Source organism: Uloborus diversus, chromosome 5 (genome assembly GCF_026930045.1).
Source record: "Uloborus diversus isolate 005 chromosome 5, Udiv.v.3.1, whole genome shotgun sequence".
Classification (NCBI taxonomy): domain Eukaryota; kingdom Metazoa; phylum Arthropoda; class Arachnida; order Araneae; family Uloboridae; genus Uloborus; species Uloborus diversus.
Genome location: NC_072735.1, coordinates 151,419,942 through 151,492,030, shown reverse-complemented (window position 1 = coordinate 151,492,030; position 72,089 = coordinate 151,419,942). Strand labels below are relative to the sequence as shown.

Genomic DNA, 72,089 nt, shown 5'->3' with positions numbered 1-72,089 from the left:
GTAAGACGGAATCCTCTCTGTATTTTTCAAAAAACGTGTTCGAATATTTCGGAATCTTTTTTTTTTTTTAATCTTAGCCAATGACAATTTCAATTGTTTCTTTCAGATCTAGCAGCAACACAGCTGTGAAAGATGTGATCATGAAATCACTCGGTTTTATTTTTTAATCATTTATTAATTTATTTTATGCGCTTTCTTGGAAACATCCTTTACAATTTTGATTTTCAAATGCTAAATTATTTTCATGGTTAATACTTGAAGAACCAATTAAAATTAATATGTTAATCGTTACCAATTAAGCTTCATTCAATAAGCATTTATATAATTCGCAACGGGTAGCTATTGAAATTCTAATGCAGCGTGATTAACACATGTATATTTTCAATTCGTTGAAATTAAATTCGTAAAAAAGGGTTACAATAAATAAATAAATAAAGGAAAGAAAACTTGCATATCAGCATTACCATGTCTACAGACATAGTTTTAAAATCATTTGATCGTAGTTTGTCTCTAATTTATTAAATTTGAAGGGTTAATTGGGTGAAATTTGAGTTTATAAAAAATAAAAGGTTCTTAGGTTTCATTTAAAGTTGTAATGTCACTTACTTCCAATCAAGTTTCTTGAAATAGAAAATTTATAATTCATGATTGGGACATACCTAATATTTTTGTTCAATTAATGTAAACATGGGGTAAAACAGGTACACTGCAACTCAAATAAGTTGCACTAACTTAAGCATCCATGAATAAATTTATAACAGAAATTCATACAAATTTAACTAATTTAAAGCGTGAAAAGTTATTGCTAATGTTAAATTTTTTAGAGTTAACAGCATTTAAAAAAGACGGAAACGCTAGGTTTCTCATGACGAAATATGTTAATGTTCCTACTTTCTTTGGGGACGCGGGGAAGTTAATTTCCGAAAATGAGATTGTTCGTTAAGCAGCCATAATTCTCAGGTTTTTTTACAGAAAAAACACGCTTTTTTTTTTGGAACAAAAAATCTTGTTACAGCTTACAAGAGAACGAACATACTTAACCTTAAAGATGAGCTATCAAATCTGAGAATTTGCCAATTAAAACATTTAGTTCACAATTTTTGATGCAGAAATGTTCAATTAAATATACTTTAATGAATTACTAATTGTAAACAGAGATTGACAAATAAAAACAGCAAACACAATGACACTTATTTTGAAAAGAATAAAATCAGACACACTTGCACTTAAAATATGGGTGTATATATTTTAAAATATATTTTGAATCTTATGAGTTAATAACAAAAAATAATACAAGTGAAAATAGGTTCAACATGGTTATAAGAACTTTATCACTTTAAAATAATAAAGAATTGCAAACACTTTCTCAGTCTGAAACACACACACACTTACTCTTGTACTCATTTAATTCTTCGATATTTACAACCAAAAAGACCATTCTTGTGATAGAACAAAATTCTGCCCCCAAAAATAATCCATTTGGTAAAGATCATTACACTAGCCATGCGTTGGAGAAATAATTCAATGAAGGCCTACCTAGGACGTTATTTTTAAACGAGTTTTACTCAAAACTTGAAAATGTCCGCTTATATCCATTTGCTTCTCATTGCCTCAAATAACGTTCTTCGCTTTCATAGCGTACATTCAACTTCGAGTTTCACTTTGGATTTGGTGCGAGACTGCAATTGCCGTTTGAGCTGCGCAGGCGTTAACACTTACTTTCTTATCGTGAGGTATTTGATAAGAGCGGAAGAATACTGATTGCGGCGGCTTTCTAAATATGCACAAAAGCTTTTCGTAATAAACAAAAAGCTCTCCGAGATTTTTTACAGTGTAGGGGCTAAACGCCCGAGTGAATTTAAGAAATCATACAAAGACATAATCATTTTTTAGCTTATATTTTAAAAATAACTCTATAACAAAAAAAAAAAAAAAAAAAAAAAAAAGATCAACGCACCAAGAAATTGTCAGAATGAACCAAAATTTTACATGCGTAGGAACGAAATTGATATAAAATAAGTTATTCAAAAAGGAAAGTGAAATGATTATTTATTGCAGAAAAACTCTTCAATGAATAGCGGTTTTGTTACTCTGATCGAGCACCGCTAGCAGAAATGTACGAGGCTGTATTTGCAACGATAAAAACTGAAATGTATCCTACGATGTCGTGCGTCATCTCTTCTACATTTACAGTAAAGGCGCCACTAATTCGATCAAACTCACAGACCGCCTAATTTACCGTCCAAAGTGATCCCGGAACAAATCAGGGAATCGAGCAGGGTAGAGAAAGGGATAATATGAAGAGGAAGTTCCCTGACACCTTTGCTGTGTGACCATGCATTGTCCTGTTTAAAAAAGGCTTCTGGGGAGCCCAGCCATATTTGCCAGCAGATGTGTCCTAGTGTTACATCTATAAGCATATCACTAGGTTGTCCTGGTATTCTGGATTGATATTAAGGGTGAAAATGTTTCGCATTCGATGCCAACTCAAAACATAACCCCAACTGTGGGTGCGGCGTGCATCTGAGAAGCAAAAGCGCTTTTCGGGCTCTCCACAACAGAGTCTACACAATCATACACGATATTCGTTACTGCTTAAATTGAATCTGGATTCGTCACTAAGGACAATCTGGATCCATTTGGATCGCCCAAATCGACAGCAGCCCAATCCCTTCGAACGCGACACTATTCCAAATGGAGGCGACAGTGTGAAAGCTTTAATACTGCGTATGTTTTCAGTGGCATACCGCAACCTACAGCTCGGGTGGTACTTTCGAGTGCCATGTGGCATATGATACATCGGTCACCTCTGATAGTAATCCACAAGACCATGACAAGCGAAAGGTACATTTGTGCCATGTTTCAGTCACATGTATTTTCGCACTCCTGATAATGTTTCCTGGAGCTCTTTTTTAACAGGACAATGCTCGGTCACACGCAGCAAGAGTGTCGGAGGATTTCCTTTTGTTTATTATGACCCTTTCTGACCTGCTCGATCCCTTGATTTGTTACATATCTAGTACATCCGAGATTGCTTGGGAGGGTAAGTTGGACCGCCTACGAGTTTGATTGAACAAGTGGTACTTTTACAGTTGACGTAGAACTTCGCAAGAGGTTACTATGCCCCAATGTTCGCATTTGTCGACTCGTACATTCACTTTACAGGTGGCTTAACATGGAATTAAAACATTCATTTAAATTGAGATTCCTCCAGTAATTAATGATCGTTTTGCTCTCATTTTGTAATCAAAACCTTATTTCAGTGTTGTCCTTTCGTACATAATTTTTCATTTCATTCTAACAATTTCTTCTAGGCACGTTGTTTTTTTTTTTTTTTTTGTTATGCAGAATATTTGATCTATCAAACGTTAAATATCTATATAATAGGAAAAAGTTATCCCACAACTTCTCTCACGTTCTTGCAATTCGTTTTGTTAAATTTCTTATCCGTTCAGAAGGAACACGTGCTTTTCACTAGCGACTGAACCTGGAGACCAGTATGTCGGAAACCATCACCTCTTATCACAACAACTTGATTTTTTTTTGTTATTACCTTGCATCCCAGAAAAAAAATACCCGGTCTTATATTATTATTAATATTGTTGTTGTTATTATTATTATTGAAAAATGTTCCCCTGGGTTTACTCTCCGAGGATGTCTTGTTTTTCGCCTACTTTGCCGTAAAAATAAAGAAAGGAGAAAAAAGCATGAAAAAAGCTTTCTTAATGCATCTTTAAAATATTGCTAGAGAGAAAAAAAAATTAAAAATAAATAATTCAGTCAATATCGAAAAACTAAAAATTAGAAAGTAAGGTTTTGAGATGACAAAAATGTATGTCTGTCGGTCGGTCAAGTGTCTGTCTGTCTATTTGTCCCTGTCTACTAACTTTTGAGTGAATTATCCGATTCGAACGAACTTTTTTTTTTGTTCGACAGATCTCGGCGAGGACACCTCATCCCCATAATTCACTTTTTCATTTGAACAATTTTTCGCTCAATTTTGAACAGTTAAAAAAAAAAAAAAAAAAAACTGGATAATTTGCCAGTGGCGAAATTTAATGCAAAAATAATTCCCGAACTTAAAGGCAGATTTGCTTTTAACAAACTTAGTTGGAAAAAAGCTCTTGATGAAAAACATGTATAGAAAAGGGTATTTTTAACGAAAGACCATATCTCGTAAATTAAACATTGACGCAAGTCAGGTAAATATGACTGAATCAAAACGAATTGAATTCAAAGTGCTAATGTTTTTACCAGTTCAGTGGAGTCGGAGGGAAATTGACCAACTAACGACTCCGACTCCTAGAATTTTAGTGCCATCGACTCCGACTCCACGACTTCGACTCTGTCACCGCAATCTTGGCAGAAATACAGAATCGGAGGGAAAAGGACCAACTCCGGAATTTTAGAACTTTTGACTCTGACTCCGTAAGCACTGGCAGATTTGCGGACTTTGAGGGAAAATTATCGACTCCTTCTCCGACTCTTAGAATTAATAACTTTTGACCTCCGACTCCGAACCCTTTATCCTAAAATCAGTCCGACTCCAAATCCGCAATCCTGGTTTTTACTGTGAAATAATTATGATTGATATGAATTGATTTTATTTTCATTCTAAAGATTTAGTTTATTCCTTCTAGTTTTGTCAACAAGAAATTTAAGGAAATTCGGAAATTTTTATGTTTTAACAGCAAGAGCAGTGCGGAAGATTTATTTGTCTTTTTTTTTTTGGATGATGAAACATTTTATTATTTTGTATTTATTTCTGAAGTGTTTTTATATATATATATATATATATATATATATATATATATATATATATATATATATATATATATATATATATATATATATATATATATATATATATATATATATATATATATATATATATATATATATATATTTATTTATTTATTGGTAAAGGGAGAAAAATGAAATTTGAGGAATTTTATTTTTATATGGAAGAAAGAGATTTAACAAGCGATTTTTATTTATTTATTTATTTATTTATTTTTTGATAAAATATCTTTATTTTGATAAGCTTTTTATTTTTAATTTTTTTCTTTTTTTTTTTATAAAATATCTTCATTTTGATGAGCTTTTTATTTTTAATTTATTATATGTATAGATTATTATTTTTTTCTTTCTGAAGGCGAAAAATGAATTTTTAATGGGAAAAAATACATTAGCTGTTTAAAAGGTGCTATTATATTATTTGTTTGTTTCTTTTTTACCTGTCTATTTCATTAGATGAGTGAGGCATATTTAGTTTCTAAAAATGAACTTAGAGTGTTAAAAAGGTATTTTTGACATAATTTAGTCTAATTAAGATAATGTTGTTTAAATACTAGATAGTCGATGTTGGTATACGGGAAAGTAGGCTCAATTAGTTCTGGATGGAACTTCTTGTTTTCTTTTCTGATTCTCAGTAGTTATTCTGCTTCAGCTTAAAAACATTCATTGGGGTTCAAGCAATACATTTCTTCAAAATTAAGGAAAATATTTATGTTTTATTTGTATACAAAACCGTATGAAATAATTTATGCAACCATGTCTTAGACCACAGATCCAGCCAGGATTATGCTCTCTTCTTAAAAAAGACCAAAAAAAGTCTAAAACTGGGTTTGGGGAACATCAGTTTAAAATAATTACCCTGAGAAGCCTCTAATTGTACCCAAAAATTTCTCTCATTCAATTATTCAGAACAAGAGCCGGGGCAAAAACTTGAAACTGTCACCTGTTTACCCATACTCTTTCAAGATTTTCTGTCGAGTGTACAACGAAAATACCAACGCAATACCAATGCTTGCAGTATTAGGAACAAGATGGAAGAATTGAAAAGCGTAATTATAGGTGGGAAGTTGGGTGTTATTGGAATTACAGAGACATGGGCTACCGAATTTGATGTAGATTTATTACAAATTGCTGGGTATATATTTTTGGCTAGTTTGGCAAAAACCGAAATTTTGCTGTGCTAACCCTAACTCCGAAACAATGAAAAATCCGATCCAAAATGGCTTAACTTAAGCTGATGCGTCGGCCTGTATATATAGCGGCTCTAGTTTACATTAAGGCCCCTATACCGGCTGCGGAGAAAGTTCCCACAATTTTGTTTAAAACGATTTTTTGGCGTTAAAATCGTATGTTGGCGATTTATTTGGCACATATTGTTTATTGGCATTAAAAGTATTTGAGGTTTAATCATTTGTTCTTTGTTAGTTCATTGAGTTAGTAAGCTATGAACCGTGAAAATGTGCGTGTTATTGTCGTTGAATTACACAAGAAGGGAATGAAAACAGCCGATATTATTCGAACGACTGGATTCTGAGTAAAACAGTCAATGACGCTGTGAAACGTTACAAGGAGATTGGAGGGACTGCCGACCGTCCACGGAGTGGTCGTCCAACCACTGCAACGACTCCAGCGAATGTGCAGAAGATTCGCTGTCGCATCCATAGCAATCCAGAGCACTCAATGCGAAAGATGGCCAAAGAACTGGAGATCAGCGAAAAAAGCGCCCGAACCATCGTGAAAAACAAGTTGGGACTTCGTTCTTACAAGATCAATCGCCTCCACTTCCTCAATGACACAATGAAGTAGAAAAGATTGATAAAAGCTCGACGGATGCTTCGCTTGACCGCTGGTGCTCGCCAGTGGAGGGTTCTCTTTACCGATGAGAAGATCTTCACCATCGAGTCCACACATAACCGTCAAAATCATCGCCAACTGCTTAAGAAGGGTCAGAAGAAGACCGCTGCTGCAAAAATCATCGGACACAGTCACTTTCCAGCCTCCGTAATGGTCTGGGCTGCCATTTGTGCCACTGGGAAGACGCCGCTTGCTTTCATTGGCAGAAACATCAAAATTAATGCTGCGAGTTATCAGCAGCGGGTTCTATGCGATGTACTGAGGCCATGGGCAACAAACACTTTGGCCAAGATGGATTCACACTCCAACAAGACTGGGCTCCTGCGCATTCGGCCCGATCAACGATTGCCATCTGCGAAGATCTGCTCCCAGGTTTTTGGGGCAAGGAATGTTTGGCGCCCTAACTCACCGGACCTCAATCCGATGGATTACCCGGTGTGGTCAATCTTGGAGGAAAAAACCTCAGGAAAACGATACGCCACGGTCGACATACTCAAAACGGCTCTGAGGCGTGCCTGGAGTGAGATAACGGAGGATGCGTGCGCAAGCATCGTCGGCAATTTCAGACTGCGGCTCCGTAAATGTATTGAAGCCCAAGGAGCCAATTTTAAACAATTGTTATAATTTTTTTGTTTAATGTTATTATTATTGTTTCAATAAAGAGTTTTTATTGCTTTAACTTCTTGATTTGTTGAATTATGTGTTAGTTACAGCCTATTGAAATATCTAATAAAATTGTGGGAACTTTCTCCGCACCCTGTATATCTATATAGCGACTCTAGTTTACATAGTTGAGGTCACTGACGTCATGCAGTTTTGAGAATTCTCGTTGGATAAAACCAGCAACCAGAGGCGTACGCAGAAATTTTGGGTCTCGTCACAAATGACTTTTAAGAGCCCCCCTTCATACTGTTTACCCCTTCGTCCCTACATATATTTCACCCCTTATTTAAAAAATCTCGGGCGCCCTTCACGCTCGGGCCCGGGCCGACATGTATCCCTTCTCCCCCTCCACCTCAACCCGCCCCTGCCCGCAACTAAGTGCAACTATTGCATGCAATTGTCGGCGACACCGAGCAATTTTTCCTCGCATAAATACATGGAGTTGCAGGAAAAAGTTGCAGATAGTTGCACTGTGTAATGAGACTATAAGTTTTCGATGAAATTTTCAAAGATGACGCATTTGAGCTCAAAGACGCAATATTCGCGTCCTTTCATCTAGTTGACAAGTTTAGGAAACAAGCAGAAACTGAAACTAGAGCTCATCTGAATATAAAAAGATTTCTTTCCTTTCAATCCGACCGTAAAATAAATTTCACTTTATCACTACCTCAGTGTTATTTCCCTGATTTTGATGACTTTTTAAGAGAGGGAGACGCATAAACTGGTGTTCCGCTTGTATCACCGACATTTCTATGCGGAACAAAGGGCTGCAGGTCAGGTCATTTTTGACCGGCAAGCTAGCATCCACGCTTCGATGGCCGCATTGGATGGATTTCCAATTTTTACTTGCGAATATATCTGCTTCTGTTTAAAAAATTTCGATTCAAAAGTCTCAGTTGTATAAATATTTATAACTTTTCTGTATCAGTAATAAACACAAACTGCTTTATACGTTCGTTCTGTCGGAAGCGTGGTTCTTATTTTTCATCAATTTCGAAATTTAGCCTTGCATGCGGTATTAGGATCAGAACTAAGTTCAAATAAAAGCGGTTTTTTTTTTTTTTTTTTTTTTTTTTTTTTTTTTTGCGTGTGTTTCGCATAACAAGGATATGCATACACAGGGTACAGACGGACAAATGTTTCTTTTTTTCTCTCTATCTTTTTGAATTTGAAATATTTTTTCGCTTGAATGCTCGGTTTCTTCATTTGCGGATTCCTTCAACAGGATTGTCTCTTCCGCAAAATTTAAAATTAACTTATAAACCGGTTATATATTATTTGCCGAGAGAGTAATGTAGCTGTTAGGCGTTGGCCTCTTACGCCCAAAGGCAAAGGCGCAAATTTGAACCTGGCTGCAGTCAGTGAATTTTCAAGAACAGAAAATCGACTGCTTCCATGTCGTATGGTCATGCGGCACGTGAAATATCCCTCGAATACTCGTTTGACTTTGAATTCTATTGAAAAAATTAAGTTATTTGGGCTTCGAAGGGCTCAGGTGCCTCCATCTAGTTAGGAAACTGAGCATTAAAATTCTCGTGGTATTGGCATCCTCCGATGGTGGTGCCAGATGAAAGAATGGGTGTCAGTTTTTTAATATTAAAAAAATGGTATTCGCGTGGACTGGCCGACAGAAGCTATGCTTTTGTTAAACAATATAAGCTTATGATATTTAAATTGATAATTAAGTGTTTCAATCCCAAAATCCCGATCCTGAACCCTGCATGATATTTATCTGGGGAGAGCAAAGTCCTGCGAGATTTCCAATCCCGCAAACGTTTTCCGTTCTATCGTCTTCAAACTTCTGCCGCTTATAAAACGAATATTTTCACAAGCATCATCTGAAATTTGAATCACCTTCCTCGTATATCTACAAGAAGGGCAAGAATACTTTGTGTCTCATATGATGAAAGGTGTGAATAACATCTAAGAATGCATACGTTTAGCAATTGAGAAAATGCGTAAAATTAAAAAATGTTTTCGAAAACTATCATTAAAATTTGAAACCCAAAAGATTGCGCTTTAGAAAAATTTCAGAGAGTACATTATAAATAGCAAAACACTCTGGAGTAGCCTAATCGCAATGTCGGAATGCTTCTGTAAACTTTGAAAGTGCGCAATATCTTTCTCCGATATCTTTGTCTCCGTGAGGCCAATGTTATACCTGTGGATTGTACCTTAAAAATTATGTTGGATGTAGCTGAGCAATCTGCAATGTGTTCGGTAAGACTCTAAAAGAGGCGACAGAAACTTGAATGAAATACGACTCGCATGACAAATACCGTAGGGTAACGGCACCAGTAACAAACAGTCGTATGTTTGGATTTAAATAATGAGAATTTTAGACGGGTAAAACTGATGTTGCTGTGACCCATGAATACGGTGCAACCAGCTAATGTTATCAGAGTGCATTTTATGAGCCAGTTGGTGTTTAGAAGCCAGTGGTGGAAGGTAATGAACAGCCACCACGAGGTCTGACGGTGTTTCATGTTCATTTGAATTTAATAAGGTTTTAGATCTAAAAATTAACAGCTTTTGCACATTTTGAACAGAAAAGGGGAATTCTGTCCATTACTCATCCTTTCTTCATCCTATTTGTTACTGGGTATCATCATTTTTTTCGGTGTCTGTTACTGGGGGATGGACCATTTTTTTTAATTGAGCAAATAAAAATAGATTTAACTAATTCAGAGGATCAAGAAGCATCTAAACGTTATATGAGATCAGTGGCGCCGACTCCATGGGGCTTGAGGGGGCCCGAGCCCCCTCAAAAATATTTTTGAGGGGGCAGAGCCCCCCCAATAAATCACGAAAATTCTAAGTTACATTATGCTTTCTAAGCTCATAAATTTATCTTTTATTTTCCTTGTTTGAAGATAGTTTACCTTGTAAAATATATTCAGTAATGAGTTAAAACAAATAATTATTACGGTTGTGTAAGCAGGTTAACTGAAAACGAGTGGTGCGAATGATGATAGTGTTACAGTGCTGCGAGTACTGTAAAAATTTGTCCCAGTGCGCGAACTTACGGGTCAAGTCTGTTGCCGGTGGGCAGCGCTGCGGCGCGCTTGCTGATCTGGAAAAATATATATGAGAGTTTGATTTGTATATAAAATGGGAGGCGTGATAGTTTTGAATACTTTTGGGAATCGTGTTTAAAAGAAAACCTTCACAAAATGATGATCCTTCCCTTCCTCGGAATCGACGTGTACCAAAGAAGTATGAAAACAATGAAGGCAGCTCGCCGCACACTTTCAAAATCCCAAAGGAAAACATTTGACTCGCGCTACTTATGCGAAATAGCTATAAACCCGATTTTTTCTCCAGTATTCAGACCTAACGCGAATTCCTCACCGCAACACGAAAATTCTCGGAAGGGAATCGTGGTGTGTTCGTATCAGCTTTGTTATTGGTTACTAAAAATTTTTTTTTCATGAATGTATCTTTATACTTTTACCATCGCTGAGAGTAGAAGTTCCCTTTTCATTTTAAATGCGAAAGTTAATGAAATATAATGACACCTAAGAGCGCTGTTTCATCTAAAGTTTGTGAAGATAAAAAGAGAAAGTTTCATGACAATTAAAGAAAAGCTAGAGCTTCTTGAAAAGCTGATGGTCAACTAAAAAATGCGTTGAAGGTAGCACGAGAATTAGGTATGAGTGATTCTTCCGTACATACAATTACAAGTCAAGAAAAGGAAATCCGTAAAAATTCACCGTCTTGCAAAAATTTATGAAAATGGAAACTGCTCATGTATTGTGTGCGAATATCATTAATTGATCGATTGTACAGTACAACTAAAGATGCATTTGCTTTTCTTACTATATACTGTGTCTACCGTATACCGGTTTATTTTTTCTTTCTTTCCCATTAATCATTGATTTTGTACATCGTAGCAGTATTTTATGTTGAATAAAACGTTTTTTTTTTAAATACAAGTAAACATTCAGTTCTTTATGTAAGAGACAGTAATGTACAGTTAGTTAAGAGATGGTTTTTAACAGTTTGAGGGGGTGTTTACAAGTGTCTAAAATAATTGGGTACGTTTATAAAAAATTTTACACATACCCTTTTCCACAACGCGAAAATTCGACCTACGCGAGAGGTCTTGGAATGCATCCCTCGCGTAAGACGGGAGTTGACTGTACTACAAGGCAATATACATTGAGGTTTGTAAAATGGTGCAATTTTGCATTATTGGGCGATTTACATCGACTGGACGCACACAGGTCATTGCAGTTGAACAAGAGTGCTTGCTTTTATTAAACAGAGGTGAAAGAGAAGAGAACATTTTGAAAAATCAACTGAGTTTTTCAAAAATGACCTAGACATTGAAAGACTGCGTTTACACTTGAATATGTTAGCCGATGTCACTAATATAAAAACAACTGGTCTTAAAAAGCATGCGTAAATTAAATTTCCTTTTTACAAAAATACTGTGTGTGTTTGTATTTATTTCTTCCGTTTTTCGAAGCCAAAAAATATGTGTCGGGCTTGTCGAGTTTTCGAGGTTCTAATGTTGATTATATGATTTTAAAAAAACTTTAAAATTCACTATTTTTCATCTCAAATTTAGAAAATGTCCTGCGGCATGCCCCCTTTCCCCCGATATTTTTTAAGTCGGCGTCTCTGGCAGTGCCCTTCAATGCAAGTCAAGCGCCCTACCTTTTCCATGCCCAGCTACGGCACTGCATGACTCCCCATAAAATAGAACAAAAAAATGTCTCTTACTAAGACAAGTGACAGGATCTAGTTGAACCAGAAAAATTTGTATACCAATTTTTGGATTGTTTTACTTTGAAAACGCCATGCCACATACTGTTTGATTTTTAAATTATACACACCAGAAAATATGTAAATTGGCATTTTCAAGGCACAACAATCGACCTTTATTTGGGGGGGGGGGGGAAACCTCCATGGGATTACATAACCCCCTAAACCCCCGGTGATGACTGGGCCAGCCCCCCCAATGATTTTTGCAAGTCGGCGCCCCTGTATGAGATGTAGTTGCATGAGAGAAAACTAGTTTAAAAAGTCTAAATACATGAAAATTTTCAGCAAATTGAGTTGACCTGAGGGCGATGTCTTAAGCATGTCTGTTACTGGTGCCGTTACCCACTTTAAGCTGCTAAAGTTTTCGAATGTCTCTTTTAGGTGAAAGAGAAAATTAGCGAAGCTATCCAAAAACTTGACTTGATAAAACCATTCAGCGTCCCCCCTCCCCCTGCTGTAATTAATCAAATGCACCGATTCGGTGACCAACATTCATGAAGCAACAAGGGAATTCTCAATGCAAATAGCTACACATAAACGAAATAAACATCGTTTTCGTCCGAAACTTTTGCAGCTCTTGAGCAAAGCATAACCCTCATAAGAAAAAAAACAATCACTTTTCGAAGGTGATGAACTCTCTTTTGCTAAATGTTCACATTTATTTAATCTCAGTAAAACCAACTACAGTGGATCCACAGCTCATGTTTTCATTAAGCACTTTATTTTTTACACACAAATCCCTTCCTATCCTGTAGGACATACTTTTGCACACCAAACGAGAGTAGCTAATAGGGGGAGTGTCTTTGTAGTATTCAACAATTTATGTACGGAATTTGATACAAAACTAGTTCAAATAACAAAAGCAGTCCGTTCTGAAAGGCACAACTTTTTTCATTTGACTTTAAAATCGAACTTTTTGAATAATTTCTAAAACTTTCTAATATACTAAAACTTTCCCTACTAAGATACGAGCTCTTAAACCTTCTGATGGCCGCCGATGAATGAAAGATGATGGTCTCCGAAAACAACTTCGAACGGCCTTGAACTTAGGGTGGCGATCATCAGTTTTTTAATTATTTAAATCAGACCAGAGATACTCAGCCCTTACTGCAAGATATTCAAAATGCATTATTATTTATGTTGTTATTTTAAAAGGGGGATTCATCATGTAGGTATTTATCAAAACGAAAATTGCTAACAGGGTCGCGAATGCTAAGAAGTTGAGAAACACTGATTTCAATATAGAATAAGTTCAACCCATTTCCAAATTGAATTGACCGTTTTCAAATGGAGTTACAAGAGATCGGTGACGGATATTCAATTCATTCTGAAGGATTATGAAGCTACTAAGTCAGGAATTTGTTGCAGCTCATTTTTGTTTGTAGTAGGGGAATGTGGGGCAAAGTGAAATAGCGGGGCAAAGTGAAAAGGTGAAATATCTACTCTGCGTTTAGCGAAACCAATCTAGTAATATTTCAACAATGTAGTTGCACGTGTAGTCTATTCCAGTCAGGTTAAAAACACCGCCGAAGTTTAAACCATTATATAATACAGGTAATTTTCAAAAATTGATACTCTTATTGTAACATCAGTTGTAAGTCAAAAATTATTTTTGATATTATAAAATTATAAAGTTCTTGTTATTAACATTTTAAATATTAATTGAGACCTTCTGATATGCGGTGCAATACTTATTTAGTTAATATTATGCTCATTTGTATTTAAATATTTTGCTCAAGTAGTCGAGTACATGTGGGACAAAGTGGATGGGGCAAAGTGAAATAGCTTATTTTGTTTACTCACTCACTCATCTACTAAAACACATACTTATTCATTTATTAATTAATTCATTTACATTCCTTCATTTAGTACTTCACTCATTTATACACTCACTCATTTATTTTTCCTCATATGAGGCAATGAGAAGCAGAGAGATGTAAGTGGACATTTTCAAGTTTTGAGTGAAAGTATGAAGATTACGTCCTAGGTAGGCTTTCATTGATTTTGTTTTCTAAATCATGCTGTACAGTAGCGCCTACCAGAGCTACTAGTACTATCTCTTGCTCCAAGACAGAGGAGGGGTTCACCTACCATTTGTACTGGCTATCTCCAAATTTTTTATTTTGCCACTTGCATCCCTTTGCTTCTCGCTACCTCATATATTATAATTAACTAATTATCTTACATCTTTAAACGAGCAATTCTTGTGAGTGTGTGGGTATCAGGGTTGCCAGACGTCCCGGATTTCAAGGAACAGTCCCGTATTTTGAATAATTGTCCCGCGTCCCGGGGAACTTCCATACGGGACGCCCTTAGTCCCGTATTCTAGCTGATAACAATGTTTTACAGAACGAGACATTATTTTAAGGAGAAAAAATAAAGTAAAACAAAAAATGTGAAATAATGAGCTATAAGAAAATCATGTGGCAGCAAACGCAAAAATCATCTTCCTTTTGATTTGGTTTGTATGTTTTTGTTTTGGCGGCAGACTATGAAGAACCAAATGATTGCTTCTTCTTTGCTCATTGACTAATATTGGAAATATATCTCTGCGCATGCGACGTCAATCGCAATGAAAACGATGTCTGTACTTTGATGGGTAGCATTTTGTAAGGTTTTGAGGTGAGGGGGGGAGGAGAAAGGCTTTCAGCGTCAAAAATTTCATTTTATTTACGAATTTTTTTTAAGAAAATGGTTTGGTTAAATCTATTAAAACCTTTAGTGCATTATTATGTATCGTTTTTAGAATATTCTATAAATATTTGATCAAAAAATATCCACAGACAAGCCAGTGACAGGGCTTTTCCCAGAGCACTTTTGGAGAAAGATGATTTGCAGTGTTTAATGTATCTCAGCTGACATTTATCTGAAATCAAACTCCATTTGAATTTAGTCAAAGTATTAATTAATCCTCCCCCCTACGTTCTCAGATCTTTTTTTGTTTGACTTTAAAATTTTTGGCGGCCATTTGAAATTGGAAAGCTATTTTTCACGAAAAATTCCGCCATTTTGTTAGTAAAAAAAGCATTAAAAAAAACTGAAACTCAAAGTAGGGAGGAGATTTTTTTTTGCAGATGTGTATACAAAATTGATCGGTCAATTGGTTTTAAAATGGGAGTGAACACCGACTTTGAAAAAGTGGTTTTGAGAAAATCGTGTATAAAGTTTTAGAAGCTAAACGGCATCAATTCCAGCTCCATAGAAGACAGTCCCTCTAGCAGCTTCGATTTCCTGAGCCTTTTCTTCTTTCATTTTTTATTTATATTATATTTAACTAACCCCAAACAAGCAGCACTGACATTCTGAGCGTCATCCGCAGCTTTCAGAACAGCTGCATTCTTCGGTAGCTGTTGGAGCTACACTGTGAAGGAGCGGAAACTAAATAATTGATAACTTTGAGGATTTTGCTCGAAACGACTTAAAATTTTGGGAATATATTTTTGAAATGCTTAATTACAAGACGAAATAAAAAAAAGGAAAAATCACTTTTTTAATACTGCAAAACTCTGCCCCCCCCCCACCCAATGATTTGTTACGATTGAATTTTTTTCAGATTTATCATGATTAGACGCCTCACCCCCCCCCCCCCCCGTTTTTACTCCTAGAAGCCTGTCCCGTATTTACTGTTTTTAATTCTGGCAACCCTGGTGGGTATGTATATATATTTATATTTTGTATTTCGGAAACGGCTCTAACGATTTGGATGAAATTTTGGATGAAATTGAAGTTTTGCATCCTACGTTCATCTACATCGATGGTTTTTCTGTTAAAACGCGTTTTTTTTTGCAAATGAAAAACGTTTTTTAATGCAAAATCTGCTTAAGTTAAGCTTTGAAAGAAACTAAATTGAAACATAATGCAGACAATTTGCAATCATAACAATGCAAATTTTTCTGTACTTGTGTTTTTTTTTTAGCGAAACTATTGTTTGACTGTCTTATTTTATTTAGTACCTGGACGACCGAGCCTCGCTTGGCTTTAAAAGAATTATTTCTTGTCAAATTGTGTTTTTTTAAGGTTCAATACTTTTCCAAATATACTTGAAAAGCTTCACGTTAACGAAATATTATGTACTCGACCTTCTTAGAACACTAAAGTACCAAACAAAGAAGATTCTGAATGTAATTAAATCAACATTTTGCTTTAAACTATCTGTTACGTTTGTTTCCACTATACAATTTTCTTGTCAGTAATTAAAATATTTTGACCTTAGTTTTGCTATGGTGAAATCGGTTTTTAACCGAATACTTCCTTTCATACTATGATGCGTTTCGCGATTTTATCCCAATCGAGATTTTCTTTCTGAATAAGTACTTTTAGTTTATACACCAGAAAATGCTACATACATCATGATATCCATCAAAACTGATGATCCACAAACTATTCCAACAAATGATAACAACTGTCTTAACAAAACAATCTCAAGACATACACTTCTTCGAAATAAAATTTAGATGCGTAATTTAAAAAACATGTTAAACTATTTAAAGTGTAAAAAGAAAATAAATGAATAAAATAAAATAAAATAGGATGGTCAAACAATAGTTTCACTTAAAAAAGAAAAAAAGCCTTACATCGACTTACATAATGCTTTTGAATTTGTTTTCAGCCAAGTGTGTTTGAAATTAATCAAAGTGACCAATATCAGCCAAGCCTGGCAACCCTAAGCAAGTATAAAATTTTAAAGCGAGAAGAGACAAATTTTCATTGTTATGGTTGCAAATCGTCTGCCTGATGCGTCAACTCACAGTTTACTTCAAGGCTTAACTCAATTTGACTTTATATTAAAAAACTGTTTTTTGTAAAAAAAATCGCGTTTTTACAGAAAAAACACTGATGTAGATGAACTTGGAATGCAAAACTACAATTAAATCCAAAATTTCATCCAAATCGTTAGAGCCGTTTCCGAGGTAAGAAATATATATATACCCACAAGAATTGCTCGTTTAAAGATATAAGATTAATTTTCTTTTTTACACTTCAAATAGTTTTATATGTTTTTTAAATCACGCATCTAAATTTTATTTAGAAAAAAACATATCTCGTGAGATTGTTTTGAAATTGATGAAGTGGTTTGTGGATCATTTTTTTTTTTTTTTTGGTTAGCATGCTGTATGTAGCATTTTCTGGTGCAAAGCGACCAACTACACTAAAAGTACTTATTCCAAATGAAAATCTCGAATTGAGATCCGATTTCACCATAGTAAAACTGGCTCCAAGTTCAAAATCTTTTAATTAATGACAGGAAAATTGTATAGTGGAAACAAAAATGTAACAGATATTTTAAAGCAAATTGTTGATTTTATTGCATTCAGAATCTTCTTTTTTTTTCTGCAATTTTAGTGCTATAAGAAGGTCGCGGCGCATTTTCAATCCTAGCAATTTTTTCATATTTATTGTCGTTATGTTTGGTCTAAGAAACTACTTTTTTGGTACTTTTTTTGACGTGAGAGGGAAAACACACATGTGAAGAACCACTTATTATTGGTCAAAAATGTCACTTGCTTCAATCAACCAATCGACAGCTTAAATTACGGTCGACCGGTAGATCATAGAACGCTGCGGTTAATCATCGGTCCACCGGTTGAGCTCAGCGAACGCATTATTCAATGGTGTTATAACTGTGTACCCTGTGTAATGTGTATATATCTATCTATCCATATCTATATGTATGTGCGTACATGTGTTTTTTTTTTTTTTTAATTTTTATGTTAGTTTAAATTTGTGTAAGCAAAATTCATGTCTGTCGGAATATGATTTCATACATAGCATGCATTATGTAAGGCATATACAATGTCAACTCACCGACCAACACAGCTGTCTCCAGGGCCCTATCCAACCGTTTAAACCACACATAGTGGTAGGTACGGAGGACCCTGGAGTGTTATGTTATGTTATGTGTGCGGGAGAGGGGAGGCCTATAAAAGTAGTAGGCTTCTTATAGCTGAAATGATGATAATGCTGATGAATTGTTTACATGTATATCTCTCGTTTCTCAGAAGCACACGCAACGACTAGCGAGAACATTAATATTTCCTTAATGTGATGCTTTTCAAGTATATTTGAAAAGTATCGAACCATAGGAAAACCGAGTTGACAAAAAAGAATCCTTTTAAAGCCGAACGAGGCTCCGTCGTCCAGGTACTAATATATTACATTAACTAACTATTATATTTACTAATTATTATATTAACTAATTAAATAATTTCATTGTTCGTTTATTGCTCCATTTTCTTTTCAATTATTCATTCAAAATTTTATTTACAGATTCATTTAATCAAAAATAATTTTTATAATAAAAAAAATATATTTCCTTAGAAAAATATTTAATTTTTTACTTGCTTCCATGAAAAAAAAAATTGAAAAATTTCCACTTTTTTTTTTTTTTTTTGAAGGTTTGAAGTTATTGCCAAAAATAAAAAATAATGTTTCAATGAAAGATTTGTTTCAAAAGCAATTTTTTTTTCTCTTTTCACAGTAATTTTCAAAACAAATTTCCAATTTGTTCATTTTGAAAAAGCTCAGTCATCTTAGCCATTTCACTTTGCTCCACATTTCCCTACATAATTCTGGTGATAGGTAGCGTTGAAGCTTCATATTGTTGCGCACGATGCATGTGCGGGAAAATTCATCAGTGATTTTGTCAGCGGACACAAGTGCAGCGATTTCAGCATTCATAAACCCTAAAAAATTGGGTATTATTTGGAGCAAAGGAATCGTCTGTGGTTAGTGTGAAAGGACTTTGAAGAACACCGCTAGTTTTGTGCTTTTGTTCAGAAATGTGGTTGTACCACATAAAAATCGTGCGGAAGTTTTTTACCACATAAAAATGCAAAATTGAATGCAAAAATACTGCCGACTTCGCTCGTACATAATCCGCAAGGATGAATTTAGTTTCTGTCACCGATCTCTTGGGATTCCATTTTGAAAACAATCATCCCATTTTGGAACACCCCATAGATTAGTGAACCTCTTTGCAATGGCAGATCCAGAAACTTTTCAAGGGACGGGCGATTTTATTTTTACGTATTACTTATCCTTTTCTACATTTAATGGTTTACATATGAGGCAATAAGAAGCAAAGGGATGTAAATGCCAAAACTAAAGATTTCGACATAACTAGTTCACATGCTAGGAGAACTTCGTCTCTGTTATGAGGCAAAAAATGGCACTTAGTAGCTCAGGTAGGTGCTGCTATACAGAAAGATTTAGAGGGGGGAAAATTATTGAAAGCCTACCTAGGATCTGAACTTTAAACGTGTTTTACTCAAAACTTTAAAAAATTCACTTACATCTCTTTGCTTCTTACTGCTTCATATATTGGTTACGAATGTTTCGATCTTCAATTCCGAAACATTTCTGGAGTTCAGCCCCGAATCCCCCCCCCCTTTTCCCCATTATCCTTATTCCATCGAACATAGTCTGAAATTGCCTATTTTGGAACTTCAATTTCGAAAAAATTCCTGGGAAAGAATTACGAAAACAATTAATTTTTTCAAGGTTATCAAAGATGTACTACAATTGATTTTTTCTTTCTTTTTTTGGAGTTTTATTCCAAAACATTTCTTGGGGAGGGAGGGTTTCCCCCCCCCCTTCGGAAGCATCATCGAACACATCATCGACCCTCCCTTGTGTCCGTCCTTGTCACTTTGTACCCTAGTACCCTTCCGAACCCTAAGCTGACCATATACGATAGAAATAATACACAACAATTATATTAGAAGAAATGAGATAAATCCAAAAGATTTCTTTAATAAATTTAATTACAACTATAAAAATGTGAGTAGATTAATTTTCCCTCTACGTTCGCGGACCGCATGGAAATTTTTTTGTGAGTCACCACAGATTGATAATCACTACTGTAGATGACCATGAATGTGATAGCATACATTAAACACCTCATTCACAGCCGTTTTAAACAATTTCTGAAAAACATCACATCGCGATCTTATACGTCGAATGTTAAAAAAGTGTTGGAAAACCCCAACTCCATCGACTTTCTATTTTCCGCCACTGAGCAAAAAAGCTACTCATTTTCTTCAGCTTTATGGACGCAGTTTATCGTACATAAATACCCTAGATGCGCGTCCAATCAATGCGTCATGACAGCATTTTATTCATCATGTGATATATGGGTACAGGATATTAAAAGAACCAGCCCACGAGAACAAACCACTCGGAGCAATTCATTTTTTGAGAATACTTTTTGCATTCCATTGGCCATTGTGAGCGACACGTTTCACAAAGCGACAGTTTAACACTGGGCATTTGTCTTCTTTGCACACGATTATGGTCTGTGGAGCTATATCATGCTGGCGTGGAGAATTTATTGAATTGGAAATGTTGACCACCCTTTGGACAGAGACGAAAAATGTGTGGCAGAGATGAATCATACGTGGTTGCCCACAGCAGTGGGTTCATCGGATACAGGATGCTTTCGCAGCGTGCCATTCAGGTGTCTTCTACGCAGCCATCTGACCTATTTCCTGTGTTTTAGGTCACATTATGCACTCGAAGCTGAGTGGCTGAAGGGTGTTCCATTGAAATTTGTGAGTGAGAATATGAAAAGATGTTTATTACCCGGACAAATTTTAAATGGTTGTGCGAAAAATAAAAATGCGCGACCTAAATAAAATCAAGTGCAAGTCGACGATTGAGATGCATTTTGCTGCTTTATGATCTTGAAGAAACCCACTTTTAGAATTGAAAGTATGTTCAGTATGGGTAGTAGTATGCAGATCCGACGAGAGGCCATGTCAGCCTAGTTGGAAACTAGAGGCCTGGGTCTTGGGGGGCCCTGCGACACTGACACAAAAAGAGAAAGAAAAGAAAGATAGAAAGAAAATGAGGGGGGGGGGGGGAGACTCCGAAAAAGAGAACGTAAAGATTAAGTAAAATTTACTCTTTTGGTATTTTCTGTTGTGGCTCGTAAAATAGAGTTAATTGTTGTTTTCTAATCAGCAGTTTTGATTATTTTTCTTCCCTCCTTTTTTTCTTCTCCCACCGCTTTTCTTTTTCTTCATTTCCCCCATTTTCTTTTCTTTTTCCCCCTTTTTTCACCTTTCCCCCTTTTCTTTTTTTTCTTTTTTTTGGGGGGAGGGTGGGAGGGGCCCGGCGACATAACTGACAAGGGGCCCGATTTGGTTCTCTGCGGTCCTGGTAGTATGTGTAGTAATGTTCAATACCAATGTGTCTCCCATATAGGGTTCGCCTAGAATTTTCTTCTTGACTACGTATTTCTTTTCCCCTAATGATCACACATAAAGTATGTAACATTGCTATGAGGTATTAGATTTAGACAAGTAGTACTATACACTCCAAAGTCTTTTCATTGCACGTGATTTAGTTGAATGGATGGGGCTCTGAAGGCAGTTCTGTTCTTATCTTCAGACTAGAAGCTGAGAAACCCGTGATTCAGCACCCCCCACCCTCCAGAGGTATTGATTTAGAATGGGAACTTGGATAACTTTGTGGCCACAACGGATTTAAGGAGCACCAGTCACCATCAACGCACACGGAGGATCTTCGATCGACAGGCACTGAACCCCGACTCTCCAGTTATGAGTCAAAGATCGGGGTACCACAGACAATAATAACAATAATGGGGTCGTTTCCGAAAGTTTGAAAACATTTTTTTTTTCTGAAAGAGCATGCTTAAAAACATAGAATTTCATCATTTTTTTAAATAATTGGACAAAGTTTAATGTTTTTAAAAAAATATTTAAATCGGTGCGCAGATTCAGTTTTATTTTTCCGCTTCTGCGCAGGACATCACAAGTGATGAAATGCCATTCACTGATGCCATTAACGCAGAGCGCAATATTTTATTTGCTTCTTTATTCACATGTTCTGGCAACGATATGGTTGATAGCAAGCCTAGAGCGCAATATTTAATTCGTTTCTGAATTAACATAACCTGGAAACGCGGTAGTCAGAAAGCGTTAACATTCAGCACCAGCGGAGTGTGCGCCAATGTTCATCACTTGTGACGTCATAAAGACCACTCCTTATTTGAAAAAATTGGACATTCTAAAAAATTAATTAAAAAACGTTTAATTAAACGTTTTGAAAATAAAAGATTTTCCTCGCTCCATGTTTTTTTTTTGCTCATTCTATCAACTTCAGTGACTAAAAGTAGTACTTTTGACCGATGGAAACAACCCCATTATATACAGTGTGCCCCACCAAGACATAATAAACTCTACACCGCTAGATTCCTCGTTTAGAGTACATAAAAATGTTCAAAAATTGCATCTCTACCACCGACGCTTTTCGTGAACATTTCGACAGAAATGTACAACTTCATATCCAGTAGCTCTAATCATGGACGCTTTGAAAATCCCTCTCCCACATGCGTCAGCATGGATATTTTCAAAAAGATACTTCTAAAACTTGTAGAAAATGTAGAAGTTGTCTAAAACTTTTTTTTTTAAAAATGAGGCTATTTTCTTCAATTGCGTTTTTAATAATACCACTTTCATGTTCATAATTTAAAAAGGTTGAATATAAATCCTATACTTACCGTTTCAGATTGCTGAGATTTGTATTAATTACTTTTAAGTCTCACTAATTTTACAAAGCTATGCCATTTTTACTAGAGCATTTAAATATTCACATGAAAACATTTATGGCAAAAATTGATTAGTTGACTGATTAAAATTGAAAATACAGATAACTGTATTGAGAATATCATGAATAAAGCACACCAAAATATATTTATATCCAAAATAAGAGTTCTGTTTCCAATTTATCGCGGTATAAACTTTTAAACTGTTCTTGAATATTCTTAACAAATCCACAATGTATTCACAAATTTAAAATCCAAATTAATCCATGCCAGTGTAAAACATCTTGTATCGCTAATTTTTTTAATTGTTGTTTTGGGGCTGAAATTTGGAGCAATCAATATTCTAATGCATCATATTTTCATAAATTTATTCCCTGTCACAATTTGCTGCTTGCCTCGCGGCGCTGCTAACTCAGGAGACAAACAAGTTGGCTTTACTGTGGTAGTACAATCAGCAAAAAGAAAACCGTTTTACAGGGTGAAAGTTCGGATGAAGTTCTTCGCAGAATAGTGCGGCACGGTTACCGCGGATAACCAAATTCGCGGAAAATCCGTAAAAAGCAAGTAAGAAATAATACTAGTGTTATGCAACAGTTTTAGAACGATCAATAACACTCGCATATTTTTAAACTAAAGCTAAAAATATAACAGTAATCAAAATGTATGTAAAAGCTTAAAAGGGATAGCTCATTATTGCGAATGGGCACACAAACATGACCAATTGGTGCAAACAAGTAACTGAAGTAGATCAAGCTAGGTGACACCAAATATCAGTGGCGCGCACAGGAATTTTGCAAGCGGAGGGTCCAAGGTCAAAATCCTCATTCTCATATCATACCCCAATACGCCGTCAAACATATTGACTTGATTTTATCGATTCCCGAGAATGAGGAACAGTATAAAAAAAAACTATTGAATAAATAATTAGCAGTAGCGTCACTACCGGGGGGCGGAGGGGGCGGTCCACCCCGGATGTCACTCGTTTAGGGGGTGACACCCTAAGTGGAATTGCAAATTTTTGAAAAATATAAATGCTTAAATTCAGAAATGTCCTCCTATTTTAAAATTATATTTACTCGATTAAATGCAGTTGCATCAGCGCGAAGGGGGGGGGGGGGGGGGAGCGCTTGCGTTGTGAGACACCCTTTTGGAGAATGATCACATTAAATTGAATAAAGAAATTTATTTTTCATGTATAAAAATTAAAACTTTTTTTTTTTTGCTTTTATATGTGGGGGGGGGGGGGTGATACCACAAATTACCGCCCCGGGTGTTACCTATGCTAGGTACGCCATTGTAATTAGTATTATTTATTGAAATATACTTAAATAAATGACCAGAAAGCAAAATAATTTACGCTTTTACTTTTCTCACAATGAAAAAATGCGTTCATTTTATAGAATCTCATTTTAATCTATGATTTTAAAACTAAAAACATAGTTATTACAGTGTATTCATTTATAATCACCATTTTGCTTCATATAGACAATTCGTTGTAGAAAAGTGCACATATCGAAAAGTGCACAATATTTTGTAAAAATTTTTAACATGAAAGTTTTATTTTTTCACTTATTAGAATTGAAATTATTGTTCCCTTATTTTGAAATTATTCTACATACAAAATACATAAAATCGTAGTCATTTGGAAAAAAAAAAAAAGCAAGACCTTTGGGAGGGGTCCGGACCCCTTGGACCCCTCCCTTGCCTGCGCCCTCGCCAAATATGCATAGGGGAAGGAAGAGGATAAGATTATCCTGACACTCAATCACGCGCGTATGTTGTGTAGATCTAAAAAATAGTAAGTAGTGTAGACGTAAAAATCAGGTTCCGGTGACCATGGATGATGTCATTGGAAGGGAAAGAGGAGAAAGAAATTGAAATGTCTACAAATAGATTTTGCACTTGTTAAGTAAAATATGTGTGCATCACTAGCGCAGCCAGAAATACCTTCTGGAGAGGTTTTTTGATCAAAAATAGTTTTTTTTTTAATCAAAACATCCTTTTCATATGTATAAACTACTGTGTCAGAATTTGCATTTATGTTAAAACCAATGGCTGTGGGAAGTGTTTTCAGCCCCCCCCCCCCTCCCTTTGTTGCACCACTGGTGTGCATTTATCTACATTCAATTAATCATCGTCGAATTAAAAAAAAAAATGTTTTTTTTAAGCGTGTGAAAGGCCGAGGATAATCCTCCCCGCTGATAATTCGCCCGCGGACAATCGGGTGTTTACTGCAGCGGTTCCCAACCCATGGGCCGCGGCCCACAAGTGGGCTGCGAACAGCCTGATACTGAGCCGTGGACACTAGTCGATAATCTGAAACATCAAGATAAATCTTGGGAGTCTTTATTCCCGTTTTTGTGAAAATTCACTTATTAGATGTACTGTCACTCTCATTCAAGAGCTCTCCCTGGCTCATAGCCAATAAGGAACTTTAGGATTAAGATTTTTCATATTTCTTAGAAACTTTCCCCCATAATTGAAAATGAAATCTATTGAATCAGAAACTCCTTTAAAGAAAATTGTCAAAGAAACTAGAATTAGCTTCAAACTTCAAGTGAATAATGCTCCTCCTTTGTTGAATTGGCATGACTAACCAGTGAATTGAGACACGTGGGGGGCTTTTCGACAACGTACCTATTTGAATAAGACTTTTCGTTGCAGTTAAAAAAAAAGGATTAATTTGAATTTTTGGCATCTTGAATTCAAATTATGTTTTTCGGAATCACGAGCGTGTGTGTGTATGAATGCGCGTGTGTGTTTAAGTAGGCGCATGTGTGTGGGTGCGTGTGTGTGTATGTATGCATGTGTGTGCGCGCTGTGTATGCAGTGCTGTGTGTGTACGCGCGGTGTGTGTGTAGGCGTTCGCGTGTGTGTGTGTGTGTACGTAGGCATATGTGTTTGTGTCTGTGTGCAGGCATGAGTGTGTGTATGTGTATGTGTGTGTGAGTGTGTAGGAGTGTGTGTTTGTGTCTGTGCGCAGGCATGAGTGTGTGTAGGCGTGTGTGTAGGATATAGACGCAACCTGGAGACGGTTTTCGCAATAGGAGCAGCATCGTGAGGCCGGTCGACGCGACGGTGGTGCTGGCAGAGGGTGCTGGTGGGAAAATAAAATGATAGGACGCAAAAATAGTCAAGTGAGAACAATAAGCAATCGTGATTGCTCAAAAAATTTAGAAATGCATTAAATGTTGCGATTTATTTGAGACTAAAACTGTCTATTTTCAATCCAGATATCAACTCCCTCGTAGAAGATGGAACAGCGTCAAAAATCCCATGCAGCTTTAACTTTGATAACTTGTTACACTTACGGACAGTTATATGAGCAGATAATTCTCTCCCCCCCCCCCCCCCAGAAAGTAAATTTTGACTGTGCAAGTCAAATATAATTGTTAGTGAGCCTCAATGGCGTTTAATACAAAACTGGTAGGCCGCACAGCTAAAAAGGCTGGGAACCGCTGGTTTACTGTATTTAAGCCTGATTGCTGAACATGCATCACTTGACACAGTTTTTATTTTTGAGACCGTGCAACGCCGGACAACGCAGCTTTTTGCTAAATAAATATTCGCTGAAGGGACGCAATAGCTGAAGTGAACATGTTTGTCGAAAACTACTTCCTTTCTGCATAATATATTTAGTTTTGTAAGATGAAGATGATGTTAGTGCCCTAAGCGGGTGCTTATTATGCCTTTTAGGGTTAATCCATCTCTGTTACTATGTCATTATTTCTTCGTAATTTTATTACATTGTTATTATATTATTTTATTGCAATCATTTCCTGACATTTCTTTTCAAAAGCAACAGGATGCGAAATTTTGACAAAAACTACCAGCAATGTCACAGTTCATATGAATCACTAGCAGCACGCTCTGAGCTACATCACCGAGATTGCTTCCCATGGTTACATCTGCAGCAAGCCTTGTGATGTGTCACGCATGTTTAACAATTGGAACAAAAAAGCACTAAAACTGATAAAATCTGTCAACGAGTATGTGCGTGTAGCTTTCATGCACACAGTTGATAATAACCTCCTATTACTTTGCCTATATATTAACGAAAAAGAGAAGCATTTAAAATTATTACGCAATTTATATAGCCACAAAAATATCCACTATACCGGGCGTTGCTAATTCCTCTGGTTTGAGTACATTTTTTTAATGCAGAGATATGAGACAGGGTTCAGCATAACTGATTCACCTGGTTGCAGAACTTTTTTTATCCAGAGATATAAGACAGGGTGTAGCATTATATTGATTCACGCGGTTTCAAAACTTTTCTTTTATGCAGCGATGTAAGACACGGTCCAGCATTACTGATTCACCTGGTTGTAGAACTTTTTTTATGCAAGAATATAAGACAGGGTTCAGCAATACTGATTCATGTGATTTCAAAATTTTCTTTTATGCAGAGATGAAAGACAGGTCTCAGCATTACTTGGTTTCAGAACTTTTTTTCATGCAGAGGAATAAGACAGGGATCAGAGTTATTATTTCATCTGCTTTCAGAACTTTTATATTAATTACCTTTTACACACATGTGCAAGGCCGTCGTAGAGTCAAAAAAGTAAGGGAATGTGTGAAATTGATGGCTCTTTAACTATTTCAAGCGTAACTGAAACACAGAAAAAAATAATGGAGTTCAGTTTTTTAGTTTAAGAGGAAGACATTACTAGATCTAAATATTCACAATATGAATCTAATCCTGAGGAGGGGGGAGGAGTCCAAGGGCTTCTCCCAAGGAAAATTTTTGAATTTGTAGTTTTGAAAATGCATTTTAGATGAGCTTTGATAATGTTGGGGGGAGAAGAGGTTTGGGAACTTCATTCTCCTAAAACGAGTCTTACCAATAAAGCAGTTATATTACCGGATCCAGTTCAGCCTTGTCAAAATAAAGCATTTCTATGCATGTCAAACATTACCAAAAAATATTATCAAATTATCATGCCGTGGCACGAGTTTCACTGTTGGTGACGTCAGGAGCGTTACTCGATCAGTGAATTCGGTATTATATATATGAGAATTAATCTTTTTCCATAATAAGAATAAATGTTTCCAAACAGAAACACCAACTTAAAAAAAAACTTATAAAATGAAGTTTCGCTTACAAGGATTTATTTATTTTTTAAATTAATTGTCTAAAGTCGACGTAATTTTTTGAGAGAAAAACTGGTTTTCCTTTACAATTAATATTTTCTATGAAAATTCCCTTAAAGCGGGGCCTTTTTGTCGATTTTCAGGAAAATTGATAAAAAAAATTAGAATTAAAAAAAAAAAGTTTAACTGTTTTTTACATTTTAGAGTAGCAATAAATATAGATCATCTTGATGATCAAACGTGATAGATAATAATTTCGAACAAAAATGCATTTCTAATAATCGATTAAACTTCTTTGTTCTCGTTTCGGAACATTGGCATAATCCACTATACAAAGTTGGGCAATTAGCGTCACTTCATTAGTTCTGTTATGTAGTTAGTGAAAGCCTCAGTATTGAAATAAACCTCTGGGTTGACGCATGAAAAGTAGGTTGACATTTCAATACCGTCAATTCTGCCCTTTTCTGCCCTCTCCAGTTTTATGGTGGGACTGATGTTGAAAAATCGCTTTGTACTTAGAAATGTTGATGTATGCAGCTCTTCTCAATTACCCTGCTTCGGGTGCAATCTATTAGTAATAAATTGCACTCCATAGTCACGTGAGACTTTCCAGAGATTCGGTCCCCAATAAATGCTTTTACTTTTTTTTTTCCCTTTTTGTGGAAGTTTCGCTTTCTGTTGTGCTAGAAGTTGTAACAGTGCAAATTGAAATTTTCAAAAGTATGGGTTCTAGATAAAATTTTCTAATATTGCAAGCAACGGTTGAATGTTTCCAAGCCTTATGTGTTATAGATGATTCTGAAAAAGATATTTGTTAGACTTCAGAGACTTTCGCAGAAGTGACTTTGGGTTTACTTCGAATGAAACCGAAATTTAACTCACCCCAGGAACTCACGCCCACACCGCATTAATTACAATTAGCGTGGCAATCAGATACCCATTACTTGGTATCATCATCTCAAGGACGCTGTGTTGTGAAAAATTAACATTGAGTATCTTAATTTCTGCTACATAGATAAGATTCTTTTTAAACCAATCATTTACTAAATGGTGTGCTGATGAAGTACTCTCAACTGTTATTTAAAAAAAACTATCCCTGTCTTCAAAAGAAAAAAAAAAAGGTCGAAAATGGTGATTTTGAAGACTACATTTTGGTACTCAACAACTTCGACTCAAAATGGGTTAAATAAAATAATAGTTTGGAAAACTAAAAACAAACACGGCTTTTGTAGCAAAAAGAACTAAAAAGTAAAAAATAATCTTTGGATGATCTTCTTTACTCTTTACTAGTAATAAAGCTCAAAGTCTCTCTGTCTAGAGTACAGATGAGACGGGCTCAGCCCGGGCCCGAAGCGGGCTCGGGCTCTAGAACCGAAAATAGTTTCGGGCTCGGGCGGGCTCGGGCTCAAGTACAGATATTCAATCGCCAATCTCCATACAAATTCAAAGCAAATAAACATTTTCCTACTGTGAGAAAATGAAAGGTACATTTAAATCAGTTCAATTAATGTCAAATTTACCCCCCACCCCTCCTTCCCCCCAAAAAATAAATTAATTAACGCTTATTTATAGTGTTTTGTTGTGATTACTATTGCAATATGTCATACAGTAATGCATTTGAAGTGGAGCATTTTAAGAAAATTTAGAAACATCTGTTAATGAAGAACATTTGACGTAACATTTTTCATTAACAGAGAGATCATGTCAGACTGTAGAAGGCTCAGTTTTTGATACAAGAAAGTTTCCTTCGGGCTCGGATTTCGGTCCGAGACAATATCACTCGGGCTCGGGCGGGCCCGCGGGCTCTCAAAAATGAGCCCGAACTCATCTCTAGTCTGGAGGATGTCTGTAGGATGTCTTGATCTCTATGAGGCGCATAGCGACTAGACCGTTCGGCCGATTTTCATGAAATTTGGCACAAAGTTAGTTTGTTGCATGGGGGAGTGCACCTCGAAGCGATTTTACGAAAATTCGATGTGGTTCTCTTGCTATTCCAATTTTAAGAACAAAAATATCATAAGATGGACGAGTAAATTACGAAATTATCATAACGTGGAGCCGTAACATGGACACAAGCCAATTGGCGAGATACGAAATTATCATAACGTGGAACCGTAACATGGGCACAAGCCAATTGGCGGGATACGAAATTATCATAACGTGGAACCGTAACATGGGTACAAGCCAATTGGCGAGAAAATTCACCATACATTATTTGTAAATATACAGGCGAACCAAAAGACCTTTTAATTTTTTTATTATGGGCAAAGCCGTGCGGGTACCACTAGTAAGTATATAAAGTAACTGATCAAACACTTAACTTTAATGTAATACACAAAGCCGAGGGGTGTTGCTGTCTATTTACATTTTAGCATGGACAACAAATGAAAGAAATTCAAGACAACTGATAAGAAGCCCCCCACGCTTTTTTTGTATTACATTAAAATTAAGTGTTTGGTCAATTACTTTATATACTTATCATCCAAAGATTATTTTTTACTTTTTAGTTCATTTTGCTGCAAAAGCGTGTTTTTTTTTTAGTTTTATTTCTGTTTAGTTTAATTTATTTTACGAAAAAATATTCATTTCATTACAAGTCAAAATCTTTTAGATTTATGAAATTTGGCCAAAAAAAAAATACTAAGGTCTCGGGCAGCATTTTCGAAACGCGGTCTAACTCGAACTCCAAAAGAAGTAATTATACTCCTTAAAGTGTAATAGATGAGCTACATTCAACTGATCCGATAAATTGCCTGTCGAGTATTTGTCTAACCCAGCTAATCCATCTCAGTCATCGATGCATGTGTGCGGAAATCATATTTATATTACTTTGAAAATTTAAGATGCATTTTAATAAAAAACAATAAGCAACAATAGCCTGATCGACAATGAATTGCCAATTGAAGGCTCACCTAAATTTTGGCATGAAATTAGTTGAAAACAATTATATTTCATTTTCTAATTACTTTGGAACATCGGAACAAATTTTGTCTGATGCAGTAAAATCAAAGGTTTTTAGAGATATTTTTAAGCACTTTTATTATACTTGGCCTGATTGTCACGGAAATATCTGAGGCCTGCTTTTGCTTATTTCTCAGCAACTAGACTACTTGGAGACTTCGGGTTTTCACTAAATGATTTGCTTAATCTTAAGGTAGAACTTTAAGCTAAAAAATTCAGTTCTAAAATAAAATTATTATTTTGGTTGGATGGAAAACAGCAAATTTCATGTAATTTCCCCCATTAAATGTTAAACATAAAACCCAGTGTTACGAATTTTATTGCCTTACAACAGCAATATTAAGAGCAATCATAATAAAAATTTTGAATCAAGGCTTCTCTGGAGTAAGCATGAAGGAGGAAGATAGGATTTTTGTCCTCATCTATGCCAATAATCGAAAACGGGGCTAAATTAAGACATATATTAGGATCTTTATCACGAGTAACTTGTATGTTGTGAAATATGAATTAGTTTCGCAAACCTTTAACATTTAAATGGTTCTAGTAAAAATTAGCACACAAACAAATCCTAGAGGGGAACAAGGATTAATTTTTAGTGCCGAATGTTAAAAGTTTTAGACACGTATATAGTTTTTTTCCCTTTTAGTATGAAGCATTTATATGAAAAAAAAGAATTGAAATATCGTGATGGTAACATTATTCTACTTCTGAAATTCATTTACACTGAAAAGAATAAAATAACAGAATTTTTTTTAAAAAAATACTAAGCACTTTTCATAATGCACTCAAAAGGACAAAATAACTTTTCTGGGTGAGAAAGAACAATATTTAAGTATTCCTGTAGTTTTCAATTATTCCCAGAAAATGACTCCACAAACGAGGAAAAGTGCGGTTCAAGTCATTTTTTACAAAATTTTAACAGACAAATATGCATGTTTGAACATTCAGATTTATGACAGGAAGTTAGATAATGATAAGAAATTCTCTACCTGACTTGAGCCGCACTTTCCCTCGTTTGTGGATTCATTTTCTTGGAATAATTGAAATCTACAGGAATACGTAAACATTGTCCTTTCTGACCCAGAAAAGTTGTTTTGTCCTTTTGAGTGCATTATGAAAAGTGCTTAGATTTTTTTTAAAAACTTCTATTATTCAATAATTTTTGTGAGCACTTTTTAATATACATATATATATATATATATATATATATATATATATATATATATATATATATATATATACATATATATATATATATATATATATATATATATTCACGTTGTTAGATTTATGCAAAAATATTGATTAAAATTGGAGTAAATTAACAATTTAAATAGTTAGTTAATTAATTTGATAAAAGAATACTGCATTGTCATCGGGTCTGAGGTTGCCAAATTTCAAAAGAATCCGATCGCAGAAAGTGGGCGAAATTTGAATTGCAAGATTCCGTTACAAGATACAAACATACATACAGGTGAAGCTAATAAAAGCGTGTTAAAAAAATAATAGTTTAAAAAAAAATTTTAAAAATTAAAAAAAAAAAAAAAAAAAAAAACACGCTTTTGAACTAAAAAGTGAAAAATAATATTTGGATGATAAATATATAAAGTAACTGACCAAACACTTAATTTTAATGTAGTAAAAAAAACCGTGGGGTGCTGTCTATTTACATTTTTGCATGGACAACAAATGGAAGGAATTCAAGGCAACTGATAGGAAGCCCCCCACGCTTTTTTGTATTATATTAAAATGAAGTGTTTGGTCAATTACTTTGTATACTTATATAAAAAAATTGTTTTACTTTTTAGTTCATTTTGCTGCAAAAGGGTGTTTTTTTTAAAAGTTTTCTAAACTATTATACTTTCTTTTTCTTTTCTTCTTCTTTTTTCTGTTTAGTTTAACTTGTTTTACGAAAAAATATTCATTTCAACACAATTCAAAATCTTTTAGATTTATGAAATTTGCCTCCTCCCCCCCCCCCCCCGCACAAAAAAAAAGCTACTAAGGTCTCGGGCAGCATTTTCGAAACGCGGTCTCTCTCGAACTCCAAAAAGAGTAATCCCTACTAGCAAAATTTCTTGCATCAATCTTGACAGATCTTGATATTATACTGACGGCGTCAATATTGACGTGTTTCATACTGCATAAAGCTTGCATAAAGATTAAAAAGCAATATTACAATAACAACACGTATGCAACATTGCATTCATCTTAAAATATCAATATTGATATTACCTTACAATAACAGCATTGCATACATGTTGACGCCGTCAAGATGTATTGATTTCATGCTGTCGCCGTCAAGGTAATTAGTACACAATGGAACAGGTGGACCTTCGTTGATACTTTCGCATGCGCACAGTTCTTTCTACCTAGCGTCCCTTCGACCTACGATTCAGTCGGTTCAGAGGAGCTGCACGTGGCGTTGGCGTTGCGTTCTTTAGGCTTCGTTAAGTTGGTTGCTTAGTTATTAGTGTGGAATAGTATTGTTTTAGGAATAACTTATGAATGACTGATAACTGCATTTGTTTATTAATATAGTACTAAACAAGTCATGTCGCAGACGATATGCGATCAATGTTAGAAATGGCCGAATGTTAGAAATGGCCGAAAATAACTTTTTTCGTCCCTAGACTTTGAAACAAAGGACATGAAGCCCAGAATTTCGTATTATCACTTCAATCTCATGAGTAAGATTAATTTTATTCAATGGTTATTTATGTTATTCTTTAAGATAAATTCATGTGTTTTGTCCATGGGATATTTTCAATGCTGACATCCATTTGGAAATGTACTTAATTGTATTTATTTACTTATTTATTATTTTGCTTTCTTTACCCTTAAATGTGTTATAAAAACTTCCGCAATTATTCCTAACTAGGCATTTTATGTCTTTATAATACAATTAGAAGCATTAATTAAAAAAATAAGTCAAATATTACGCAAAACGAAGAAACTTTCATTTTTTAAATTAAATTGCGAGTACCGTTAATACCTTTATATGAATTTCCGATCAGATGTCAGCTTTAAGGAAATATTCTTAGGCTAGAAAACTATCTTGAAGAATAACAGAAATAATTAAAGAATGAAATTTATTTCTCGAGTACAAATAAATAAATAGATAAAACACCTTGCAAACGTGCTGATTTCATACTGTCATGTCAATGTATCCTGACATTTTCCTGTCATATCAATACGTATGCAATATTACAAAAGCAAGATCATCTTGCCTAGACCTTGATTTCATGCTATCATGACAACATCTTGATATTATCCTGTCATATCAATACGTATGCAAGATTACAAAAGCAAGATCATCTTGCCTAGACTTTGATTTCCTGCTGTCATGACAACATCTTGATATTATCCTGTCATATCAATACATATGCAATATTACAAAAGCAGCCTACCTTGATATTTTCCTGATATTATGCTGCATACACCTTGTCAGTCAATATTGTGGCAGCCTGCTGACAGCATAAATGGAGTAACATAACAACATTGAGGCACAGCATTAATGCAAAATGATTTTTCTTGCATGTCAACCTTTATGCAATACTGAGGCAAGATATTTTGCTTACTGGGATTATACTCCTTAAAGTGTAATAGATGAGCTACATTCAACTGATCCGATAAATTGCCTGTCGAGTATTTGTCTAATCCAGCTAATCCTTCTCGGCCATCGATGCATGTGTGCGTAAATCATATTTATATCGGGGGGGGGGGGGCACGGCAGTGCCCCCGCCAAGTCGAGCGCGACACTGCCGTACCATCCTTTACTGAAACCATTTCGCCGCATTTTCAGGCTCCTATTTGAGAACCTCTGGATGAGACTAGAACGCAGAAATTTTTGTCATCCAGTAAGCTATAATCGCATACTTAGAATCCAAAATTTCAAGTCTGTAGGTCATTTAGTTCCGAAGTTAAGCGAAAGCAAAGTTTCGCATTTATGACACTCACTCACTCACTCATGATCATCAAAATAGAACTAGTACTTCCCATAAACTCAGAGAGGTGAAATTTGGTACAGAGTTAGGGTTTAATGGCCACATAAAGGAAAAACTATAAAAACTAGGCTAATCGAAGATCTGGAGCGACCCTGACTATTAGAGATCGACATACCGCATTTACAAAAAATATTCAACTTGGTGGGCCGCTTCATTTGATGTCAAAAATTGGATGTCTGAAGTAGCTAATGAAAAACCCTCAGCTGGTCTCAGCTGTTTTAGAGATATGATAATGCCCCCTTCTACTATTGGTACATTAAAAAAATCGACTGTCATTGCAAAAGTCCAGCGTAGTGGGACACATCTTCTAATTTAATCTAGCCTAACTTTAGTCTACTCGAACATTACACAAATTAAATGTTTCTACAAAAAGAAGTGAAATCCCACCAAAAACATTCTGTAAAAAACTAGCCAAGTCTCGATGAAGCTGCTTGTTTATCTCTAAAAAGTAATGAAATCTAGACAAAGTCATGACAAGTCTAAGGTTCCTTACTGCGATTTCTTTATTATTATAGTTAATGTTGTTTGACTTGGCCGTTAAAGGGTACACAAGGGTACAAAACCAGGTGCTCCATGACACCATTGCACCAATCTGTCGCCAGAACCGCTACCCATTGACAATGGAAAATTGCCACTTGAAAAACGTGTAAACAAAATTGACTTGTACCCACTAACGTATAAAGAATGTTTAACGGCCAAGTCACACAACATTAACTATAATAATAAAGAAATCGCAGTAAGGAACTTTAGACTTGTCATGACTTTGTCTAGATTTCATTACTTTTTAGAGATAAACAAGCAGCTCCATCGAGACTTGGCTAGTTTTTTACAGAATGCTTTTGATGGGATCACTTTGAAAATTTGAGATGCATTTTAATAAAAGTTTTGCTCAACAATGGCCTGATCAACAATGAATTGCCAACTGAAGGCTCACCTAAATTTTAGCTTGAAATTAGTTAAAAACAATTATATTTCACGTTCTAATTACCTTGGAACATTGGAACAAATTTTGTCTGATGCAGAAAAATCACATTGTTGGATTTAGGCCAAAATGATGATTAAAATTGGAGTAAACTAGCAATTAAAATAGTTAATTAATTAATTTGATTATAAAATATTGCATTGTCATCGGATCTGAGGTTGCGTGCCAAATTTCAAAAGAATCCGATCGCAGAAGTGGCCAAAATTTGAGTTGCAAGATTCCGTTACAAGATACATACATACATACAGGTGAAGCTAATAAAATCGTGTTAAAATAGAAAAATCCGAGATGAGAAATTTCGCAATCTTTTAAACGTAAGTCTGCTAATAGTGATCAACGTTGCATTAGCGTTGGTGATAGCGCGGTCAACAACCAGCAAAGAAATTTTTACTGGCGGGGCTAAGTAGCGGGTTGGCCCGCGTGCCGATGTGCCCTCCCGCCTATGCACCCTTAAGCCTGAACACCTTTATTTATTTATTGTTATTTTTTTCTCCTCCCTGAGTCGGGTTTCAATCTCCGTCGACGAAGCAGTGCCCACCCAGTTAATTTTTAATGTAGTTGTGTTCAATTTGTCAAGGTATTAAGTGGATGTGAGCCTTGGCTACCGTATCGACTGGAACGAATTTGACCTGAGTTTGGATTAAGGACTTGTATTTTTGAAACTGGGTGAGTAATCTGTTTTCTTTTTTATTTGCAGGTCAGAGTGGGGGGGGGGGGGGTTGTTTGCACAAGTTGGCAGTAGTGTTGCCTTTTTAGACTTTCTAATAAATAAAAATTAAACTTTCAATGTTAACTCCTGCGTTGCCGACCTCTTCAGAAACCTGCAAATTTTTATGTACAACCACTGCTCTCGCTCTCCGTCGACGAAGCAGTGCCCACCCAGTGAATTTTTAATGTAGTTGTGTTCAATTTGTCGGTTTTGCATATCTTGTTCAAAAAAATGTTTTCATTTTGTTGTTATTTCGTTATTTTGTTATTTTGCACTTACTGTGCACTCCTGGAGGTGGACTACAAGCATAACACCAAATATTTAAAATACATTTAATGCTTTAGTCGCAATTATGCGCTGGTTGAATGTAGAATATATTATTATTCACATTCCCCCGATATATATATATATATATATATATATATATATATATATATATATATATATATATATATATATATATATATATATATATATATATATATATATTTTGCAACTTCCTTATTTCCTTATTTATTGTTTTATTTATTTTGCGCTCACACACCTGTGCAACTTCAATTCGCTTTCTTCTTATTTTCTTTAAACTCGTAAACGTGTGTACCACCGTGATTTTTTTTTTCCTGTACTTTTTTTTTGAGCAATCACGATTGCTTATTGTTCTCATTTGATGGTCTTTGGCGTTGTGGTTCCTTTTTCAGCTTGGACCAGCCAGCACCAAAGCCCACCGGCCTCTGCAGGCGGCGCGGCGGCTGTCTCCCGGTCGTGAGCTATCCGCTTCTTTTGGTCGGAGGCGTCCATGTCCTACACACATGCACACTCACATACACGCACACGACTTCTCACACATACACTCACACATGCCTACGTGCATACACACAGGTCCGTGCGCACACGCACAAGCCTGCACACACACACACAACTATACACAGCACGTAACCGCCCTGGAGGAGGGGTAGGCTTGGGGGGACAGGCGCCGTTTCTAGAAACAATAACTTCAACGAGTAGGGTCCTGTCGCAGTTCGTGATTGCGAAAAACATAATTTGAATTCAAAATTTCAGAATTCAAATTAGTTTTTTGTTCTTTATTTATTTGCACTTTTTTTTTTTTGCGCCCTTTGGAAGCCAAGGTTGGCGCCCTCTTGAGGGACCCAGTCCGCCCCTGTGTGGGATTTTAGAAAAAGTAGGAAATCGTGCAATTATCCGCACCCTAGCACGAACCCTGGCCCCTGGCCCATCGGGTACATGCGGGGAGCCAAGGACGGATCCAACTCCTGGTTCTGGAGGGGGTCATTTCCGGACGGGGCTCATAAATATCCGGTTTGGACATAAATACTGAAGTCGGGGATAATTTTTCGCAATATAATGCCTCCAAAACTTAGATTTAGGCTATATTTGGCCATTTAGGGCTTCATAACCTTCTTCTGGAGATCAGTCTACAGGTCCAGCTGTTACCTCAGGAAACTCTCTACACACTAGAGTTCCTACCTACATAAAAACGTACATTTTCATATTGGGACTCTACTTGAGACTTTCTTTCCTCCTTCATACATTGAAATTCCTTCAGATATGACAATAATTAGCTAAAGGTAGAGTCCCTATATAGGTAAGAAGAAACAATTATTTATTTCAATGGTTCATTAAGGCTGCGTTCGGAAACGATCCACCGGTTACACCACGTGGTTAGCCCGGTGTGGTTCTGATGTATTTGGAATTTCTCGAGGAATTCCGTTAGAACAGCTGTGTTTCTGAACGCTCGTGGTTAAACCGCGGTAGTTCTAGTTCAGCAGCAAACGACACTCCAATCAAAGCGTAACTTTCATAATAGGCAAGTCACGTGCGTTACGATCAAAACATGAAACACGACCGGATTGGCCAACACAGACTTTGTGACGTTTGTGATCGCGCTAACCGCTTCCAGACAGCGCTGCCACAGGTTGCTTTGCTACCAAGTCGTCTGCCAGAAAACAACCGCAGCGTTTCCGAACGCGGTTAAGTGACGTCACCGGTTCCACCGCAAGCGTTTCCGAACGCTTGCGGTTGCACCGAGGCGACCGATCCTTGTTTTCGAATGCACCCTAAATTAAACTGGATTACTAAAGTGAATGGTTTTTATACTGTAACTGTAACTGTCATTGCAGTGCCTTCCCCTGTAATGACGTCAAAAATATGTCGGCAAAATGTCTGTAGATCGGTTTCTGTATTGTGACAGATATTTACATATTAACTAATGTAGTAAAATCATATGTCAATTTCTTATTGCCATTAATGATAAAGAGTAGTTAGACAAATTGATAACTCTAGTTTTTGTAATATTATAGTAGTATGGCCACTGCAGCTCGTAAACTTTCGTAAGTGTCAATGTCAACATTTCGTCAATAAATAAGTGTTTCGGATTGAATTATGAAGAATCTCGCAAGCAAGTGTGAGAAATGATGTTTTCGAAAAAACATATTTTTCTTCTCGTTTGCTACGTAAAACTTTCCATTTTGGTTTTTGCGGATTTTTTTATATGTTTTTTAAATTTAAATATTGCATGATGTGTTTCACATATTAAAAAAAAATAATAATTCAAATAATCGCTTTGTGTTTAAATGGAGAAATAGTTATTTCTCTATCTCTTCAGCTTCAAAAATCAGAAATATTTCTGCATTTTCGAACTCGGCTTATCAGATATAGCCTGTATATCTTTTCAAAAAATGAAATAATTAAATATCATTTCTTTGAACTAATCTAAAAAATAATTACTAATGTTGTCTTGGATTTTTTTTTAAACTCTCTTAGCATATGAAAGCATTGATTATTTATTGTTCAATATTTTTTATTTATGTTGTCGGTTCTGTATGCAAAGTTAAAATTATATTTGAATTTCTTAAATATATAATAAGTGGGTATGGAAAAATTCAAGCAATACTATGCTTAGCTTCTATTCTTGGGTTGATTTAGTTTTATCGAACTTTTTCTTATTCAACAATAATAAGTTTTTGTAAAATCAGCTATACATGACCAGACAAGGAACTAGAAAACTCTTTAATAAAAATCATTAGTATAAAATTTCCATACTTCATGAACATGATATACCAACCACGGCCGTATTTAAGGGGTGGGTTTTTAGAGTTTGAACCTGCTCCAAAATTTTTTGTAAACAATTCCAAAATATGTTTTTCATCATACTTTTTTGGATCAAAAATCTTAATATTACTGTTTTATTTATATTTATTTATTTTTTTTTCAATTTTATTTAAAAAATGAAATATAATTATTATTGATGAATTCTACAAATTCTGATCTGTCTGCAATATTTTTTTATTGTAGTTATTATGAACATTATCTTTCAAAACCTTAGTTTCATTTAGATTTTGTACCTGTGATGCTAACAAAAATATCAAAATTATTTAAATTTAAAAGTGTCCAACTATATATACATATTTTGCCCATTTTTAAGCATCAAAAACATATACTCCAAATGTGTGTACATTAGTACACTCATCTTTTTTTTTAAATTTTTTTTAAGACATTGAATATTTTACAGGAGTGAAGTTATGTAATGTCAGGGGTCGATCTTGGCTTTTATTTTTAGGTTCGGATTTGTGAAAAAATCAAATTTATGTGAACTTCTTCCTTTTTGTGAAATTTTTTAATATTTTTATGTGTATTTTTCTTTTACGTATTTTTTGTGAAAAAAAAAAAAAAAAAATTCTGCTATATCGTGCTGAGCATGATTAGCGATCACAAATCTAATCTAAAATCCCTTTGTCCACTGAGAGTGACTTAAAAGCTGAAAGTTTTTTTTTATACTGATGTTTTCTTTATACTGATTTCTAAGGGGGCTTGAGCCCCCACTTGCCCCCCTATATGGGCACCCTTGCATTTAATAGACAGATCATCCTTCAAATTTGCTCACATTAATGCCGTTAAAGTAGCATCCCCTCGTTTAAACAACCTATTCTAACAAAAACCAACATACAATTAAAACTAAACTTTATTGATCATATAGCTTTCAGAAGAATTGTGTTGGTAAAACCCTCCTCAAAACAAAATTTTACGACTTTGACCCCAACAACTAGGAGATCTAACTTTTTTTTTATGTTTCTCTATATAGTTTGTATTTTTTGGATTCTTTTTATGCTTACTCAACCTATATTTGAACTTCACAGTGTATTTTTTCCCTTGTTTACCTTTTCTTCCAAAAGATCTCGCAATTTTGACACATTTTTCAATCCTGATATCTTTTATATCAGCAGAAAAGAAATAATTTGTTCATCTATGTGGTACTTGTGTAAGTTAAAAAAAAAGTGATGAAGTAAATATGACATCTAGAGGCATAAAAATTCTACAAATTTTGAAGCCTTGGGGGAAAAAAAAAAGCCCAGTATTTTTCTGGAAAAAATAGAAAAATTGATTTACACTTGAATTTTTTTAACAGTTCAATGATTAACTGTTGGATTTATTTCTTAATGTTAATTCTTATCATTGCGTGAAACTCATGAACTTAGCCATATTTTTTCTTTCAAACTTAAAGTAGATCATCTCATGACTCAAGAATGTATCCCTGTATACTATAATAATTCTTTTATTTTATCCCCTGAATATTGTTGTACACTAATGTTCGTGAAAATTGCAACACCAAGAAGGAATTATGCAATTGAACTGAAATTCAAAGGAAATGTATAGCAGAATAAGATATGCAAATGATTAGAACTAGGTACATAGAAATCGCTCGTGCGTAGACCGACTTACGCCCTCTGAACTGCAGCAAAGACTCTATATAAAAGGCTGTAAAGGTTTTTTGGAATCATTGTATGATTATCTGTCGATGGTAGACGTTTCTCTAGTACTCAATATGCTTTGTCCAAAATGCAGAGCGTCATACAAACGAGTAACGGAGTAAGAATGGGTCCGCATGATCTGCATGGGTGAGGGGGTACTTACGCATAGAAAAGTCTGCCCGCACGTGGCGTAATGCCTCAACTGTGATGCATATTTGTAAAATGTGGACAGAGGACGATGAAATAAGCTGAAAGTCTCGCAACAGCCCACGCAACCAAACGACACCACAAGATTATCGACACCTCACCCGCTTAGCTGTGATTGATCGTATAGCGTCCTCTCGTACGCTAGCACAACGTTGGAGCATGGCTATAGGTGTCACACTTGCTGCATCTCCGGTGCCTCAACCTCTGCTGCGCCAGGACCTGCATGCAAGGATTCCTCTGTACAGCATTCCCTTTACCCTCAACCATTGCCACTTCCGGCTTCAATGGGATCACCAACACACCTAATGGCTTACGAACTAGCAGCAGGTCATCTTCTCGGATGAGTCCGGATTTAATCTGCACTATAACATTAGACATGTACAAGTCAGACGTTACACATGGGAACATCACCTCCCAGAGTGTGTAATCCAACGTCATACCAACATAACACCAGGTGCCATGGTTTGGAGCTCTCTTAAATATCAAGGGCAGTCCCATCTAGTGAGAATTACGGGTAACCTCAATAGCTAGCGCTACTTCAGGGACGCGTGACGCCGGAAAATCCAGAGATACTTTCCTTTCTTCAGAGCATTCCTGGTGCAGTGCTTCAACAGGACAATGCACGTCCACATGTCGCATGTAACGTACAAGTGTTCTTCGGTGCACGACAGGTTACACTACTTCCTTGATGATGCCAGACGTGTACAGGCTCGCATTGCTGTGCGGGGTAGCTACATTTGATATTAATTTACGCCAGTTATTTTCATTTCACTGATCTGTATTGATCGTTTATTTGTGGCACTATGAGTAATGAGTCTTTCATGTTGTTTCAATTTTCACAAACGTGAGTGTATTAAGGTTTTACTATCTTTTATTTTAGCTTTGATTTCAGCTTTTAATAGTCAGCCTTTGTAAAATTCATCATGCTTAACTTGTTACTTATGTTGTTCATTTCTGTTATATTTGTAGCACATCTGGAGACTCTTTGTATCTGACTTTGGGATTGCCTAAAACTGCAACTCCTGATGAAATTAAGAAAACCTACAGGAAGGTTAATATATTTTACTTTTTTTTGTATTAGTAAAATAGAAATTCTTTAATAATCATAACTCTCCTCTTGACTAATTGGAAAAATTGTATTTGTTACATCATGAAGAAGCACCTTTTTAATATGCTCAGAAAATGGAACGCTTTCATGTATAAGATTGGTATAAAGATCCCCAGTCATGGTTTTAGTAAGGGGTGAACTTTAACTGAAATTTATTTTAACTCGTAACAGGGGAGGTGAAAAAGTAGGAGGTAACAAGGGACGTGAGGTCTCACAGACCGCTCTATTTACAAATTTTTCGAAGCTGGTGTATTTAAGATACATTCCCGTAATTTCTCTTAGATAATTTTGAACTTTTATTAGCATGGGAAAAAAATATTTTTGCATTTTGAATTGAAATATACCTTTTCCAAGGAAATTTTGCTAAGGTCTTAACAATTTTTCGAGAAAAATCATATGCTGCATTCAAAAATTTAATACCCGTGATAAAAATGAATTTGTTATTTATTAATGATTTCATTTTAGTTGTTAAATATATACAGAATATTTTATTACACCAGAAAATTGATTATATTGCATTACGGGAAAATTTTAACAGCACCTTAACTATTAGTATATAGCGTCTTATTTCCAGAAAAAATTCAGTTTCATTATCCTTAGAACATTCATTGCATATCTTTTGTGAACATTTCAAACAATTCTCAACCTCATCTAGAAAATTTGCAATTCTTTCGCGTAACGCGGATAAGATAAATGAGTTCACCTCGGTGGTCCTAACGTTTAGAGACATGTGTGCTACTGCCGAAAATTGTAATACTGAGGGGGAGGTGAGGTCTCGCAGACCGCTTCTAAAGAATACAGTGTAATTTAAACCTGATGCACTTGCTAAAAGATACTGAAAAGCAAGGGTACAAGGTCAAAAAACAAAAAGAACTATTGGTAAAAACTATTTAATCGGACTAAAAATGATATAGGGGTGGTGGGATGAAATTTTAAGTGGTTTGCGAGACCGCACATCCCTTGTTATGGGTTAATACAAAAGTAGATGACTGTTCATGCATGCAGATGTATTGATGCATTTATGCTGCATTCCTAGGAAAAAAATGTTCTTTATGAAAAGGGGAGGAGGGGGCACGACTATAAAAAGTTTGAAAACCACAGATGTAAATGTTTTATTTCAATTGTGGTAAGTGAAAGAAAATTCTTTTTTTCTAAAAATCTTCTAATTATAAACTATTCTTTAACGTAGTGGGTCCCTTTCTCCTTCATATGTTAATGCACTTGAGATCAAATTTTACTATGATCCCATTGAAATTTTTTAGTGATGAATTATAGCTTTAATCACATTCTCAATTCATTAGTCAGGCAGAAAATGTTCTTCATCTGGGTATTTAACCTATCAGGATTTCAAGTTCAGTTAGTGCAGCATTGCAAGTAACAAAACCAACAGAATACTTGGGTTTATTAGTAGATCTATTTCCAACAAATCTAAGAAGGTTCTTCTGCCTTAGCATAGGAGTTTGGTAAGACCTCATTTGGAGTGTGCTGTTCAGTTTTGGTCTTCTTATGTTAAGAGAGTTATTCTTTTATTGGAAAGGATTCAAAGAAGTACAACTAGATTAGTAAGGAGACTTTCAAATTTAAATTATGATACCAGACTTATAAAAGGCTTAATATTTTAGCCTAGAGTAGAGAAGAGTCAGAGGGGACATGATTCAGTTGTTTAAATTTAAACGGGTTAATTTTTTGCACGGAAAGCAAGACAAGAGGTCATTGTTTTAAGTCATTCATGTATCAGGCTAACCTGAAAATTAGGGAAAACTACTACTGTAGTAGGGTTGTAGGCACTTGGAACAGCTTACCGGAAGAAGTGGTAATAAGCACGGGAGTGGATAGCTTTAATAGGGCTATTGATCTTCATTATGGACTAATAAACGGACTAGGCTGTGCCCAGAGCCTGTTGCTGGTCTTCACATTTGTATTTGATTGTCTTAGTCACAAATAGTTAATTATTATTTCTCGCTGAAATTTGTCTATCACTATATGGTGTGTGGGTTTTGGTTCAACTAGGGTATGGGCAGTAGAATCATTAATTTCCAGATAAAAGACTTTCTTTGTTAAAATACTCATGATGAACTTATCTAGAAACTAGAACATAAATTGTGTATCAACCAATGTTGAAAGCATGCAAATCTAAAAATAAAAATTTAATGAAAATGTGAGACTGTAAGATCTAGAAGAATGTTAGAAACTCATGACTTTGTTTATTATATTACCTCAGTAGGATTACACTTCGAAGCTCACAAGCCTACTGTAACTTATTGTAAAATATACCTAAGTGTGGCTAAAAGTCTTTTTGAGCAATCAGGATTGCTTATTGTTCTCATTTGACTGTTTTGAATTCCTATCATTTTATTTTCCCACCAGCACCTTCTGCCAGCACCACCGTTGCGTCGGCCGGCCTCACGATGCAGTTCCTCTTGCGAAAACAGTCTCCAGGCTGCGTTCATATCCTACACTTACACGCCTACACACACTCATGCCTGTGCACAGACACAAACACACATACACACACTCATGCCTGCACACAGACACAAACACATATGCCTACATACAAACACACACGAATGCCTACACACACAGCACTGCATACACAACACGCACACACATGCATACATGCACACATACACACGCACCCACACAAACACACACGCGCATTCATACACACACACACTCGTGATTGCAAAAAACATAATTTGAATTCAAGATGCCAAAAATTCAAATTATTTTTTTATTTATTTATTTATTTTTTGAGTTAAAATTTATGGAACCCTTGCATTACATTATTGTTTTTGCCTTTAACACTTTACATGCCTCGCTTGTTTTATGCCTGCTCTGTTTACCGGACCCAACTATAGCATAATGTGCATATGCTGTTAGAGGAACATTTTATAAGTCTGCGGACAATTTTGAGTTTTCAAACAAGTTATGTATTATTTATTTTTTTTTCCTAGAAAAATGCGGATTACCAATTTTGAGGTGCCCTCAACAAATGATGCTAAGAAACTGGTAAATAAAATTGAAATACTGTGCTGGTTGCTTAGTAACTCTCTACTTGCTTTCAACTTCTCATTTTTGCTGTTCTATTTGCAGCAATAGAGGACTCAGAAGATGCACAGGGTTTTTTTTTTTGCAGAAAACTTGTAAGAAATTATTTAAGTTAACTGATTTTTTTACATTTTATCTAGGTCTGCCATTCACGCCGCAGTTTAATTAAGCAGGCTTTTTCAGGCTAAAGTTCAAGGGTTCAAAGTTCAGGTTGAACAGTAAAAGGAACAACACGCATACAACAATATTAAAAACGGAAATTGTGCCACCAGTTCTTATGGAAATCTGTTTCCTGAACGGATAGTGGCTCACTAAGCCCAGGGCTGTCCCGTGGGGGGGGGGGGGGGGCGCCACGAAATGAGGAGGCGCCGCAAGGCGCCCCTCGTATTGACTGAACCCGACAACATTCACATGAAATGAGGGGCACCTTGCGACGCCCCTCATTGTATAAAATGCCCTGATTGTAGAAAATTAGGGGCGCCTCACGGCGCCCCCTCATATTGTGTATCGTTGCTACACAGTCAGACACACAAAATAGAAAATCATTGCAATGTTTTTTTTTCCTAGGGCACAAAAATATTCCTCTCCCTAATTCTCCAAAACATTAGTTTCCTTTGTAATCATTGAAACTGATACAATTTCCGAGAATATAACTGTTTAGAATTAAAACTAAAGGCACTTCTCCTTTGTCTAGCTCTCACCAAATTTTCATGAATTCTGCCCTCGCGTGCAGTGACGTGACCAGAAAAAAGTTTTAAGGAGGCACATTGAAAAAACAGAAAACAGAATTTTTTTTTGATCGGGTAGGAAAAAAGGTCAAAAGGTGTTTGGTCAAAATTTTGAAGCTTTTAGTTTTAAAAATGTAATTTTAGCCTTAAAAACACCATTATATGCCATGTTTATTGACGTTAGGGTAAGGGAGGGAACTCAGTGACTGTTTCCGATCGATTATTATTTTAAAATAGATTTAAATCGATTCCTTCTCCCCCTGCAAGTTTTCGAAATTGATATTTCAAAAACGCAACTTTAGACAAACTTTGAAGATTTTATGGATAGGGAGGATCTGGAGCATTTCCCAGGAAAATTGTTCAAGATTCAAAAATTTTAAGCAACGTTTTACATTCAGGGGCGATTCTACTTAATTTTTTTTGTAAATGTCCTTCAAAAAACCTATTGCTTGTGATATTAAATAAAGGCGGAGTGGGGACCTTTGCACAAATACTTTCTTAAACTCAAGTCTTAAAACACACTTTGTAAGGCCATATTTTGTAATATTAGGGCCAGTGATTTTTTGAAATTAGAGCTCTAAAAACGCAATTCTGAGCGATTTTCGGCGTCATTGAGTATTTGTGGGCTATTTCCTAAAACTTACAAATATTTGATGCAAAAGAATGACATCTTTGTTTATAACATATGTGAAAACTGGTATTAAGTTGGTACAAGTAAAACCAAAAAACTGTTGAAAAAAATCATTGGATGAGTCCAGATCAAAATTTAATTTTGATTTGTAATTTACTTCGAAAAATACAGTTTCTATTTATAATCAGCAAATTATTTATTCGTGTTCTTAGTTTGATCAATATGAATAGTCAATTCAGTTTTAATTGTTTGTTTTTTATCTAGTGGGATAACATTTTACCAGATAAATATCTGGATTTTTAACATTTCGATTTTTCAAAAAGTTTTTAGGGCATTAATGTTTCACAAATATTAGAAGGGCGATTCTCGAAAAAATGTCCCGTGCGTAACACTAAGTTTTTATTTTATTCAAGTAACTATTAATTAAATATGGGATTAACTGTTATGCTTTGATAGTATATTAAAGCATGTATTATTCCCCAACAGCATTATTTTTTGAAGGCTTTGGTTAGCTGGAAAAAATAAAAACTTTGCATTGCGCACAGGACATTTTTTCAAGAATCGCTCAGAAACAGATTCATTGCTTGTATTTTAATTTATATTATGTTAATCCTCTGATTGTTCTGTTCATTAATGTGTAAAAAATTCAAGTATGTATTATGTACTGATGTTATAACTAACTTGATTTTTCTCTGTGTGTATAGGGGGGGGGGAACTTTCACCCCAGGCGCTGTCAGCTCTTTGGACGGCCCTGACTAAGCCCACCGGATAAAACCACAAAATGTCAAAAACTTGCCAACCCTGATTTACTAGATGTAGTCATGTTTTAAGATGTTCTATTGTGTGGTTGTATCACGCAATGTGTTTTTTGAGTTAGCAAACTAAAAACAATTATTGAAAAAAAAACAACTACAAAGATGCAAAATATAACTTAAATATTGCTCTGAGGAGACTATTTAGGTGACTATTTTTTATATTTTAGGCTACTAAAGCTACTTTTTTCAAGCAAAATTTTGATGGCAACCCTACTTAGGGACCAGCTTGGCGTTTAACATTTTTAATGAATGAATAAATATTTTGTGTACCGCTCAAGAGTGTTACTTTATTGAATTTCAAAACTTTTTATTGCAGCTTGCTCTCAGATTTCATCCTGATAAGAATCCCAATGACCCAGCTGCTTCAGAAAAGGTTTGTTTCTACATATTTTATCTTTTTTGGTAGAAGGCCTGATTAAGAAGTTTTAGGATAGTTAGCCAGACACCAGGGTTGGCAAGGTTTTGGACACTACGGTAAAAACCATGGTAAAAATCCTGGTTTTTACCGTCCTGTCCAAAACTGTCCGAAAGTGTCCAAAACTATATTTTAAGAAAAATAGTATTGTGTGAGAAAACATCAAAAAACAGAATAAAGTGTATCAAAGTAAGGTTTTATATTGAACATTTATTCAATGAGAACATTCAACTTACTTATGCAGCTGATTTTAATTTAGTTGCATAAGAGTTGAATTCTTGATAAAAATTTCAATTTTTATGCATAAGTTTATTTATTTTTGATAATAGGAACAAAATTTCCCTATGTTTACGCATGTGTGCAAATGAAAGCAGGGTTGGCAAGGTTTTTACCATCCTGTTCAAAACCCTTGTGTCTGAAAATATCCAAAACTATTTTGTGAGAAAATATCAAAAACAGAACAAAAAGTGTCAAAATTATTTTATTGACTATTTAATATATTTATTCAATGTGAACATTCGGGTATAAATATATATGTAACTTATTTATGCAGCTGATTTTAATCTAGTTAAGTAGAAATTATTAAATTCTTCATTAAAAATTTCAATTTGTATGCAGGAGTTATTATTTTTTTTTGCATTAACTAAATTTTTTGACATTTATGCATGTGTGCAAAAGAAAGTGTTCAAAATATAGTGCAGTAATTGACTTAAATGTAATAAATTACAATTTTTTTAACCGACTTCAAAAAGGAGGCGGTTATCAGTTCATACCATATGTATGTTTTTTTTTTGTTTGTCCACTTATAGCGTCCCACCTAGTGAACCGATTTTGATGATTCTTTTTTTAATGGATAGAGGATGGCTCAACTTAGGTCCCATTACTTTGTTTGACCATATTTGTTCTTTAGAAAAAAAGTTATGGGCAAAAAACAGTAAATTTCCCTATTAAATGATTAAAATGATATTGTAGCGAAGTTCGCACTTTGCATCCGTGGATAACGGTGGCTCAGTGGTAGAATTCTCGTCTCCCACACAAGCGACCCGGGTTCAAATCCCGACTAGGACAAAGTGAATTTTACTGAAATTTCGTTTCTACTGTTTCCCGTATTTTCTCGAATGTTCTATTAATTTCTGTATCTTTTCAAGTCTGGAAAGTTCCAGCACTTTTTCAAGTTGTATATAAGGATATGTAACGTTCATTCGTGGTTCTGAATAAAGATCTCGAGTTGAGACTAACGAGTATTCGCTTCATTTGGCTTTCACAGTGTCTTCGCTATCTTCATCTACGCGACAATATGAAACTCATTGTTATAAAAGTTTGGTGTCATATAACAGTAACATTAATAGTAATTGTAATGATAGTTTTGAATAAAGGCTTTTCTAAAGCAATACAGTGATATAGAGCCGCACTTCTTACTAGGTAACTTCTTACTTTTACTGAAATATCTACATTTACACTAAAAAGAATGAAATAAAAAAATTTTGAAAAAAAAAATAGAACCGACTTCAAAATTGCTCTAAAAAGTGAAAAATAATTTTATTCTTTAAACACCATCGATAATACTTTTAAACATAATTTTTGAAGTTGGCGCAAAAACAAAAAGTAAAATCCATTGTAACCATGCTTCGTTCATATTTTTATCAAAAAAACATCCAAACTTAGGAACGAAACATTTATATCGTTACTCAAATATGCTGTCATCAATGCGTAATGCATGTGGTAGTGAAGAAACTACACCTGATTAAATTTATACTTGTAGTTGAGTTATGGCTGTGAATGATTTTATCGATCGTTTTTGCACCAACTTCAAAAATTATGTTTAAAAGTATTATCGATGGTGTTTAAAGAATAAAATTATTTTTCACTTTTTAGAGCAATTTTGAAGTCGGTTCTATTTTTTTTTTCAAAATTTTTTTATTCAGTTACAGAATGTATATTAAAAACGTAAACTAAAAAAAGAATAGCACAAGTTTTATAATATAAGTGTTTAATCATCAATTTCTTGTTCTTTAATCTAAGATTTAAAAAATGATTTTTGTTAAAAAATCATGTAAAACTTATTTGCAAAAACCATTTTAAAAATTTAGCTTTTTTCTTGCACCTAAATATTGTACATTTAATAATATTCCTTTGCATTATATATGGAACTGAAATTAGTTGTCTTGGTAGTGTTGTGAATTTCCTTTCAAAACTTTACCAACTGTTAAATAAGTTTTTGTGAAAAAGTTATTGGCAATTTTTTTTAAGTAAAATGTTTTTTAAATGAACATTTTGAAGAAAAATATTATCAAATGCTGATTAATTAAACCTGATTAATGTCTTTATTTATGCATCATGAATATTGCAGTGAAAACGAATTGATTAGATTACACCCCTTTAACTTTAACATAGTTTTGGACAGTTTAAGGCAGTTTCGGACACTTTTGAACAGTTTTAGACAGTTTTGGACGGTAAAAACCACCTGTCCTGTCCTAAACCAGTTTTGGACAGTCCAAAACCCAACCCTGCCAGACACATCTTTAGGATTTGTTTGAATAGTACAACACAAACAGTGCTGGGTCATTCCATTTTAAATCAACAAATTTTCAAAAAAGTTGTTGTATCACCATTTTTGATTTTGATGAAAATTTGCACGTGCGTTCCTTTCATTTCCTAGACCTCAAAAAAATATATTTTTTATTTTTAAAAAATTTACCCTTTGATATATAGGCCATTTTTGTTGTTGGCAACAGCAAAATAGGGCATTTTGATGCTTTGTCTTATGGACAATAACTTTTTTTCTATCAAAGCTTTTGAGCTCAAACATAGCTCATTGGAAAGCTAAGAAAAAGATCTTTACATATATGGTATCAATAAATTTCAGATTAAAAAAAAATACCAATTTTTTCAAGGTCAAACTTTGCGATGAAAAATTATTTTTTTTCACTTTTGAAAATTAAAAAACCCATGAAGGGTTTAGAATAACCAGCCCTATTTTTCATCATATATTTATATGCATGGCTACTTATTGTATAAAAAAGATTGGCTTGTTACTCCGCCTTCTTTTTGAGATATGCTGCCCAGAAGTTGCAAATTTTCAAAAAAATCCAATTTTCAACGCTAAAAAAATGCATGTGGGGGGCCAGATAAAAAAATTTTTATTTGTGGTATTTCAAGTACTTTTTACCAGCTTTCTAACAAAATAAAAATTACTTTGTTATTCAAAGGTATTTGGCAAATGTAAGGGTCTGAATTTTCAAATAATTGCACTGAAACAACGCAATAATTTTCACTTTTTAATCTTGTAATGTAATATGGTATTTTTGATCAAAAAACCCATTCAGAAGGTTTTTTAATCAAAATTCCCCCTTCAGAAAGTATTTTTTTAAATAAAAAAAAACCCCTTCCAGAAGGTATTGCTGGCTGCGCTAGTGACCTTGAAAAATATTGATTTACCCGAAAGATTTTACACTTTAAAATCGTTTGGTTTCATTAAGAGTTATTAATTTTTGTGCACTTTTTAGTAACCAGAATGTTAAAAAAAAAACAGAGATATCTCATGTAAAAACTGTGGAAATAGCCAGAGCGGCTTTTATGACATAACTAAATTAATTGGCTTTCTAGGCCCCAAAAATCTGTTCAAAACTAAAATTAAATTTCTAGTTACGCACGTTGCGAAAAACGTAATGAGCAAGTGTACCAAAATGGCCGCTATCTTTGATGGCTTGTAAAATTATTTTGCGCAGGATTCAACATGTCTACCCAAGATATTGCAAATACAAATGTGACGACCAGCAACAGGCTCTGGGCCCAGCTAGGCTGGTTGGTCCTAGTCAATTAATTAGTCCCCAATGAAGATCAATGGCCCTCTTAAAGCTATCCACTCCCTTGCTCATTACCGCCTCTTCCGGTAAGCTATTCCAAGTGCCCACGACCCTGCTAAAGTAGTAGTTTTTCCTGATTTCCAAGTTAGCCTGAGATTTAAATAGCTTAAAACAATGACCCCTTGTCCTGCTTTCCCCGCAAAAATTTAATCCATTTACATCTTTCATTTTGATACATTTAAATAACTGAATCATGTCCCCTCTGACTCTCCTTTGCTCCAGGCTATACATGTTAAGCCTATTAAGTCTGGTATCATAATCTAAATCTGAGAGTCCCCTTACTAATTTAGTTACCCTTCTTTGAACCCTTTCCAATACAAAAATATCTTTCTTCAGATAAGGCGACCAAAACTGAACAGCATACTCCAAATGAGGTCTTACTAAACTCCTATATAAAGGCAGAAGAACTTTCTTAGATTTGTTTGAAATAGATCTATTGATGAACCCAAGCATTTTGTTGGCTTTGTTACTAGCAATACTGCACTGTTGACTAAACTTGAAGTCCTGATTTATAAAGACACCCAGATCCATAACATTTTCTGCCTGATTTATGACTGAACCCTGTAAACGATATCTCATACGCTTATTTCCATGACCTAAGTGTAGCACTTGACATTTTCCTACATTAACTGCCATACCCCATTTATCTGCCCACTTAGTAATATGATCTAAATCCTCTTGCAGCTGTTTTACTTGTTCTTCATTTTCGACAATCCCCATAACTTTTACATCGTCAGCAAAACAATTCATGCTTCCAGAAATATTTTCATTGATGTCATTCATAAATATAATAAACAAAAGAGGCCCTAAAACTGATCCCTGAGGAACCCCACTTAAAACATCACTCCAATTAGAATGATTTCCTCTCACAACTACTCTTTGCTTCCTACCAGTAAGCCAATTTCTAACCCAAAGTAAAGTTTTTCCTCCAATGTCAGCTAACTTGCTGAGAAGAGCAACATGCGGTACCTTGTCAAAAGCTTTTTGAAAATCAATATAAACAACATCCACACATTTTTTGTTATCTAAAGTTGAGGTAACCTTGTCATAGAAATGCAATAAATTAGTAGTACAGGATTTACCTTTCCTGAAACCATACTGCAAACTAGTCAACAGACTATTAGTCTCTAAGAACCTCATGATCTTAATTTTGATCAAAGTTTCAAAAATCTTACAAATCACCGAAGTCAAACTTACAGGTCTATGATTACCAGCAATACCTTTAGACCCCTTCTTGAAGAGTGGCGTTATGTTAGCCAGCTTCCAGTCCTCTGGCACCGTCCCCGAGTTATAAGAAGCATTGAAAATATTCAAAATAACATCCACTAATTCCTCTGCACATTCAACTAAAATTCTCACATTAGAACACCTACAGATCAAGATTCTAAAGAGAAAATCTCTGGACCTAAAAATTTTTACGGGCATACATTGTGGGGCCTGGAATATTAATTTACTTTTAATTGAACGAGTAGAAGAAATTATTGGCAAGACCCCAGCTGCTTTCTGAAATTTTTGAGTGGGTAAAAAGTCGCTAAATAAAGATCAATGTTTTAATTGATGTCTTGGCTAATTAAAATTTTACAAAGGAGAGACTGGGCAATCCATGTTCCTCAAAAAATTACAAATTTTTGGTAGTGGATCGACTCTTGGCTCAACTCTGTTCTCGAAATGAGGCAACAGACAGAATCCCACAAATTTTAAGGGAAGATATTTTGATCTTGTGCTGTATGGTTATTAGAGATCTATCGTCTATTGCATGACTAATTTATGTAGTTAATCATGAGCTTTGAAGTTGAAGAATTTTCTTGCAAATATGATTTCATTTTGTTAGATTTTGAATAACATTGTTATTTTTTGGTGTTTATTTCAGTTCAAAGACATTAATAGAGCTCACAGTATATTAAGCGATTTAACAAAGAGAAATATATATGACAATTATGGATCTTTGGGACTTTACATTGCTGAGCAGTTTGGTGAAGAAAATGTGAATACCTATTTTGTGCTTACTAGTGGCTGGTGTAAGGTAAATACAAAATCATTTTTCTTTTGTTGGTTGTGAAAGTGTGCTCATTTATTATTTAAAATGTTTGAAGAAAATTAATACATATGGTTACTAACCAAATGAATATGCAGAAAGTAAAACCGACTTTGCGGAATGTTCATTTCGTTGTTACACCTCCAAAATTGCTATATGCAGGGCTCCCAAATGGTCCGCTTTTCCCGCCAAAGTCCGTTTTTTAGGTTTAAGTCCGCTTTAGACCGCTTTTTAACATTTTGGTCCGATTAGTCCGCTTTTATATTGTTTTTACTTAAGAATCAGATTTTAAAAGTTTTCCATTACATAAAACGATACTGTACACCCAAACACGCGACCGCGGCGCCTTAACCTGACTTTCCCGTATTATTTCGCTTCAGATTGACGTCATTACTAGTCCTTCATACGCTGCAGCATGGAAATCCATAAAAAAGAGAGGTTTGGGGGAGGAGTTATGACGTCGAATAACTCGAATATTACTTTATCTCAAAGTTTTTATTGGATCCCAAGCTCTTGAGACTGTTTTGGAAACTTCCCATAACTCGGAACATTTTAGCCGGTCCCTTGGGACTTAAGAGTTGTCACGAGTTGACTGTTATAGTAACGCTGCTATGAACCACCCCTTTTGCAAATGAATTCGGAAGTAATCTCGTGGTGCATGCGCCATTTTTTTTACAGGTGCATGTGTTTGTAAATTTTACACCCTTGAAAGACCTTGAAAAGTTCTTGGGGGGGGGGGAAGAGAGTTCATTTTCTAAGTGCTTGAAAAAGTATGAAAAGTTTCTTTATTGCTTAAAATCATTACAAGCAATCTAAAGCATAGTTTAGATTGCTTGTAATTCTTTTAAAAATATTTCATCAGTGCAATTTTCTGAACATATGTTCGATATGCAGTATCGCGAAAAATTGCTTTCGTGTTTGAGGCTTCAATCCTTTTGCATCTTGTAAATATTTTGACGTTTTTTACAATATACGCTTATTTTTCGTTTAATTTCATTAATTAAGGAAGGAATTATTTTGGAAATCATGACAACATTGAACTTACTCGGACTACGCGGAAAACTGCTTCTCGTGTTTGAAATTTCAATCCTTTTGCATCTTGTAAATAATTTAATGTTTTTGACAGTAGGAAGTTATTTTGGCATGTACTAATTTAGATTAGCTTATTTTTTGTTTAATTTCAATAATTAACGAAGGATTTAGTTTGGAAACCATGACAACATTGAACTTACTAGGACTTCGCGGAAAACTGCTTCTCGTGTTTGCAATTTCAATCCTTTTGCATCTTGTAAATACTTTGATGTTTATGACAGTAGGAAGTTATTTTGACATATACTACTTTAGATTAGCTTATTTTTCGTTTAATTTCAATAATTAACGAAGTAATTATTTTGGAAACCATAACAACATTGAACTTACTCGGACTTCGCGGAAAATGGCTTTTAGTGTTTGAGATTTCAATCTTTTTGCATCATGAAAATATTAAAATATTTTGCCCAATCGAATGTTTTTTTCCCAAATGCTATTAGATTAGCATGTTTTATGTTTAATTTAGTAGCAAATAAATAAATTTTTTTTATGGGAAACATGCCAAAATTTAACTTGGTTCGTGAAAATTTGCTTATCTGAGCTTTCAATCGTTTTGAATGTAATAAATATTTTTATATTTTTGGCAGTTTGAAGTTGTTTTGATATGCTACGATTAACTTGTTTCGATTTTTATTTAAATAAATAAAAATATAATATTTTTTTGTTTTTATTTCAGATTTCTAGTTTTACAAATTTAGTTTTAATTATTATTAGCTTATTTTCGGTTATTACTGTTTTTTTATTGGGGGGGGGGATATTAAATGTAAACAATTGAGTGCATAACATTTTAAGTTAGTGTTTGTGTTTGGAACAAAGTTGAATTTTAAAATTTTATAAAGTTGAATTTATGTACATCATTTCATTGTCTTGCTAAGAGGGGAATTAGTCTCCCCCCTCCCCCATATTAGTTCAAAGCACTCATGGCCTTGCAATCATGGAGTTTTTTTTTTTTTTTAATCTAAGCTTTATGATTCTTGAAAATATACTTTGAATATGAAAATTGCAAAACCAAGCCTCATGTGATCTGCTTCTCTTTGTGATTAAGCATTTCAGGCATTTTTAGGAAAACTTTCAATACAGTAGATCTTTTATCAAAGTGTCTCTTGTAGAAAAAGCAGTTTGTTTTCCTATACTTTTTATATTACTTCTTGTTATTTATATGTTAGCATTGAATGAAATCTGCATGCAATATTTATAGTGCAAATTTAGGGTAATACCTTGAAAAATATTTTTTTACTCTTGAAAAGTGCTTAAATTTTTTTCTCCTTAAAGGGTATGAAACCTGTGATAAGAGATTAAATTTAAAATTCAAATATAAAATAATTTTATCATAAACTCAGTTGTAGCTTTGTTGAAAATCACAACAATATTTTTTAGGTTTCACTGTGAGTCATGGGGAAGTGCAAATTTCTCAGCAAAGGGTTAGATGTAACTGATGCTTATGGGAGCAAAATTAGAGACTGGGGAAAACAACAAAAGAATAACGTTTTTTGTTTGGTGTATGATTGATTAATATTGGTTGAGAAGGGATATAACGCTATTAAGAAGCATTACAAGACAGAAAAACATAAAAATAATTTTAAACTAAATAAAGATGAAGCGTAGCTTCATCTATCCTTCAGTGAGACTATACCAGCATCCCTGGTTCAAGTCTCAAATGTATCATTATGCCTATTTAGTTCTAAAGAGGCTGCCTTAAGTGCTGAACTAAGTGCCCCCCCCCCCATCCAATATTTGTGTAAATAATGTCATTCAATGGATAAAAAAGATCAGTTTCACGGGTGATAAAGGAATTGTAACATTATTATAGCTAATTAACGAATTTAGCCCAGCTGGCAACTAATTTGCCTTTTGGTGCTTCCCTGGCAAATTCAAACATATGAGTGGTCTTCCCAAGGTCCTCTTTTTGATCCTAACTGGTCCTCTTTAGTCCCCTTTTTGATTGAAAATGGTCCTCTTTTACCCTTTTCTGAAGCTAAAATGTGTTGGGAGCCCTGTATATGCAAGAAATCCCATTTTTCGCTTTTTCTCTGATTCAAAAACATTTGAGGCAGTGGGAAGCAAAGGGATGTGTGTGAGTGTCGAAATAAATTTGGACATAACCAGTACAAATGGTAGGTGAACTTCTCCTCTGTCTTGGAGCTAGAGATAGTACTCGTAGCCCCGGTAGATGCTGCTACACTGCACAATTTAGAAAAACTTTTCATTGAAAGTCTACCTAGAACCAAAACTTTAAACCCATTTTACTCAAAACCTAAAACTGTTCACTTACATCCCTTTGCTTTTTACTGCATCAATTTAACATTGCAGATTGGTTTTGAAACTCACTTATGTGTAGATTGGTTCTGTGGCTGAAAAATACAAAATCCATTAAATGTGAACTAAGAAACCTGCTTCTAAGCCATGATTTTACTACTTTATTATTTGTTATGGTAGTTGTGAAGTTTTAATTTTAATTTCAAAAGAAAAAGGCTAACCATTAAGGAAAATTTAAATTATAAAATTTTAACTGATAAAAAGTGGGCCTATTAACACTTCTATTATAAGCATTCCTGAGCAAAATATTGATGATGCAATCGATTACTAGTGCTTTTAGTGAGATTGGAGACCTCACTAAAAGCACTAGTAATCTCCAAGACAAATATAAACATATTGTGATTGATTTATAATAACAGGGCTGCTATCTATTCTCTCAAAGAAAGGTATTGAATGCAAAATATTAGCCAAATTACAATCTAGAATTCCCCCAATTCTTTAAAAGCTCCCCCCCCCCTTCAGATCTTTACATTTTTCTTGTTCTGTATTGGACAAATTAGAGGGATATCAGGTTTTAATATGGAACTTATCTAGCGAAGATTTTATTGTGGAAATAAAATTTAAGGTGTGTTCTTAAATTTTATTTCTACTATAAAGTCGCATCATTTATCATTTTTGGAAAACAACAGAGAGAGTACTCCTATCACAGGAAAAATCTTATTATAAACGAATATTTTTTGGAAACTGCATACATGCATTGAACATACATAGCATACATGCAGTGCATTTGAAATAGAAACATTGTTTTCAGTTTGAAAGGCACAAACAATTTTAAAATTCTCAAGTTAGTTGAGATGTTTATGAAAACAAGTCTACATTCCTATTTGTCATATGTTATTCAAGTCAGATAATTTTATGGACCTTTCTGGATATTTTACGAAAATGTATAATATACAAATGTAGGTACATTTATTTACATTAGTATTGAAAGCTTAAAATAAACTAAGTTAATTTGATAACTTATATTCATTATTTTAATTTTGTAAGAATTAAATTTTTTATAACTTTGGGTTTTATAGCTACTTTTAAAACAGAATTATTCTGTAATTGAATAAAGTTCAAGTTCAACAAATATACTTTAAAAAATGACAATTTTTGAATTCTTCATTTTAGTACATATCTGAAAGTAAAATTTGTATACTTTAAATTTTAATGTAGGCTCTCTTTGTCTTTTGTGGAATTATTACTGGATGTTATTTGTGTTGTTGCTTTTGCTGCTGCTGTAACTTCTGCTGCGGTAAATGTAAACCTCGTGCTCCTGATGAAACTGGAGACTATTGCAACTTGAAGGTATGATTTTTTTTATTGTTAAAAATATGGATTTTATATAATAGTCATTTTTGCTTTAGAAATTTCTTTTGGGTTGGTGTTAAATGTTTTAATTATTAAAGTATCAAATATATTCAATCATAGATCGACTCTTATGTGAGTGAATCTCTTATGTCAAGATTTCAAAAGTTCTTTTTTTTTAATTGTGCAGAATTTTCATAAGCATGGAATCTGAAGATTTATAATGAGTATGGTAGAGTTGGATTCTAAATCATATTGAACAGCAATCCACATTTTGATGAGTTATAGAGGCAAATTTTATTTTGAAAGAAAAAGAGGGTGAATATCAGGAAAAGTGTTAACTCAAGTCCCTGACAAATTTCCCAAACACTTCCAATCAAAAACCAAAAAAAATTTTTTTTCCCATATAGTAAACTTCCTCTCACATTCAATCCATGACAAATATTTCAGGTTTTACTTAAATCTATGACACAGGAACTTCTTTTATTGCTTCAAAATCAGATTGGCAACATGTCCCATGATCAAATCGCTATCTTCAAAACCTCCTGTGCATCATAAAACATTGCATCAAAAACAAATACCAAAGGAAATACTGTCTTTATGTTCATGTATGAGGATTGAATCTTGTGTTTTAGAAAAAATGAATTTACATCATTAAAAAAAAGCAGTTTATTAGGGCTGCCAACCGTGGAGAAACTATCTGAGGAGCATGTGTGGTGGTTTTGAAGAGCATTTTGAAAACTTGCGGAGCAGCTCAGTATTTTGTATAAAAATCAATATAAAAAAATTAAATCTCTTCTCTAAAATTGTTTTTGAGCTTTGATGATCATTTAAGCACTTGGCATAAAATTATTATTTTTAAATTAATGAAACAGCTTTAAACACTGTCATGCTTTGAGTATAAGCATTTTTAATTTCCCATATTTACATGCTTGTAATAATAAACTAGCAAAATGTAATAAAATAAATTTAAATTTATTAAAATCTGTGGTAAGCCTGGTCAGAAATAAGACTAAATGGGAAATGCGGGGCAAAATTTCCTCTTTGTGGAGCTGCGGAGTTTCATTATTTTTGCGGAGCATTTCGCAACCCTGAATTTATGCTTCTCCCAACTTTTTGTATCACAATGATTTTAATAATATTAAAACATATGGAATATAGTATAATATTATATACATTGATTATGTGTTCAATGATAAAAAGCTCAGCATCGGTCAATGGCGTAGCTAGACCCGACTTTCGGGGGGGGGGGGGGGTTACTTCTTATATATATATATATATATATATATATGTAAATTTTTTTAGTATTAAAAAAATAAGAGGGAGGGGAATCTTACATACTTTGGAATGGGGTGCCCCAATTCCGATACTTGTGTCAAACAAAACAAAAGCAAAGATTTTTTTTTAATGTTATGGAAAATTCTTTTTTTTCTTTTCCCTCCATTTAATTTAAAGTGAAATTTTCTAGCAACGTCTTGTCAAAAGCAGTCTATCCAAATCAGTGGAAAATCACATATCTGATGAGCGTGTTCCGTTCATTTCAGTGTGGCTGCTTAATTTAGAGGCTAACACACATCTGCAAAATCTGGTATCCCTGAAAGCTAATAGGTACTTCCATTTCCGCCTGTAAACTGGATATTTGACTTTCAATATCATCGGTGGTCAGACTATAAAAACAATTTTTACCAACTTGTTTTGCACTAAAAGTATGAAATAAAATAAAAAAAGACATCTTGAATTATAACCCGCAAAAAATGAAAATGCTTTTCATATCGTTACATTTATATGTTGCTTTTTATGTATTTACATTTATGCTAATTCTAAAGCAGTTACGAAAATTTGAATAAAAAAAGTTAGGGAAGAAATATAGTTGGTAGAAAGTTATTTGGTCAAATGCACACCATCTGTTCTCCTCACAAGTCTTTATTTTTAATTTTATTAGCTGCTTTAGAATTTACAAAAATATCTATTTGAGAGAGCAACAGCAATTTTCGAGTATTATAAACAGAAGTCTTTTTTATTTTCTACTTTTTAATGCGAACCAAGCTAACAGAAATAATCTAGATTCATTTTGTTTTTAAACATTTTATTCATGTAATGCTATGCAGTTTTTCTTTTGAATTAAAATAAAATTACCTTCAGAAGGGTCCGATGGGACTAATGCTGCTTTGCAGACTGTACTTCGTTTTCTTCAGAAGACGTTAACTTTCTCTTTTTAGAGCAATCCTTTTCGTCATTTTAATTTTTTTTCTTTGGGTTTAAAAAAGCTTGTTATCGGTTTTGCTCGCTTCATTATGCAACAACTTTCACTTAGAATGTACTACTTTAAACAGACTACACGTTTCCAAAAGAATACGCTGTAAATACTGGCTGAAAAATCAATGTGATTTCAATGGATACTCTGGTTAGCAAAGGTCGTTTTGACTATGGTCTATGACACACTCGAGACCAGACCAACAAAAACTCTATCGTCTCGAATTCAGGTTATGCTATCATTTTCGGATTCGAAGCCCAATGATCTTTAAAGCAGCAAACAAAAACATTTTCTTCAGCTCAGAAACAGAGGAATTGTCTTCAAGAGCTGAGGAGGCAGTGGAAAAGAGGGAGAAATGCGTTTCACGAATAGGCTTTCCAGGAAGATTAACCAAAGGACAGTCGTTTCGCGCACTTTCTTGGAAGAAGATTAAAGGGGTGAAATTCACAGGTTTGACACGCAAGATGAACATTTCAAGTTCATGGTTAAAGGTCATTCAAGTTAAAAGCCTGTTATCTGAATTAGTACTGTTCTTTGGTTGCTCTCTTTCTTAAAATTGTGACTCCTTAGAAAATCGAAATGATAGGAGTGAAGAGAAAGTATAAGTTTTTTTTCAAGTGATGAAAAAAGGAAAACCGTAGAATACTGGCCAAGTTAGATTCGCAGCAATTGCTAACCGCAAGAGGATAAATAATGAATCAAAAAAAAAAAAAAAAAAAATCAGGGACTAAAAAGCAATAAAAGACTTTTTCTTGAAAAAGATATGCTTAAAGTTTCTTTTACTGTCAAAATGATTTCTTAAACTCGCAATAAAGCACTTAATAATGTAATAATAGAATGAATACCTAACAAAACTAATAAAGAGGAATTTTAATCAAAAGCTCATATTGTCTTTAGTATCGATTTCAAATTTTCACCTTCAAATTTCTATAAAAAACTTCTTGCCCCCGGATCTCAAAACCTCTTTATCTCGATTTTTTCTTTAATGTGAAATTCGAAATATACAGATTCGACTGTATGCAATATTCTCACTGCGCGGCTCATAAAATTAAACATATTTAACAATTTGCAGACTCTATGACAAAGAAAGGCTGCATATACGTGGATTTAACAAATCAATCTCATTTCTAAAGCGAAATGTCAAGTTTCACTCAATTATCAAAAAATTGTCGCAGCAGAGGGAGGCGTCTTTATGCTTGAGGGTCAACATGGGACAGATTTTCAATGGCATTGGGGGGGGGGGGGAGCAAAGTGAATTTTTGACCTTTGTTACTCAGAAAAAAATCGCTTGGAATTTTTTCTTTTTCTTCTTTTTTTTTCTTTCTCTTCTCTCTTCTTTTTCTCTTTTTTTTTGAGACTAACGTTTCGGGGGGGGGGGGGTTGTCCCCAAAAACCCCCCCTTAGCTACGCCCCTGGCATCGGTATTCGGCGCTTTGCAAACTGTGCTTCGTGCCATCTCTATTTTTTAACCTAAGTTTCTCATCATCATTGAGGCGTGCGTTGAGCATATAGATTCTACATTGCTTTGATTTTAGAGCTAGACCGTGCAACACAGGGCAACGCGGCTAGTTGCTTAAAAGATTTGATTGGGAATTAAATGTACAAAACTAAAACAAAGAATATACAATCTACATGGATTTGTTTTCTCGGACCCTGTCAATTTACATATATAGACCATAATTAAAGTAAATTATTTTATAACCCCACTAAATATAAGTTGAATTGAACTGTAGTATTATTTTTTTAAACAAAATTATTCTACCAATGATTTTTAGGAAGAGTACGATAGTGGCGGGAGCAATCCATCAACTCCTATTCGTTCTCAACCACAGAGCTCTGAGAATAAACCTGCTATGGCTATGCCAATGCCTGCACCTGGTGACAATGTCACAGAAATGACGGGACTAAAAAGTGCACAGACTGTTACTTACATGACCGGTCATGGAGCAACATTACAGAGCCAGTAATTACTGATGTTATTTTAGTTTCCTTGAATGTAGATATTTTTATGATCATCCTTTATCATGAATTGGGATACCATACTGGTAACAAGATCATATGCATTCAATATGTTTTAAGTGCTTGTATATCTTGAAGTAACTAGTATATTTTATCTTAGTGCTTTTCGAAAATATTATCAGTAATTATTTAAAGGCAATTTTCAGTTTGAAGAAACACTTCCTTCATTTGTAACTGTCCTCATTTGAAATAAGGAGTTATTATGCATTTACTGCAAATAAAAGTAGGTAATGTACTGCTTTTAAAAGTGTGTAAGTTTGAAATGCCTTACCTTTATTAAAATATTATGCAGGAAAAAAAAACTTGTGGATCCCCTCATGATAACGTGCATGATTGTTGTGGGTAGCTATTTATGTTTCATTTTTTGATCAGCTGGTTTCTGATCAATTGTTATTTTCCAATTATCATGAAGTTGTTGAATTTTAAATTATATATTTTTTCTTATTTTCGTTTAAGTGTGCCTATTTATTTCATGGATCTTATCTTTTGAGAAGTATACTTTGTGATAGTTAGATCTGAAGCTCTTAGTAAACGTTGAACACTCATATGCATTTATCTTTAAAATCTTTTTGAAAAAATTTCTTCATCAAGTTTTGTTTTTATCAAATTTTATCATTTCTTCTGTTTTTAAGGCAGTTGTTTTTTTTTTTTTTTTTTTTAAATACAAATGAGCAGTCTTAATATTTATAATCTTGTAATACTAATAAAATAAGTTAGAAATTTATTTCTGTTTCAAGTTCTTTTTTCATTTAAGTCATTACCACCTTTGAACTATTTAAGGCATTTATTTCAGACAATATCAAAAACTTACGCTACTTAATTTTTCTTGATTAACCAAAATTTCTACGCTAATTTTATTTTTGTTTTTAGTACATTGATTTTGTAAAACTCCTATTTTAATACTATTTTTCAATTTTATTTATAGTGTCTTTATTTTACATACATTTTGAAATTGTTTATATTTTTTAAAATATATTTTGATACTTGAAATTGTTTAGATGTTTTAAAAATCTGTTATGATGCTGTTTACTCACATGCAGAACATGTTGCTTGCAAGAGGTCAAAATTTTTTACATTTTTCTGATTTATATCTGAAGCTGTTTCAAAGTACAATTCAAGAGCGGGAATATAACCTTCGCTTGCATGATACATGTGCAATCCAGCTGGAAAAAAAGAATTATCAAATAAATTTTCACTTTACAGTATAATTATGTAATCAATGTGTTGAATTTTGAAATGTTTATAAGCAACAATGTTATTTCATCGTGGTGTGGTCATTAATAAATTTAGAATTATATTTTGTAACATAATTTCAATAGTATGAGATACAAGATGTATATTTTAGTGGTTGATAAGTTTAAGTAGGGAATATATATGTAAGTGTTTGTATATATGTAACCACTAAAGAGCCATGTGTTAAAATGAAAGAATATGTTAAAATGAAGGACTGATTGAATTCTATGAAGTAAGCACTCACCAAATTTTACTAATTAGAATTAAGTAAATTGAGTTGAAGAATATCAGTTAATTGAATAATTTAAAACAAATAATGCATAAAATGTTCTTTGATTTTAAATTTATCAGAAATATGAAAACAATAAATGTTTGTAAATATGGATGTAGATTTAGTATCCAAGTCAGCAGTTGCCTGTTACGAAATTCAGTCTGAAAATATTTCAAAGCAACTCGTACCTTCAAAATATTCTCTATGTAATGCCATGTTAGTGCAGATATCTTTACAATGTTAGTGTCACTGGAAAAAATATTTCTCAATCATTAATTTGGTTTTGGATTGAAATTTTTACACAAACACTAGATCAAATTCGACTCATTACACTGTAGTTTCAAGAGCATAAATTTTTAATTAATTTACTTTTGGGGAAATGTAATGTATTTGACTAGAGAGGAATAAGTATAAGCATGAAAGTGAATGAAGTTCTTTATACTTGAAGTTCACATTCAAGGAAAAATGAAGAGACATTTTGCCTGCTGTCAAAGGTTTTTAGAAATTTTTGATCGTAATTACTTCAATTACTATCATATCAACTACCACTGAGAGCTGAAACTTTTCTACGTTGAAAAATCACGAAAAAAGGGGAAAGTATTGAACTATTTTCTTTTTTATACGTAACTTTTTTCCTTGTACTCAAGAAATGCTATTTCCACACATACTTATTCTTTTTGAACATTTTGTCTATTGCTGACTGTTATATCATGGAGAAAAACAAGTTTTAATAGTTAGCAAAAATTTAGTATATTCACTTACACTCTGTAAATAATCTTAAGACTTTATGTACATTTTTGAAACATTCAAATTATGTTATGTAATATTTTCATTTTTGTAACTGTATTTCAATAATTATCAACATGCTAAGCTTGTGAAAGTTTAGATTCTTAAAGAAGGCTGTTGTTATTCGACCTCCTCCTCTGTGTCATAAAATGCATTTAAGATCTATGTTTACAAATGATAACCATTGACTGATAAACATTTTGAAACAATTATTTTTAATGTTTGAAAACTAAACGCTTTTTTTGAAAAATGGATTTAATTGTATTTCGAGTTGTGATATGCTCTAATTTAGTGAAAGTGCAATGTATTTATTTCTTTAAAAAGTGAAATTTAGTTAAATGTGACTTTAATAAAAATTTCCTGATCTGCCAATTGTATTTGGATTTTTTTTGCTGTAAAGGCATTTCAAATGATCTTGCTCTTACCCACTTGAACATTTTTTTTCTTGATCAATAGGAATGAATAATACAGGTAATTATTTTCATAACTGAAAAATATCGACTTCACTTCATATGTCAAACTCGCATAGGGGTCATTCCATACGAAAGGAGCAAAATGCACAAAAAAGTGGTGGCTGCATGGTAACAGATTTTTATGAAATTTGGTATACAGGTTTCTTTTATGCCTATATAAAAATATCTAAAATATTTTTGCTTAATATTTTTTATTTGAATAGTTACATGCAATTAAAAATTGGTCAAATTGAACAGCATTCTCATAAATGCTAAATGTTGCAATTTTGAAGGCTTGTATCTTATTAACTATTTAATGAAAACATAAAAGTTATATGTTGTTGCAATCTAGGGATAGGGTAATTAATCTTATATCAGTAAAATTTTCAAAGTTATTCTAGTTAACTTTTAACCGAGTTTCAAAAACTGAAAATATTTCCGTTTTCTCATAATTAAGCATTTTATTTTTTAATCTCAATCTTTAAGGAATGCGTTAGCTTTACTGAAATTAATATCCACTAATGTGCTAAGTAACATAAAAGAAATACCTTACTTTTGAAGTTGTATTTTAACTCCTTTGTCTTCAAAATCAGTTTTAAACTTAGTGATATTTTGTAAAATGATGATTTTCCCCTTCACATAGACACAAAAATTCAAATGAGGGATAATTCAGACAACTTTAAAATTTTGCAAGAATATAGAGCTGGATTTCTACTATTTGCTTGAAGAAACTCGCAATTGGTTTTCGATTTTGAAGCTTGAAATAAAATTCATAAAAATAACATTTTCTTTGTGTTTTATAGGTCAATCCATAGAAGTTCGACGGATGGGTGCGCTCGACCGTTTTTAATTTTTTAAAAATTCATATCCCTAAGAGCTGCATATGAAAGATGCAGTGGTTGGAAAAACTACTTTTCTTTTGTAGCGAACTACAACTAATTTATTCCAAATGTAGTTAACTACAACTACTTTTTTCAAAATGTAGCACCTATAAAATTTTTTTTTGAAAAGTAGTCGCTACTTCGCTACTTTTAAAAACATAAATAAATAAAAAGCATATACATACACACCGATTGGGGATTGAACGAAACAAATCAAAAAGGGATTTAGATTAAAAAATTGGCTCATTTGAACATGGAATGTTACTAAGAATTATTTATTCTTTTTCCTTTACTGAGCCAATTTGTCAATCCCCAACATTTTTTTTTACAATTTTTACGAATATTCGCTGCCCGAAAGGATTCAAAAAGTTGAAGGAACGCTACCTTCAAATTTTTAATCCTTTCCTGATGGTCGATACCGGTTGATAGTACCACATTGGGATGGGGTCATTATGGTATTAATTACCGGCTGGTCCGATTAAGCGAACAGGACCTGTATAGCTTCACCGAACATGCTATACACATGACATTTAACTGCCCTAATGATTATTGTGAGCTCCATATGTATAGTGAGCCTACAAAGAAGAAAAACTGCTGTCTATGAAATTTTTCCATAAAAAAAAATTAAATAAATAAAGCGAAAAATGTTTTTCAATTGATTTGTTCGAATAATGTTCGTTCAACCATGTGTTCCGACCAATACGGTTTGAATTATTCTTTGCAGTCAGTATCGATTCAATTCAGTAATCATAAGTGATAAAATGTACTAATTGATTATTAAAAATTTGATTTTTTGTTTTTTGAAAACAATTACATATCTTTGAACTAACTGAGCTGAAGAAATTTGAAATTTCATTGCAATTTCTATCTCTGCTGGAACAGTGCCGCCATGCAATGCGAGTTTCGCTAACCATTTTCCCCCCTGAAAATATTGCTGAATTAAATTGAAAGTTACCAAGGAACCATTATTAATTTATTGCACTAACTATTAAAATCATTGACACACTTGAAACTCGCTTCAGGAGGGCAATTTTTAATTGTTTTCCAATTTGATCTCACGTTCCTTGGTCTGATTAAACGCATTTTTGATCCCAATAAGTGAATAATATTAGGCTTGTGTAATGGGATTTGTTTTGGTTCTTTGAGATTCGGTTCGAATAAGCGGCTGGTTCGTTTAACCGGTGATCCAATTAAGCGGATTCCATTGTATTTCGTTCAAGAAGTGCGACTCGGCTACTTGAAAATGTAAATAGATTTAGTCGTAATTTCATTTATATTTTATATAGACATACATAAGCACAAAATTGATTTAAATGATTAAAAACATCTATTTCACAAAAGAGAAAAACTTAATTTTCATTATAGGAGTTAATTTTGTAGGAACTTATATTTTGTAGGAATTAATAAATTGATTTTAAACTTCAAGCTAGGGGTCTGGTGCTAAACACCATCTTAACCCATTGATAAAATGAAATAAAAGCATTTTCTTAATTTTACCGAATAATTTCACAATAGACTTTTATTTTGTCAATAATTCAACAATCAATCAGTGAAAAAGAAAAAATTAATCCTAACAGTATTTTTATTCAATATAACACAGCTTTTTTTTTTTTTTGAATACAGTAACATTTCAGTTCGCTCTGTTTAAATTCGGTAATAGTAAGTTAGGAAACAGGTTAAAACAGTTTGAGGGATGTTTTCAAATGTCTAAAATAATTGGTACATTCATAAAAAAAATCTTATACCCTTTTCCATTAACACAAAATTTCATATGCATATAGGATTTCATTTTCATATGCGATAACATTGATAGTACCAAAAGCTTTTTGTTTAGCTGGTATAGTTTGCATAAAACTGAAAAATTTCCATTATCATGCATTTCTACAACACTAATATTTGTTGTTAGCTGGCCAAGGCAGTTCAATATCATCCTCTTCCATAACATTTGCAGTAGCTTCCATATTAGGAGGATATGTTAGCACAAGAATGTCATTGACATCTAAGATGTTCATCCACTGGATATTATCTGCTGCCAGAAAACACAAACGCGGTACTACACTTGGCAGTTATCACTTATTCTTTTGTTTCTAAGCAATGTTCTATTCAAGGCGAATATTGGGGAAACGTGAAAATTTCAATGCCAAACAAACTAATGGCGTTGCACAGAAAGAACGTATGGTGTCAAAATAATATGTTTGAGGTCAACTCATATCTTTCAGAGTCTTACGAATCTGATTGGTGCAAGTTTTACTCGCGTAAGACTTGCAACACTCAGCTTCGTTTGAAACCTCGTTTTTTTTTTTTTTAAACTTTATTAAAAAGTAGTTTTCAGAAAACGCTACAAACTACTTTTTTTTTGTATCGAACTACTCGCTACTCTACTTTTTTTGAAAAGTAGAGCATTTTTTTGAAAAGTAGAGCGCTACACTATAAACTACTAAAAAAAGATGCTACTACAATAGCGCGCTACTTTTAACCACTGGAAAGATGTTTAAAACCACTTTTATTTTTTCTCTCAACTGGACCTTTAATTTTTTAGAGGTCATCAAAAGTGATTTTCGTAGTCAAAAATGGGACTTTTAGACTTTTGCATTTTGGCCAAAATCTATTTGAATTACATTTATGACAGTTAATTTAACACTTCGTTGTTAAAGTGCATAAGTTGAGTCTTACATGCTGAGTTACGTAGCTGTAAGTTAATAATTAAAATAATGGCAACAGGTTAAAGGTCAAATGTAAAAATTTTACTCATTTCAAAGGGGGATAGCTCGCAGGGGATGGAAACACAAAATGAAATACTGCAAAAACTAATCACTGGAACCATGCTAAAAAGAATATTTAACTGTTGCTGTGTGTTTGTGTACCCTTTATAGATTACAGCCTTTCAAAAATCGGAAAAATGACATTTTTAGAACCCTGTAAACCAAGAGAGGATGGAAATAAAAATAAAATTTCTTGCCAATTGAATATTCCATTCAAGTACTATACACGTTATATATATTGTTTTTTTTTTGTACTTTGGAAAAAAGATACAGGTCTTTGAAATTGAGCAATTTTGCTAGTCAATTTACACACTAAAACAGAAATAAAAAGTGCAAAAACTTCATTGCACCTTCTTAAATTACGTATATTGTGCCCTATATAATAAATTATACTGAAAAAACATATTGTAATTTTCAAAGTAATTGTTTTAATTTGATAACTTAGAAATATTTGAACATGAATGAGTAGTTTATACTGTATGGACCCTGTATGGATTGATCCTTATGTGAAATTACGAGAATTCAAAAAACTAGATAAACGACTAAAGTGAAAAAACGACAAAATAAATGTTAGATATTAATGCAAAAGCAAGTATATCTAACATTTATTTTAATTTTTAAAAAATGTATTGGTATAATGTGAATTTTATTAAAAAAAAATTGCGAATAAAAATTATAGATCAAGTAACAATAAAACGAAATAACTTCAACAAATGCATCAAAAGAAATGTTTTTTTTTTTGCTTTCTCTTTTTGCTTTTCACAAAAAAATCTTTCAATCTGGCTAAAAATTTGTGGCTCATTTTTTGTTGAAATATCCAGCTGAAAACATTAATAGTACTTTCATTAAGATATTTCTAGTAGTTTCAGACAAATATCATCTTTAATCGGTCATGTTTGTACTACGGTGGATTCAGTAACTTAAGAAAATTACTTATCTGAAAAAATATCGATGCATAAAATCAATGTGTAGAAAAACATTACCTAATCACTAATATTTACTATACATATATAACAAACAAATGAAATTATTGATGTTGGATTTAGGCCTAATCTCTAAACTATTTCTCTGCAAACATATGCTCATTTCACTGATGACTGAAATAAATGTGAGACAAGGAGTTTAGGTGTTCAATTGTTAATTGAGATGCAATTATGATAATTTCATATCTCCAAGACAGCTATGGGTGCTTCAATAAATTGTTATTGAACCTAACTTTCAAGATAGATACGTTTTACTGATAACACAAAAAAAAATTAAAAAAAAAAAAACTATTTGCGATTGTAGCAGGCAGAAGAAGAAAATATCTTGCAGTAATAAGTGGATTATTGTATGTCGTATGCATACTTGTTCTGACCATTGAGAAGGAATAGATGGAGAGAGTGTAACCCTACTATCCCGATACGGCAACAGTACCATGTGACCTGGGGAGCAATTTCGAGTTGACCGTAACCGCTGAAGAAGTTTTCATTAGCTGAAGCCATGAATGATAAAAACATTTAACTGTAGAAGGGAAAAATTAAATTTATAGTAATAGTGCATTATTTTAGCATTGTAAACTGTGAGGAAAAAGCCACACCAGGAGGTCCAGTAACTTTTCCCTAGCATGTATGAATGTTTTTTACTTCTAAATAAAGAAAAAATAACATTTATATGCATTCAACGAGTACATATTCCACAGCTGCCTATAATTTTTAAATTTTTGTACTTATTTTACCTATAAAAGTTATAAAACATTGTATATCTTGAGTGCAAATAACATTTTAGTTCCATAAAAAATCTTTTTACTTAACTAGTAATTATTTTAACGGCTCTTAAGCATTTTGTGTACATTTGCTTTGTTGGCGAGTATTTTCTCGCCAAGCTCCTGTGAACAGCAGATGCGCAAGAATAAAGATTTGCTATTTTTATGCTTCAATTTAAATACTAGTATGCCTGCGTATGAAATCATTTCTAAACATTGATTACAATACATATGAATCCATAAATTTTCGGTCAATAACAGAACACTTTAAACTATTTGTACATGCCCGTCATTTCAGGGAATAAACATCAAAATACATGAAAAATGCAATTACATTATATTTTAAAATCCGGAAAGAAGTGGGGAGAGGGAGTTTGAATGATAGGCCTGTATTTGTATCCGTTATTTATTTATTATTATGCGGTAAAGGAGTTGGAGCCAGAGTTGCTCTGATTTGAAGCCCCGACTTCATAATAAGCGCTGTCGCGTCGCCTGAAAATATTTAATGCCAAAAGAGCGATTGCGTGCCAGAACGTGACAACTTCCCAGCCAAAAAAGTCACCTGACCTGGGAAACATTGGGTCCCAAGCTTATTTCACCGACACATTTGCTATGGCTCCCTCCATTAGTATTCCTTCTCGATGGTTCTGACGGATAATAGTTTGATAGTTTATCAATGCAATAATAAGCACTTTTGCCATTGATAGTAGAAAGAATTTCCATTGAAAATTAGATTCATTGTGGCAAATGTTGTTTAACTGAGAATTTTTATTTTGGAAGGAAAAGCTATAACTAAAATAGAAACCAGTTTCGCTACCAAAGAAATCCTTTTGTTTCAAAGAACGTCGCTGCAGCGCAGTTGAAATAAATGTGTATATTTCGTCAAATATACTTATTCATGGATAAAACAAATTTCCTCAAACTCATAGTCCAATCTCAAATGCTATTGTGAATTAGACTACATGGTCC

The 72,089-nt window shown here is 34.0% G+C and overlaps 1 protein-coding gene across 1 annotated transcript; it reads left to right on the top strand.

Moving 5' to 3' along the window:
- Positions 1-38,555: 38,555 nt before the first annotated feature.
- On the top strand, positions 38,556-65,653 carry LOC129221920 (dnaJ homolog subfamily C member 5-like). The gene is made up of 6 exons (XM_054856300.1): positions 38,556-38,752; positions 42,347-42,428; positions 48,024-48,080; positions 53,859-54,011; positions 58,587-58,718; positions 62,748-65,653. Exons 1-6 carry the CDS (start codon positions 38,727-38,729, stop codon positions 62,937-62,939), a joined length of 642 nt encoding a protein of 213 aa, XP_054712275.1. The 5' UTR covers positions 38,556-38,726; the 3' UTR covers positions 62,940-65,653.
- Positions 65,654-72,089: the final 6,436 nt, after the last annotated feature.

Bases quoted from the DNA above. Each gene is read 5' to 3' on its own strand.
- LOC129221920 (XM_054856300.1), top strand. From the start codon at position 38,727: ATGGCCACTGCAGCTCGTAAACTTTC. The intron at 38,753-42,346 runs GTAAGTGTCAAT...TTATATTTGTAG, and splicing joins ACTGCAGCTCGTAAACTTTC to CACATCTGGAGACTCTTTGT. The intron at 42,429-48,023 runs GTTAATATATTT...TTTTTATTGCAG, and splicing joins TTAAGAAAACCTACAGGAAG to CTTGCTCTCAGATTTCATCC.